Here is a 70,440-nt window from a genome sequence, read left to right as displayed (position 1 = left end):
AGTATTTATAGCCTTACTTGTTGTTCTATTCATTAGATCTGTATTTAATATTTTCTTTTTTAGTTATATATTTATAGGTCACGTCATTATTTTCTCTCTTTCTTTTTTCAAAGCAATTTTTGTGTTTCTATTTCTTATTTATGTCTTACAACGTTTACTATTCTATTTCTGTTTATAAAGATCTGCTGTATTAATTTTACATAATTCAACATGTTTATTTTTATTTTTTTACATTCAGCTATGCACATGTCGCTGTATTTATTTATCTCCAAACGTTGATTCTGTTCATCTGGATGCAGCGTTTTCAGGAGAGACGTTTCGTCATTCATCCAGGTAACTTCTTCGGTCTCAGCTGACTGCAGGTTTCCCCAACTTTATAAATAATCTTATATTTTGTATGTTAAATTTATACATTTGCTTATTTGTGTCTGAGTGTTCATAAGGTAAGAGACACTAGCCTGACCTCAAAGCCATTGATTGTTGTTTACAAAAGGCTAGGTGAAGAATTAGCATGTGTAGTTGATAAGAATTATTTGCTTATGTCTGATTCACCCAGAAAAAACGAATTCTGCTTTTAACTGCGATCAGGACTACCCAGCTAATTCACATACAGACAGAACAACAAAGAAATTACATAAAAGGAAAAAAAAAAAAAGAAATAACAGAAAAGTAAAAATCACGAAATAGCCACAATAATAGTTTCTGTAAGGAAAATACATTTTAATTCAATGCTCTCCTCATTTCCATTTTTTGGTTAATTTATTTATTTCTGTATAAAAGTATTTATTTATACATTTATTCAGTTATAATAAAAACATTTTTCGTCCCACACAGAAAACACAGCAGCTATCACACTGCCAGATGCTGGTTAAACTACTAGGAATACAAAATATAAAACACAATGTTTTAAATACATTTGTTTATTACTTAATTCCTTCAATGTGATTCAGTTTTTTACTCTGTAAAATATGATAAAGAAACTCTCTTTAATTAACAGGACATTCACTGTTACTGTACTTGTCACTTCTCAACAACATACATAACTCAAGCTTATTAGCCATCAGTATTAGAATAATGAATATAGGTCAAATTAACCTTAAACTTTTAACCTTGTGCTAAGCCTGAGACTAGAGTTTAAGTTAAACCTGTTTCCACACACAGTTTGACTGAACCTGAGTTTTCAAACAGCTCCTACCTCATCCAGTGACACTCCACAGACGTTCAGCTGAATCTTATGAAGAGACTATAAACAGGATATGCTGTTTGTTCAGGAAACTAGCTGGAAATAGCAGAGGCTCCACCTGTTACAGGTGAAAAACTAACAAGCCAATGTTTGCTCACAGTTTGACTCACAGTCTCCACCATCCTACTGTAGCAAATGTGAACATGCCCTTCTTTCATTTCTGCTTCCTTAACAAGAGCAAATATGGGTTTACCTCTGCTGACCACTTGCTCTTAATGCTAAGATGATTCAGAGGCTCTCAACCAGATCCGAGCTGGTTTGAAGGATTTACCCTCTTCAGGAAGCTCTCAGCAGGTCTTTTAGAATTCCTGTCAGCATTAATACAAATTAAATAATTACATTCATCAATATTCAATTTAAGAATTAGGCAAAGGAAAGAAATTGTTACTAATGAAGAAAAACTCTACGCAAGAAATTCCAGAATCATCTTGTTTTCTTCCACGTATAAATTTGAGGGTTGCTGATGGCTGGAATTTATCCCAGCCATCATAGAGCGAAAGGCACAGAGCACCTTGCATGGACAGGTCACCAATCTGTTGCAGGGCTAACTTTAAACCACTCTGGTGATTCAGTGATGTGTTGCTGAAGATAAAGGTTTGACCAGGAAGGTCGTGAACAGTTCATGTGGCAATAAAAGATCAAAAGCGGCAGTCGGGAATGAAACCCAGCGGAATAACAAGAACAATGTGCCAAAGACCAGTGGGAATATGTTAGCTATTAATACACTGGGACTGGACACAGGTGAGGATGGGTCAGGTGCAATAAAACAGGTTTTTAAACAGGTAACTGGCACCATGTTAGCGTCTTCCCAGTTGATCAGGTCTAATAGATGTTTTCACAGCAGGAACTCTGGTGTGGTAGAGGCCTTTGTCAAAGTAGGCAAGGCACAGCTTTATTTAGCAGTAATGACAAATGTATTCCATCTTGACTAAAGTCTGCGTCATACAAATGTGAATTTCAAAAACATTAATCATTAATCAAATTACAAGCTATGAAATTTATATAGTTTAGAAAATAAAGTAGTAGAAGTAGCACAGTTGTTAAAAAAAAATCCCATCTACTTTATATTTCTAACCGAGTACACAGTATTTGATTTTGAAGTGTTGTCTTCAATGTAAACGTGGCTCAATGGTCATGTTTGCAAGACAGGTTATGGGACATTAAATAGAAGTTAACCTATGGTAACCTTTGCTCTGCGTGTTTGCACTGTTTGACAAGTGGGAGGAAGGAAAAAAGTTTAAGTGGGTGACAAAATGGGAACAAAAGCTGCACCCTGAGTATCCTGCACTCTGTGTTTCTTTCTGAATTTCCTCGGAGGTGGACTTTTTCATAAAGCTTTCGCAGCGTTAACATTTTTTAATCGTGAACAGCTTTGTAGCAGTATGCGGCTGAGTCACGCAACTCCCTCTCGCCCACAGAAATCACTGGACAAATACAAACTCTCCCACGTTCTCTCTCTGCTGCTGAACACTTTAATTGGGATCAAACTGCAAACAGGAGACGTGTACTCTCTCTGAGATGTTTCTAGTTGAGACAAACCTTGAAGTGTGGCAGGACTCACTGGCTAGTAAAACTTAAAATTCAAACACCACAGTTTTGCTGCTTCTCAGTAAAATGTATCATTTTTGGAAGCTGTCCTGTGAATTTATGACAAAATATATATGTGATAATTATGGACCCTGGCTCTCCTACACGAGTAGGCATGTTACTGTCATTGAGTTGTCAGTCACTCACCGAGGCCCTGGCGGATTCCAGCCCGTCCTTTCTTGCGACGACCGTGTACCTCCAGGCAGGGAAGACCGCCGACACGTGAGAAACACAGTTTCTTGTTGATGAAGAGGAAGAGGACGGCCAATGCCACGATGAAGACACCCACCGCCGACAGGAAGCCGATGGCCTCTGGGGTGACTGGCAGGAGCAGGGAGAGGGAGAGGGGACACACAATGACACACTGATCAGACCACACAAACAGACAGCCTGGATACATGCGCACACGTGCACACACACACACATACATGCACGCAACAGTACGCATGGTACATGTGATACACACAGACAGACAGGTGAAACTTTAGTAGTTGAAATATCTTCAGTGCCTTGCTCAAGAGCAGAGTCAGTGTAAAAACAGTTTCACAGTTTTTTCCTATGCTTAACCAGCAAATCAACTTTGCTCAAGAGCACTGTGACGCTAGAACTGTAAGGTTTGAGTTCAACATTTTTTCTTGTCATATTTTAAAGAAACCAGTTCTCGCATCATAGTCTGTGCTGGTCCATTCTATGCCAATTACAGGTCAAAGTTCATCGCTACAGTATGGTTGTGTCCAAAATCACTCACTAATTCCCTACTCCCTCTATAAGGACTTCTATGAGAAGGACCATGTAATAGTGAGCCCATTACCAGTAAGAAAAAACAGTAATATGATTTGAGTGATCTTTTTGGCATTTATTACACGTATGCTATTTTTGTGAAGTATTTTGGAATATTCCAAGTGCACTATATAATTTATATTCACTATAAGATGGGACAGCAAAACAATAAAAACAGTCTATGGTCCAGAGACTAGTGAGTGATTTCAAACACTGCCTGTGTTGAATGAATAGCAGGACAAAAGTGCTAGCATTAGCCTCACAGCTAGAATCTGGCTAAGAATATACAGTAAGTAAGCTAGTTAGCTGGCCATACTAACCACTGCAGCTTGCATGTGGTGGGGCAGGTGTGGATGACAAGAGCTACTGATTAACCTTCATTATGGTCTATGATGCTAATACACCTCTGAAAAGTATTTAAAACTTATAGCGTTAAAAAACGGAGTCAGTATAAAGAGGGAAAGAGTGGCAAGAATCACGATCCAGTCCTGATCACACACAACAACATATTGTTGTGCGTGATCAGGACTGCACAGCTACAGTGTAAGTCTGTATTTATTTGTTGTAGGAGGAAATTATAGAATGATTAACTGGAGAGACTTTGTTGGATCAATAAATATCCTAGATGCAACACAGCAAGCTCTCAGTAAATAAATACAACAAGCCCATCCATTTACCATCTGTGATGTGTGCATTAACACTTTATGTGCTGTATATTGCTAATCTATATACTGCCTGTACACTACTACACATACGTAGTGAGCCAGTTTCCCTTTCTTTATATTTTGTTTCCCAGCATCTGTATTTTTGAAAAACTTTTTTAAGCTGTCTTAAACAACAGTTCTCCAGAACTTCTTCTTTTATTTGCTGCAGTTCATTCACTTATTTCTTTCAAATCCTACCTGAACATTTTCAGTGAAAATATTTTGTTTGTTAAACCATTTAACACTGAGCTATGAATCATTTAAGTATATAAAAGGCGCCTAGCTCAAGGGATTAGTGCTGTAAATAACAGGGAACTTAACATAGGACAAGCTTTAAATAGCATCTTTAGGCACTCTGATACCACCGTCCTGTTGCAAAAACATGTCAGTTGTTCGCATTAATTTTTGCACCAACAAGATGAATCCCTGTGTGAATCCCTTGAGCAAGGTGAAGAGGAAAACAGGGAGAAACGGTTGAGAAATGGACTAAAAATCAGTGGCAACAGGTTTCATGGAGAGATTAATCTAAATTTGAAATTTCTGGTTCAAATCATTATCAATATGCATAGATGAGTTCAGGACAGAGGTAGTGAGTGTTATGGTTTGGGGCTACATTTCAGCCAGTGGTCTTTGAGATCTTATTCCAATTGATTGAATCATGAATGCAGAAAGTATCATCACATTTTAATCCACCATGCAATCCCTTCTGAAAAGCATATGATTGTCAATGGCTTCATTTTTCAGCATAACAATGTTCCCAAACATACTGCAATGCAGAAAAAGCATACGTGAGTATGGAAAGAAACCCAAAACATACACACACAATTCTAAACACTATCAGTCATGGACTGGCCTCCCCAGAGAGCTTGGACCTCGACATTACTGAAGCAGTGTGAGATCAGCCTGGGGGAAATATTCTTAAATAACTTAACCCTCTCAGGCTCAAATTAACTTTTTGTTGCTAATGCACAACCAAGTCCTGCAGTGGTACTTCTGAGTACAAAAAACTCATAAAATATGTATGTGGGGTAATCAGGTTGTTAGTTTTTAACTGTTGCAAATCGGCAACGCCTGCCTCGAGAGGGTTAAAGAAATTAGAAGACATCTTGGCTAAGAGAGTTCAGACTGTTGAAGAATAAAGGTGATCATTAAATATTTGTTTTCATGCTTGTTTGAATTTTTTCTGCTTTAGGTGCTCTATTTTCATGTTTGCACATGCCTCAATAAATTAGTGCACCTATTTTTCATTGTCATGTAAGAAAGTAGTGATGAAAGTTGGTCACAACTAAGAAACGGGTGACCAGACAGGCAAACTGAGGTAGACATGGGCAGAGATGAAGAGAAACGCGAGGGTGTACTACTCTGCTCTGCTTTCAATGAGGTGCCTTAGTCTCCTTTAGCACGATGAAAAGAAATGCAAAGGGATGAGGGACAAGGTGCCTTTTCCTGTTTCCACGGTAACGTTTCAGTGAGCAAAAATCAATGGAACCAAATGACATGAGTACACATTCTACTGGGAGCTGACGCCAAAGAAAGCACTCGGCAGTGTAGGTGGTGAGGATTCAATACACCTTTTTTTTAACTCTCCACCTTTTGTTTTTGCCTCTCTTTAACTTTCATTCATGAGAACCTAAACTCCCACGCTTTACAGACGTACCTGATGTACCTTCATCTACACCGTAGACTTCCACCCACATCGTGTGTTCCTACGCGACGACAAAATAATGAGCAACAACAGCAGATGGTTTCTGTTGAGAAGAGGTTTTGACTGCTTAAAAAGACTTTAATCCTTATTTACTTTCTTCCTATTTAGGATCTAGCTCCTAAGAAATTCTAATACTGTTATTGGGACTCATGAGCCTTTCCTTTCTTCTCGTTATAGAGAGAAGACATAAAACTAGAGCTCCATTGCTATATTTCAGAAATAAGAAACACTTATTCAAAACTTCACAGTTATTTTTAACTATTCAGTAAACAAGCATCACTGGAACAGAGCCTTTCTCGACAAAGCCATGCAGCTTAGTTCTTATTTATATAAAGACTGTAGTGTATCAGACACGTATTTTTTTCTCTATATTTTTTTGGTATTATGCTTTGATGCATTTTTAAGTCTAATGTAAGCCGGGTTGTAGCACAACCCCAACTTGTGTACCTTTTCTGCTAGTTAGTTATCTTGCTGGACAAACTAATATTTTTAATTCATTTTATCATTTACAGTGGGGCAAAAAAGTATTTAGTCAGCCACCGATTGTGCAAGTTCCCCCACTTAAAATGATGACAGAGATCAGTAATTTGCACCAGAGGTACACTTCAACTGTGAGAGACAGAATGTGAAAAAAAAATCCATGAATTCACATGGTAGGATTTGTAAAGAATTTATTCGTAAATCAGGGTGGAAAATAAGTATTTGGTCACCTCAAACAAGGAAAATCTCTGGCTCTCACAGACCTGTAACGTCTTCTGTAAGAAGCTTTTCTGTCCCCCACTCGTTACCTGTATGAATGGCACCTGTTTGAACTCATCATCTGTATAAAAGACACCTGTCCACAGCCTCAAACAGTCAGACTCCAAACTCCGCCATGGCCAAGACCAAAGAGCTTTCGAAGGACACCAGGAAAAGTATTGTAGACCTGCACCAGACTGGGAAGAGTGAATCTACAATAGGCAAGCAGCTTGGTGTGAAGAAATCAACTGTGGGAGCAATCATCGGAAAATGGAAGACATACAAGACCACTGATAATCTCCCTCGATCTGGGGCTCCACGCAAGATCTCATCCCGTGGGGTCAAAATGATCATGAGAACGGTGAGCAAAGATCCCAGAACCACACGGGGGGACCTGGTGAATGACCTGCAGAGAGCTGGGACCAAAGTAACAAAGGTCACCATCAGTAACACACTACAACGGCAGGGAATCAAATCCCGCAGTGCCAGACGTGTTCCGCTGCTGAAGCCAGTGCATGTCCAGGCCCGTCTGAAGTTTGCCAGAGAGCACATGGATGATACAGCAGAGGATTGGGAGAATGTCATGTGGTCAGATGAAACCAAAGTAGAACTTTTTGGTATAAACTCAACTCGTCGTGTTTGGAGGAAGAAGAATACTGAGTTGCATCCCAAGAACACCATACCTACTGTGAAGCATGGGGGTGGAAACATCATGCTATGGGGCTGTTTTTCTGCCAAGGGGACGTGTTAAGGACAGAATGAATGGGGCCATGTATCGTGAGATTTTGAGCCAAAACCTCCTTCCATCAGTGAGAACTTTGAAGATGAAACGAGGCTGGGTCTTCCAACATGATAATGATCCAAAACACACCGCCCGGGCAACAAAGGAGTGGCTCCGTAAGAAGCATTTGAAAGTCCTGGAGTGGCCTAGCCAGTCTCCAGACCTCAACCCCATAGAAAATCTGTGGCGGGAGTTGAAAGTCCGTGTTGCTCGGCGACAGCCCCAAAACATCACTGCTCTCGAGAAGATCTGCATGGAGGAATGGGCCAAAATACCAGCTACTGTGTGTGCAAACCTGGTAAAGACCTATAGTAAACGTTTGACCTCTGTTATTGCCAACAAAGGTTATGTTACAAAGTATTGAGTTGTATTTTTGTTATTGACCAAATACTTATTTTCCACCCTAAATTACGAATAAATTCTTTACAAATCCTACCATGTGGATTCATGGATTTATTTTTCACATTCTGTCTCTCACAGTTGAAGTGTACCTCTGGTGCAAATTACTGACCTCTGTCATCATTTTAAGTGGGGGAACTTGCACAATCGGTGGCTGACTAAATACTTTTTTGCCCCACTGTAACATTTATTCACGAAAAGCCTTCAGAACTATTTAGTGAAAAAGTTTATGAAAATTAAACTCCAGGAACATTCTCCAATTTTCCCTAAGAAGCAATAAGAAATGCAAAGTAAGCAACTGAGTTAGAGAAGGTGACGTCACTATGGCAACTGTAGCTCTCTAGTTTTTATGTGCAAACAATGTTGTTGACAATAGCAGTGGCTGGTGTGAACCCAGAACTGCAGTCAGTAATAGGGAACATGAGACTAATCGTAACCCGTGTAACACGTTACTGTACTCACATTTTTCAGTAACATGGCAATGTAGTGTGCTAAATTCAGTAATTACATTATAGGTACAGGTAAAGTTAAACAAACATGTTTTGTTTTCTTCCTGCACATTTGCACTACAAGCAGCTAATTTAAATACATATTCAAGAAGACAACTGTGGAATGGTCTACGACTTATGAGGAATGGGTTGATGTATTTATTACTTGTATTTGTACTGCATGAAAGGACAAGAGCATGATGGGGAAATGCAGTTGATGCCTTGACTGAATAATACTGCTAAACACAACTTTGGCTCACTGAAAGCATCTGCAAAGGCAGCATGCTAACACCTAAAAAACCCAGAGTGACGTTAAAGCTGAGTGCATGCTGACTCCAGTTCAGCAGCCAGAGTCTGAACACCAACAAATAACACACAGTAAAGCACTTTATAAACGAGCACAGTGTGGAGGAGAGCCTGTTTGATCACCAGACCAACAAGCTGGAGTCCAACACTCCAGCTTTTCCTCACCAGACCAGGTGTGCCAGCAATCAGCTGGCAAAGCAGATGTTCGAATGATGCGATCAGCACAATTTTATGCAATAAAATATTCGCTTTTACCAATACAAGCAGTTTACAATATCACAGGTTACTAGATGCATATCACAAGAAAAACATAACTGCTTCTTATTGAAGACAAGTGAAAATGCATCGCATAAATCGTGTTTTTCCTGCAGACATGCTGATGGGACGTTTGTGGTGTGGTGTAGTTGTGTATGTAGTAAACTGTTTGAAATGGCTTGGGCAAAGAAAGAGAATTCATTGCATAAAATAGCGCTGATCACATCACCTGATTGCACTGCTCAGTACAGCCAGCCAAAACCAGAGTTTCTGACTCCAACTTGCCGGTCCGGGTGAAAAACCTGTAACCTGACTCAAACAGGCCTCCACACAGTCCTCATTTATGAAGTGCTTTACAAACCCAAACATTACGGCTCACAGGTGGATTTTCCTGTTTGAGTGCAGCTAGCCAACCAACTTTACTGAAAAACATCGTTGGTTTCCTAACATGAAATTCATAAACATTTTTAAATTTATTTCCTAAATCCTGCTCCTTAGACAGTGTTACATCTACGTCAGTTTTTGAGAGCAGGGCTCCATGATGTAACTGGAGCACAAACTGGGTGTCATCAGGACACTACAACATAGAGCGAACACCATCCCCACAGACACAGCGGCCAGGGAGGCAGAAGAACAGCGCATCAAGAAGACCCTTTACATCCCAGCTGGACATTTGTCAAAGCTGGGACGGCACTTAAAGAACGCTCCAGCCGATCCAGGAGAAAAGGACAACTGCTGCCTAGTAATGCCTCAGTGATCCCGTATGTGTCAGGAGTATCAGAACAGTTGAGACACATTTTTTGTAAACACCGTGTCTCTGTGGCTTTTAAATGCCAAAACATGATGCGCCAAAAACTGGCCCACGCCCAAGGATCGGGTCCCCCGACACAAACAGAGTAACATAGTGTACGCTGTTAAGTGCAGGAGGATTGCTATGATTTATACATTAGGGAAACCAAACTAGGGCTGCTCGATTATGGCAAAAATGATAATCACGATTATTTTCACTGAAATTGAGATCACGATTATTTGACGATATTTATTTAACCCTTTAAGACCTACTATAGAACCAAGTCCACCAGAGCTTATATTATTTTTTTACATGCTGTAGTGCCATTTGTGGGAGCATTTCAAGTTGCTATACATCAATACAACTGTTATAGCCCATATTTTAATAATATGTATGCATTAAGTGCATAGTAATTACATAAATTGCAAAAATGGACACTCTTTCAACGATGAGGATGTTCACATCCTGGACAGGGAGGAACGCTGGTTTGAGGGGAGAGTCAAGGAGGCCATTTACATGAAAAGGGAATCGAGTAAGGGCCCTAAAGGTACATCTGTCACCATCTTAAAATGCTATAATTGCAGCCATTCCCCAACTCTCTGTGAATGGTACTTGTGACCATTGATCAGTGGTTGTTGATCAATGGTCATGACAATTTGCATATTAATGATCAAGGAACTGACCTCACAGCCCATTGTTCACTCAGTGGTGCTAGTTTCAGTCATTGTGCACTCACTTGGATGAGTCACGAAACGTTTCTCGCTATATCCAGATGAACAGAATCAACCTTTTGGGAAGTAGTGCAACAACTACAGTTACTTTGTTGCAAAATGAGTAATTAAGTAAAGTAATGCAATTATTATTAAATAATACTACAAATATGAATAATAATTAATTGTTTTGAGTGACAACCTTAACACTGATCATAACTATACAAATATATCACCAGCAGGTTGGAGCACCATTTCTCAGCTCAACTTAACATCATTAAAAGCACAATGTTCTGCCAGTAAATCCACAGCTGGATGTTGGTTCACGTAAACAACACTAGAGAAAGCCAAACCTTCTTTCACTTGGTTCCACTTGAACTGCACACTGCAGACATGACAATGTGGAGACGACATCTGCGTACCACCAGTGATGTTGTTTTGGTGTCCGTGCAGAGGATAACGCCTACTAAGAAAATGCCCACCACAGCCACAGCCTGTTCACCAGCTGCTATCTCACAAGTAAGACTCAAGAATAACGAGCAAAATTACTGAACTTATCCTCCACGCTTGGAAACCATAAAAGGGAATTACGTATTAATTCTTGATTTGTGTTCAGAAGCAAATTTCTTAGTTTGTACAATGCAGGGCTTCACCACATGATTCTGTCTCTCAAGGTTGAGAGACTGAAGGATAAATATAGGGTTATTTCAGTGAAGTTGCCAACTGTAACCACTGTAACAAAGAAAAACAAAACTGTGCATTTTTTTCTTTTTCAAAGAAGAAATGCTGCTGTCACCAGTTCCTCAAAGTCTCTGCAGACAGGCCACCAGCTTTCTACATGTTCAGCTTCTGTTCACTCCCACAGAGAGAGAAGTGTGCAAGTGTGCATGACAGATGCAGCACGGGAACACTCCTGCTCTGGCTATAACGCTGTCCAAATTTCACTTTGAAAGACATCACGCCACCTACTCACTTCTCCACTCACAGGCTTGTGACGACATCGACAAGCTAACAGACAGCTCCTCCTCATTTATTTATAATATACGATACATGTTATGGTAACTGAATTCTAATTCCTTTCAATGGAATTATACAAATATTGATTACCCCCGAAAAGTAACAAATTTCTAATAAATTAATTCCCAAGAGATGCAGAAGTGAAAACAGTGTGACGGTAAATGTTTGGATGGTGTGTTCGGGTGTGGCTGTAAATTGGAGTTTCCCTCTCAGCTGCTCTGACAGTCAGACACTGAGCTCAGTGTTGGAAACTCAGAGCCTCCCACTGTCTACATGCAGATGGACAGGAAGAAACCCTTGGTCAAAGTCTGCCCTCACACCTGCCACACACACACACACACACACACACACACACACACACACACACACACACACACACACACACAAGCGCACATGTATGCCACTCAACAAGGCAGAATTTCAAACATAAAAATACTTGCATGGGAAAATAATCTCTGTGAAAGATGATTTTCTTCATTGAACCAAGAGCTGAAAACAGTTTGTTGAACATGCAAACCTATAAAAGGCAAGACCACATTTTTTTTATTTATTTATTTTCTCACAAGCTGATCTTAGCGAGATATCAGATCCGAGTAATGAGATGGAGAAATCGAAAAATTCCCAATCGCTAATCTGCGGAAGACCTCTGTTGTGAAAGACTGTTTGTGCATCAGTGCATGCTAAATCTTTATCCGCTGATTAATATGCAGCTGCTGATTTTTCCAGCCTCGCCTTTGAAGTGAGTAGCTCCAGAGGAGAGAAGAGAGCACTTTGATCTGAGCGTTCGAAAAGAAAGTAAAAAAAAAAGAAGTCACACAGCAGCAGCGGCAGCGAATGCCACGTTGCTATCACTCATTAACAGGGATATGAGTGGTCTTGAAGAGGAAAAACATGCTGCTTTGTAGTTTTTCCTTTCTTCTTCTTTTAGCCATGAATAAAGCATAAGGAGTACATGCTGTCTCTCTCAGTTCATTCTAAGGTCACTCATTAATGTGGGTAATTAGTTTCAAGACTTGTGGCCTCTTTGTGTGTCTCCTTATCCTCTGTCTACAGATTAATACTTTAACACACAGCTGAATGCTCTCTTCTCACTGTAATGAAGGCAGACGCCTGAGGAATACAGGATGATTATTTCTCTGTCTGGAATTGAGCAACACCATGCACAATCTAATGTTTTATTTCATTCAGTATCCCAGTAGGGCTACATTTATCATCATTTTTTTCCTGCTTGTTCTTTTATTATTCTATACACACCACAAAACACCTCTAAAATTAATGCTTTGTCCAGTCAATTTATTAAGCACAACTAGATACTGGATGGCTCAGTTCTTTGAATAAAGGTTGCTCAGTGGCACATACGCTAACTCACGTAACGTCTGGCTCACGGAAAGTGCTCAGTCGGCCTGAGAGCCGTGCAAAAAGTCCCGGTCCCTAGCAGACTGCCATTAGGAAACACCACACACACATACACAACAATTTATAAAAGAAAACAAAGTTGGAACTGAAATTTCATCACAAATTTTAAACTGTCTTGTGCACTACCTGTTCCTCAACAAAGTAATCACATTACATGTATATGAACATAGAGGGCGAGACACTGAACTGTGGTTCAACACCCTGACAAAAAGCAATCAGCCACCAGCACCAACCACGAGGAGCCTAAGAAACACAGAAACATCGGCACAGCATGTTTTCATTGTCAAACACACTGACCACAAGGTAAAGAGCACGTACGCACACACACACCTGAAAATCATAGTTTCCTTGGAAACAGTCCATTGGCTCTATTATGGTATAATGAATGTGTTTTTTCCCACCCACGTGTAAGAAGGTCTCATGTTACCATGGTGCCATCTGTCTGTCCTGATTGGCTGGGAGGACAAGAACATCTCGGGGTTGAGAGATGATGAAGAAAGAAAAACAAGTCAAAAGTGGTTTCATTTGGAGCGGAGCTCCAAGAAAGACAGTCAAACAGCCAGGGCTCTGGGTTCACTAGTCTATGAATATGCAGCACTGAGCCAGGTGCAAATGCTCTATTCATGCAACCCTGAGGTCCCAAACGTGGTTCCTGTGAACTCGAATGAGGAGACGGCACAAACACACTCACCATAAGGTATTGAGCAAATCTGAGCATTTTTAACTGCAAGAAGAAGGAGAATCATAAATTCCCCTCATTAATACTTTGTAGAGACAAAACTGATGAGCTAGAGCTTCACTGAAATATTCTGCCGTAGCTGTTTTGAGCTGAAGCAAACCTAAATGATGGTGATAACACCACCGAGCTTTACCCCTTTATGACATCTTCTTTTGATAAGAGAAATATTTTCAAGTAAAGCCAGTTTTTTTTTAGTTTGTCTGATTTAAAGATTCAAAGAATTATTCAATGAATTATTAACCATGTGCAGCTTTTCACCAGCTATCTGAAACATACTAAAAAAAATCAAAAACCAAAACAAAGCCATATTTACAGGGAAGCTGCCATGTGTGCTGAGCCAGTCTATCCCTGTGAGGTGAATGACTGTTCCAGCAAAGCTTCTAAAAGGAGCTGGTCTCGGTTAGATGTGTCAGTGAGGAAACGCTCAGGTAACATTTTCCAATCAGCGTGGCTCACTAGCTTGTCTTATTTTAAAGAACAGGAGCTGTATGAAGCCTGTTAAAGCCTTAACTTTAATCAAAGATATCCCTCAACAGCACGTATTTTTGTCTAACTGAGGAATAACTTGATTATATTGCGATGTACTGTGAAATTTTCTTTGAATATGACTTCCTGTGAAGTATTCTAAGCCTTAAATGTCTTAGCAACAAAACTATTAATGCTTCATGCATTGCTGGGAAACCAGGATTTACAATACTAGTGCTGAGCTCCCATCTGCTGGTAAAATGCTGCATTACCACGGCAACACCAGAGGACTGCTGCTACACCGGAGGCTCGGGAATCTTTATAGAGCCTATGACGTAACCTACACAAGTGGCCAACATTGTGGCCGGCTTTATGTGGTGCATTATGTGTTAATTAAAGTGTGGTTGTGTCCCAGTGTTTTATATGTGCTGACAGTTCTGATAAAAACATATGAAATTTGGGGACTTTTCCCTCCTGAGTGCCCACTCTTTGTTGTGGTAAGTTTATTTCTGTTGCCAGAGGGAAAAGACATCTTTCACCACGTTTGTACATTCCCTCACGTCCACTCCAGGGGTTTCAGGAATCTCACTCAAGGAATTTGCTGACATTTGTGAATCTTTACATTAGGGGTGTCAGTCATAAGATCGGATGGAGCTGATAATATCAAGGCAGATGTTTGACTTTTAACTGTATTTTCATAAGTTGTACGGCTTTTTATGTTGATAAAGAACTAACTGAATGCCATTCATATACACCAAAGTAATTCAGTAACAGATAAACAACTACATGACTGAAGTTGCTATTTTTTCACTACTGACTATATCATCGGTACTCGCTCGCTTGAGTCAAACTGAATGATTAGCTACATTTCTCAGTGTAAAACCTTTACCACACAGTTAAAAAAATTCAAGCACAAATGCTGACTATTTTAATATTTATGATTTTAGGAGTTAGAAGTAAATGCATGTTCCACATACAGATCATAAGTGGTATATTAAACGCATGTAAATAGAAGTGAAAATATTGATTGAATCTCTGAATATTTTCCGTTTTCCAACTACACCTTCAACTTTACAACATAAAAAACAGCAGTGCTCACATTATCTATTCAATTGTGCACCAACACTAATTTACAAAGAGCCTTTGCCACCTCGCTCTTACTCCCATACTGGTAACTACATGTACACGGAAGCAATGAGATTTTAAATGACTCTGCTATTACTACAGATAAATATTTCTCTTTTCTTATTTGAAAAACAGCACCTACACTTATTGTATTATATCATGTAAAACAAAAATCTATATGAAATTTTCTAAGTTTCTTGTTGCAAAGTCTATCGAACTACTAAACAAATCCGCTAACAAACCACTAAGAAAAGCAACACTATTTAAAGGTTACACAAGACAAGCATCAAAGAAATAAATAGAAGATAAATAAAAAGAGGCAGAAAGTGGCCACTGTCCCAGCAGAGGGCCCAGAGCAACAGCAGTGGTTCAGCACCTAATTAAGGCACCTGCCCAGTGTTTTTCATGCTACCTTGTGCTTCCTGACCTGCTCTGCCCAACAATCAGATGACCCCCTAGGAGCAAGCACTTTGGTGACAGTGGGAAGGACAAACTCCCTTCTAACAGGAAGAAACCACCGACAGAACCAGGCTCAGGGAGGGGCGGGGCCATCTGCTGTGACCGGTTGTGGTGAGTCTCACATGCTGGGAGAAGGTAAGGTCTGAGAGGAGATGGGGTGAGGATAAGCCAAAGAAGCTTGTCTCTCCCCGTCCACCTCACACCAGCTAAAAAACAACCTGGATTCATTTGGTCTGTTTCACTGTGCTGACTTCAGCTTTTTGTATTTTGTTTCTTCTGTCCCGATTTAACATAATTCGTAGTTGATTTGTACGTTTCAGCTTGAGAATCTCTGGACTCCTTCATTTGTGTTCCTATTTAAGATCCTTTCTAACTTAGTTAGAAAATATAGGGGATATAATTTGACCACGCAGTTTAGAGGCATAACAGGTAATGTCTCAGGGTAAAACAAGCTCTGGAGTCTTTGTAACGTTCACCAACCGTAATACCGAGTATAAATCCCTAATGAACAGAATACATCACAGGAAAATGTTGAGAAATTAAAGCTCTCCAACTTTTAACCTACTTTCTTTTGCTGGCGGCGGAGTTTCAGTGATTCCTCCTTCCCTGGCCATGCTGTTTCTCCTCTTCCTCACTTCCTTCTACTCTAATTTTAATCTTCTCTACAATTTGACCAGTGAAGAACTTGACTGCTTCACTCTCTCCTTCATCCCTCAGTCCTCCTGCTCCTGTAAATGCAACCGGATCCCTCAGTCTGAGCTGCTTTGTGCCCAGTGTGAGCCATCAATCAGCACAGCCTTCCTGTCTCCCAGTGGGCGAGGCAGATGTGTCTTCCTGAATACCACCAAGGCACAACAACGAGGAGGAAGGCAGAGAAAGCGAATACACAACTGGACTACAGAGCTCACAACCGCTTATTTGTAATATTTGCTTTTATATTTAGAATCAGGAAGGTGAGTGAGGATGAGAAGCTTAGTTCTTAACACAACTTTTAAGTTCAATAGCAGCATTTAACATGCCCCCCCCCCAACATAGGCATTGTGACTAAACTTGCAATAACAACTTTTGGCCACCTGGGGCAGCACAAACAACAGTTGATGTGGAATATTTAGTGTTTGGATTTTGTTTATTAATCATTAGGACTTCCATTAGTTTCTGCCTTGGCAACATCTTCCCAGGGTTTGCTGTTATGCTTTGTAAGTAAACAGTATAATCAAAACAATGTCATTAAATTAGGCAACATAATTCATATATTATTAAATTATTAATGATGCTGTTGATGACTTGGCACATTTAAAATGGATTAACTGATAATGCAAGAGAGGTCCATGATGCAGTGTAGATGTCATCTTATCTTATTAAAAAAATGTTTTTTGAAGTGGCCACAGGAGTACGCTACGGTATCAGACACAAGTTTTATAGGACATATAAAAACAAAGCTTTTTCCTTTTCGCTACATGGTAACTAACACTAAACAGCATGACGCACAGGTTAACCAGGCTTTCAGCTCAATGTTAAACTGGACAGGTGCTGCTAGCCCTCAGATGCAGCAGGACGCATGTCAGCAATTAAAAATAGTTCAGGATTCATCCATTATTCATTGTTAATGTGGGCATCAGTCGTAGGTTTTAGCCATTCGAGCTGCAGCAAGCAAACAAACGCCAATAAATCATCCACACACACAGTACCTGCTCAGCAGCAGAGACAGCTAAAGACTGACTACTGAGCACAGAGGAACACTGAGCTCATCATAAGTCAGATATGTCCATCAGAGGGTGGTAAAGCCCCCAAACAAAATTAAACCAGAGAGAACAGTGGACCCAAATTTTCTCTGTTTGCCGGACAGCCAAAAAAGAACTCTTGTGCCCCCCTGTGGACACTTTTGACTGTGGCCGATACCTGCTGTAGCTTCAGTTTACTTTCTACTCTACTCTTGCGAGAAATTTTTAGTGACTTCAATAAGCCTGTAAGGCAAAGCAACAGCGACTGGCTATGTGGGCCTGCTTTCTAATAGGGCACTATAACTCCACCATTAGGCCTTTATTCTTAAAAAAGAGGGGAAATGGGTTTCAAGGCAGTTTAAATGTCCTAATACTACTAATCACACACACACAGCAACACACAGCAGAAGCAGCAGCAGCAACATTAGATCGTATTGAGAGCCCTCCTCCACAGCGGGGAGGAGAGAGCCATGAATAAGACATTGAAGCAGTCTGTAACTAGGCCACAATAACCAGAAACAGCCTCTCGTGCATGGCTAACTGCTTCCTACTGTTTCGCGGAGCATGCTGAGCATTGCTTTGATGCTGTTCTGAATCTTGTCTTAGCATCACTGACAGGTTAAGATGTAAACATCCAGTATAAGCCATCTCAAAAAGTCTCTGGCTGCTGTTCCACACATCTATTGATTTTTTATGATTCCCAATAATTCTTGACTTACAGATGAGTTTCTCGTTTTCAGTAACATGTTTTTCATTCTCAGAGTCACAGCTGACACAGTAAACTGTATGTGAAAGTTTTTTTGGCAGCTCATGTAGGACAACTTCCAATTTAAGCAGAAATAAGCCTATTCCTTGGTCGGTGTCTCACCTGGGGTGGGTTTTAAGACAACGGCTACTCACCAGCATCACCAGGCTAAAAAAAAAAAAGACACTAAATCTTAACATGACAACCTGCCTGTGGTCTTTCACACAGCCTCCACTTGCATGTATTTAAGCAACTATCTGGTCTCCTTCTGTCAAAGTAAGTGTCCTCTAAATCGTGACAGAAGGATCTTTTTAGTAGTCAAGCCTCCTGACAAATATGAAATATACCAGAGCTAACAATACCTATTGCAAATGTGGCCTGAGCATGAGGAAGCACACTTATGCTTTGCAATGTCCTCCTGCATGCATCAGTGCCCATGATTTTATTGTTTTGTCTAAGTAAATCGACTGCACACTAAAATATATTAAATAAAATGTTATCAGTAAACTAAATTCTACAACAAAAATAACAACACTTTGCCTGTCACCTAACATGGCCATTTGGCGTTACTGCTGCAGGATATTCACGTTATACCCAAACGAACAGAATCAGCTTTTTGGAGCTGCATCTGAAGTCTCATGATACAGACTTAACTGACCTGCACATAAGCCTTTATGCTTTTTTTGCATTTTGTTGCATTTCACCAACATCTATTTCCTCAAAATCAATTTTTATTATTAACAATAGTGACAGCAAAATATTTCTACATACAAAGGGCTACAGTTTTAAAGTCGTTGAAGAGCAAGCCTCGCATAGATATCATATGTACAGCTGTTGAGTTACTCTCTATTTGAATGAATGAATGAATGAATATGCCATGTTGGAGTTCTGTAGTTCTAATACTCTGCTTGAAAGACACAGGGTAACTCGACAGTTCAACTTGAACTTGCAAACTATTTTTATGCAACAGTTTACATTAAAATGAAATATAGTAAAATATGACACGTGTTTCTGGCTTTAATTTATGAAACAAAACGACGTCTCCGTGTCTGTTTCTGAACCACTTCTACCTGACAAACCATCATTGTCCCCACCACCTGCGCCGCCTGACTGACAGAGCAGCCTAAAGGGAGGCTCTGCTTTTGGGAAACCCACTGGCAGAAGAAAGGGAAACCCCGTGTAACATCCAGCACATCCCGCTACATTCTATCAACGTCCTTACCGATATATATTGCAATGTCTCTCATATTATATGCTCTTCATGTGCAATTAGCTATTATTCCCAACTGTGCGAGCAAAATAGGCGTCCTTGAAGTGGCCATGATGAGGCAACTATTAACTCTCCGGAGTATCACAAATTTGCTGTAAGCCCCAGCAGAACGATTGACATTATTAATTAAATTCGCTTAAACGATGACTGGAAAAGGTTCTTTAAGAGCAACAGTCTCGCTCCATATGAAAAATATCTGTAGCAAATCAAAGGAATTGATAAATTGGCCTTCATGTACTGGCGCTCCCAGTCAGTCAAAATAAACCAGGAGGGGAGCCTGAAAACAGCAGACAGGGAGAAAAAAAAGCAAACTAAAAACATTAGATGCAGTCACACGGTGAGGAGGTGGGTATACTTACTGTCAGAGGCCATGGCTGTGGCTGTTTCCCTTCAGACTACGAGCAGAATCGGATGTATCATCGGAGGAGAGGGGGCAGCAAGCATCCCCGCCGCTCCTCATCCTCCAGACCCGCAGATCTGCAGTCACACAGCGGTGAGCGGTGAGGCGTTCACTGACTGTGGGACATTTGAATAATTTAAATAGTCAATCGGTTATTTGTTTTACAACTCAATATTTTGTGATCTTGTTATTTTATTTTATTTCATTTATTGGCCAAATAGGTGTAAGTTATAATGAGTTAACAAAATTTTTTCACATATACAGTCAGTACTATGTAAAACTCTTGTGCAAACACACCAAAATGCAGAGTTTGTACAGCTCTAATAAGGTTGAAAGTCAATATTTAATATTACAATTTTTAATCTTCAACACAGCCTGAACTTCCTTAGGCGAGCTTTCTTAGAATTTCCTTAAATAGTCTTCAGGAACAGTTCTCCAGGCTTCTTCAGAGACATTTTAAAAACGCGTGAAGGAAAAATTCTAGTTTATTCTCACATTTAGATTAAGTGGTTACAAGTTCACTGTAGAACTTTGCATAGCCTTGTATTTCTTAGGTGAAGGATGCATGTGTCAATATGACCTGCTTAGCTTAACTATGTTATCTGCTGTGCTGACTGTATGAAACTCCCAGGGAGGCAAGTGCCGGGTGCTTCCTGGAGCATAGTGTGGAAGCTCTCTGCCCAGCAACAGCGCAGGTGGACAAGAAACTATTGTTACTGAAACGATACAGAGTTGTGTGTGAAAAGGGAGCTGCGACGTCTCAAGGGCAGAGCTCTCCTGACTGTGTAACTGTGATGGTCGATGTCTGTTTTTCTCTCCTGCATGCAATAATTAAAAAGCTTGACCACAGCTGACCTCGTTGCAGACTTTCCACCACAGCTTTCTTGGATGTTTGCTGCCTAATGCTGAGGTCTGGGCTCTCATTTTGTCAAAATGTATAGTTCAAGCATATAAAAGTCATATTTAAAAAAAATCTGTCATACATTATTTATAAATTAGTCCATTACTTAATTTATTAATCACTAAAAATGTCAAAAAAAAATGAAAACAAAGTGCTAAATAGTAAATTTACAGTTCTAAAGCTGCTAAACATAGCTTAGGCTAAAATTGCATTTACAAACCTCCCTCCAGCTGACATCTTGGCATTTGCCCGAAAATTATAAGCACTGCGAGGAAAAAACAAATCAAGCAAAAAGAAGATAATGAAAAACAAATTTGAGGTTATACTAAATAGCAAGACAGGCTACTGAAAACCAGATGTCCACATTTTCAAACACATGGAATGTTACACAAGAAAGAGACAGACAACTGTAAAACAATGAGTTTTTATAGTAAACTATCAAATTTGATCAAATATTGAAATATATAAACACATGAATGAAAATGCTTCAGCAGACGGTGTTTCCTTCAGAGAGAAAGCTACATGGCGATAAGCTTTACTATGAACAATGTTTCTATTAAGTTACTGTAACTGTAATGTAACCACCAATGAATTGATTAAAAAATAATTTAAAAGCATGATAAAAAAAAAAAGGTAAAGATGTCAACATGATTTATTACAATAGCAAAGCACATATCAGACTTCAGTGGATGCTCTGAACAGCAGCTCCAGTGTTGTGCAGTTTCTTCAGGACCACTTGAACTTTTTGTACTGTTTCGGTTTATCTTCAAGAAAAAGAACATAAAGAGCACAAGCCAGCCAATGAAAACACAGCAGAGGCCAGTGAGCAAACACACGAAATATAAACGAGCCTGATCACGCTTACCATCACCAGCAGACTCGAGCTGTGCAAGCCGACTGATCTTAGTGGTCGTCATTGCTTCCGTCCACAAGTCACCTGAGAAGTACAAAGGGTTCATTCATAAAGAGTTTCCATGTAATAAAATTCTATTCTAATTCTATTTTAATAATCAGCAGATGGAAAATATAAAGCATAGTGTACATGTGCAGTGATTTATAGATTAAATCCAGGCTGTTTCTGTGTGTTTTTAGCACTTCAGTGTCACTGTTTAATTTTACCGGTGCCTCGGAGGACTTGTATCCGCAATAAAGAACGGAAGGGTGATAGCAATAATAGTTTTTTATTTATTTATTAAAATATGGCATCTTAAAGCATGCTGATAATTTCCTACAACTTACTGAAGGTAAGTCTAATGCAAACCAGTTTGTCAATGTCAAGGTCAGGGCCTGGGATCGCACATAAAGCAGGGACAGGTGTGAAATGTTTATCTTTAGTGGTTACAGGAAGATTACCTGAAATATGGAGATTTTCACTGGTTCTGGCTTTGAGTGACGGCTTGGTTATTCTGGAGCGACCTAACGTGGGGGCGGATCTGGCCTCGTAATTGGTGGAATCCACTTCCACCTGGCGGTGACGCCTTGACTTGGAGGCCTGAGGGGAAAAAAACATATATAAAATAATAAATTGTCACAATAAATATAAAAATCAGTGAAGACTGTATCCACTGACACAAACCTCTGCTGCTTGTCCGTACGCCTTCGATTTGATGGAAGCAAGGAGCCCTGCCCTTTTGGAGCACTGAGGACACACACAAAGACAGCGGGTCAACAGAGGCGTCTCTGGAGAAAGTTACAGCATCTTTGGAAAACTCCAACAGCTTTCTGACTTCCTGTGATTCATCACCTAAACCTGCAAGAGACATGATGTAAGACACTGAAATGGCTATCTCACCTCCTGCTGGGATGATGTTCCCTCACTGCTGTCCTCTTCTTCGTCCACACTGTCCTGTCAGGACAAAACACGACACAGCGTCACATCAGAGGTGGGAAAAAACACACAAAAAGTGAAGCTATAACATGGTAAAATAAACTGTAACAACAGGAGATATGTTCTGTTTTCAGACCTTCCTTTTCTGCCAATTGTAGAAGTCGACCACAGCGCTGCGAAGCTGAGGGACGAGGTTTTTACGGATCAGGCTGACGGACGGATCTTGCTGCGCTGATGTCAGAGAGAGGGTGGATGCCTTCAGATTCTCATAGTGCTGGTGAATGTTGTCCATTTCCTGCAAGACAACAAAGATACCTGTTTGCTATGTTGTGTTGTTGATGTCCACCCCGCTTTTCACAAACCGCAGTATTTTTATTTTGAAATCTGAAAGGATGCTCCATGTCATTCCTGTGTTCACTTTCCTGCCCTCCTATGCAGCTAAAATCACTTTGTGTTGAGTATTTTTAACGTCACAGAGAGAATAGGATGCTTCTGCAGAGAAATGCAGCCTGAAATGTGATGCAGCTTGACTGCTATGTAACTACATTTGGTGGGGTTTGGGTAGTAGGGGGAAGGAAGGGTCGACTTACTTCCAGCAGCTCGATGTTAACCAGCTCCTGTGGACGGGACACTCGCTCCATGAACTCCTCATGCATTGGCGACCTTTCCACCTTCCTCTTCTTATTGTAGGTGAGCTGGGGGAAGGAAAGAAGAAATATCTACTCTAACTAGTGATGTAATGTTTCTAGCCTTGGATGGACCACAATTCCTGTCAGCTGTGATATTGTGCTGTGGGCACAATATCATGGAAGCTGAAAATAAAATAAAATAGATCCACATTAAAATATATTTAAAATATTTAGACAGGAAACTAACCAGAGAGGGTGTGGCGGTGAAGTGGAACGCTTTACAGAACATGAGCTGCTGGAGGATGTAGATCACGTCGAAGTGCTGAGCAACTGTAGCGTCTTTCTCAAACGTCTTCACGTCCGCCCAGTCTTTCAGTGCCAGACGGATCTGCAGCCAGAGACACAGCAAGAGCTTTATTTCAAGTTTGCTGATCACTTTAAGGAGAAAGTACATGTGCTGTCGGTCCTGACCTGCTCAGAGGGTGACGCATTCTGGCACTGATACAAGCTGTACAGGAGGTAAAGTCCTCCTACTCGGATCTGGAAGCTGAAGGGTGGCAGGAAGAAGACAGAGGCCACGTCCAGTATCAGACGACTGAATTTTCGCTTCTCGTGGTTCACAGTGCCACTGCAGCGAGAGAAACATACAACACTGAGAAAGGATTTCTCCAGTAAGGGGTCTAAGAGCTCAGTGGTGCTGCTGCTGCTGGTGGTGGTGTGATGCATGATCTCCAGTTTAATTTTTTAAATGTAATTTATTCGGTTGTTTCCTGTGTGTTTATCCATGTTTTCACCATTGAGATTATTTGTTCATGGCCCTTTCACCTTAATTATTCTGTACTTTGCTTTCCTGGAAATTAAGTGTGTCTATAAATTGGACACTTGTGTGTGAAATGTTTGCCTTTTAATAATAAAGATAATAAGGGTGACATGAACTTAAAGAAAATATTTCTCATTCTGACACACAAAAAACCTCAAAAGAATTTGGGTAAGACTCAAACCCTGTATTGGAAAACAAAGGGATGTTTTGAGCAGAAAACCTACTAGAAAATCTGTGAGAACTTCATCTCTCTCCATATTCTGGCGAAAATCTCGAAGCGGACGGACTGTGTTCGCTGGAAGCGCTTCAGGAGCTGCTCGCAGTCTGCTTTCACCTGTTTCCCGCAGAAATCCATCGTCCTGATGCCTCTACACACGAGTCAACGTGAAAACACAACGTCACAGAGCTTACGTCGTGGACATCATCAACTTTTATTTTTATTTACGTTTATTTTCAAGCTTCTGCAGCGAGAAAATGTCTCTTGGTTAGCGAGACCGAAATTTAAACACAAGATTAAACAACCGTCGAGCACTTAGTACGTCACCAGTCCTCGACGGCTGACGACACCTTCACTGACCGTCTTGAAAAATGGAGGTCACATTTTTTTTTAAGAACTTTATTTATGAACCTCGCTACAGACAAAAAGGCACCAACAATGGTTATTCAAGAAACTAATATACACAAAGTATAGCATTAAAAAGGAAAGAAAAAAGAATAACAAAAAGTGAAACGTGAAAAATAGACACAAAATGTGAAGAAATGACAAATCCTGCACTGTATCTGGAAAAGGTGGGGTCATCTTAAAATTTAATTTAATTTATTGAATAGAGAAACTATTACTGAATAGAGCAAACCGTGTTATTTGCAAGTTTTTGACTCTTAATCGGGAGTTTTTTTCATTTGTTACATGGTTTAGCTTTAAAATATCCACATTTATGAATAAAATATCTCCCTAATAACAACACAGTACTGATAACAGACTCCAAATTTAGATTTGCAATACATATCCATAAATTTAATTAGAGTGACTGCTAAATGTGGTAACCGAATCCCTCTGGACTGTAGCCAGCTACACATGTCATTCCAGCTTTCCCCGACTCACAATAGAAAAACAAGTGATCCAGACTTCTCATTTTCACAGATTATACACGTGTTCCCATCTAGATTACATTTTCATTTTAGGAATTCATTTATTCGGTACATCTCCTTTATGACTTTGGACTTTACTTCTTTTACTTTAGGATGAATGGGAAGTAAATATATCTATTCTTCGTATAAATTTAATTTCCTCACTGTTTTGTTTAACGATAGCTGGTGGAACTGACGCAGGTGAACCTGAACGTACCACACGGATATCCAGCGTCTGCCGGAAGTAAACAATCCTCAGCTGACGTGGAGCATACGCCGTCAGTCCAAGTCACAGAACAGGATTTAAACTCACCAGTAACTGCTGCTCTGTCTGCTTTTTTTTCTTTTAAATAAGTTAAATGAAGTTTTCTGACTAATCTCCCAGAAGCTCTGACGACGTTTTCACAAAGCTTCTCAGCGAGGTAAGATGGCGGCATCGGAGGAGGCCAGCAGACCGTTCGCCGGGCTGTCAGACGTTTCCATCGCGGAGGACATCCCGGTGGAAGGGGACATCTCGGTGCCCGTCGGCCCGTCTAGAAGAGATGATGAATTCTCCACTCTGGACGAACCGGTTAAGGACACCATCATGAGGGACCTGCGGGCGGTGGGGAACAAGTTCATCCACGTCCTCTACCCGAAGCGGAGCTCGGCTCTGCTGCGGGACTGGGACCTGTGGGGCCCGCTGCTGCTTTGCGTCACGCTGGCTCTGCTGCTGCAGGGCGGTGCGGCCGACCGCGAGGACCAGGGAGGACCGCAGTTCGCTGAGGTTAGAGGGTTCATCATCTCTGGATCCAACAGTTCAAACTTTACTGCGTATCCCTCCATGAAGTAATGAGCCGTTTCAACCACATTTATAAAGTTATTAGTGAGTTCTGCTCATTACTAATATCGAACAGTAACATACACTGTGTCGCATGAAAATTCTTAAAAGTATTATTAGCTAAATGTAAATCGTAGATTATTCATGACAGGATTACAGATCGAGAGCTTCTGAGAGGAGGTGAATCACAGTGTCCGTGTGTCAGGGACTAAAATGAAGGGAGAACACATATAAAAGGGGAAAAGTGCGGTGTTTTTCCTATCATGTGTAAGATTGTGCCAAAAGTGCAATAGCTTAGAGCAGGGGAGTCAAACATAAGGCTCAGGGTCCAAAATTGGCCCAGCAAAGACTCCAGTCCAGCCCACTGGACGTCTTTGGAAAATGTGAATTGAATTAGCAAAATAATTCTACTTTATAATTACAGGAAAGTCTGGGCATTGAGCTCCAGGATTTCTTTCTGTAATTTTAAACGTTTATTTCTTACAATTTAGGCCCAAAGAATTGTTGCGTTCATTTACCACAGCACCATTTCTTTACTATGTAGAACAGCTGAGACGCACTTCTCAAATATATTGAGATACCTCAGGGATTAAATGTGCAGTTTTTCTGTATTTTAAGTAAATGCCTCTGCTGACTCCCTGCTAACAAAAACATATTGTTCTTCCCAGGTCTTCGTCATCGTGTGGTTTGGCTCCATCATCATCACCCTCAACTCCAAGCTGCTGGGTGGCACCATCTCTTTCTTCCAGAGCCTGTGCGTGTTGGGATATTGCATCATGCCTCTTACAGTGGCCATGGTAGTGTGTAGGATTGTCCTGGTCATCAGCTCCGGGAGGGTCGTATTCGCAGTGCGGCTGGCGGTGGTCACGGCGTCCTTCGGCTGGTCGACTTTCGCGTCCACAGCCTTCCTCGCCGACAGCCAGCCTCCCAACCGCAAGGCACTGGTGGTGTACCCGGTGTTCCTCTTCTACTTTGTGATTGCGTGGATGATCTTGACATACTCGCCGCAACAGTAGGCGAAGGTTTTCTTGGAACGTCCACAACCGTAGACAGATACAGAATCTGCCTTTGAACAAAGATGAATAACTACTGAACTGACTGTGAGCAATTCTGAAACAGCATTTAGACATGAAGGACACCAAATTTAGGACTCTTTCTGGAGTAGTGGGGAATGTTGGGCTGCAGAGTGGAAAAGCTGATGAATATGTTCTTATTTTTCCAGTTTGTCTCGCTGATGTGTTTATGTTGTGTAAAAAGAAAAAACGTGTATGTGGAAATACTTCATGGATGTTTGGACTACCAGGGCTACAATGGTTATTTTTCTTTCTCTCTTGATCTCTCTGGGTGTGATCGAAATCTCCTGTCTTAAGAACATGGACAGCACACATTTTCACACTGAATTAATTTTTAACAACATTTAGCTGATCTGATTATGCAGCTTGACTAATTTCTTCTTTTATTTTATTTTTGTATTTTGTTGGGTTTTGTCTCAGCGGACAGTGGAGAGTTGACATGGAGGATTATAGGTAGACTGGTTTGAGCTTTTTGTGTGTTTTTTCCATCAATGTTTCCTCTTTGAAACCGTACAAAGCAAACCATAAAAATGCCAGATCCGGCTTTATTACTGACAGTTACAGTGAGTTAAGGATACAGTTGAGTAAAAGTGACAGACAGGGGTTTATCAGCTATAAATAAAGAAACTATATGATAGAATCTCTGCCCACCTCTTAGATTTTTTAGTAGTAAGCAGGTATTTCCTGTGAAACAGGCATGATGATAAGTGTGGAAGACCATGTATGCCAATAGAAAAGAAGTTGTTGTAAAATAATAAAATAATTAATTTACTTGACTCAAATAATTCAAGTAAAAAATTTAAAGAAATTGTAAAAGAGAAAAATATAACCATTCGAAATGTAGAGAATCATTATTTCATCAATTTTTTCTTAAAATATGTTTTTAATCAGATTTTATCTCTTTAATAAAAATATCAAATTCAAAATCATCAGGCAAACAAACTTAAAAAGAAACAACAACCCTGAATTTTTAACATTTTCTGTGTGATATTTCATACAACATGTGAAATAGACTTTTAAATCATAATTTAGTTTTTTTAATTTTGTACTCTGGATTTAAAATTTAAGATAGAGATTAGGTCAGGTCACAGGTGCAGAAGTCTAAGGAGAGATGACAAGCTCACTTTCTTCCCAACCATCTGCCAGCTCCTACGATGGAATACTTCGGCGCTCCCTAATTAGCTGAGAGATTTGCTCTCTTCAGCGTGTCGTGTGTCCTGGGGTATCCTCCTGGTCGGACGTACCATAAACAGCTCACCTAGTCAGGTCCATAAATGACCTCAAGTGGCTCATTTTGATGTGGAGGAGCGGTGGCTCTACTCTGAACCGCAGGCCTCACTCACCCAACCTTGAAATGAGATGAAGAATAAAAAAATAACCTGTTAAAAAAGAATAATAGGCTAAACATTTTCCAAGTTACATTTTTAATCTAAATGATGTGATAAAGAGACAAATGTAAAAAAGTTAGATGAAAAGTTGTACATTTATGTTATTTTGGAGGGAGTTAACTTTTCCATTTGACTTTTAATTCTTCAGTTGGACTTTGTTTGATCTTAGAATTTGGATTTTGTTTTTTTAAAGGTAAAAAAAAAAAATTTGAGTAAAGAAATTAACTTAAAGGTTGAGCTAATAGCAACAATAAGAAAGTTGGTATTTGGGTTGGTTTGGTCAGCTGGGATCAAGTAAGTCACATCTGTGGGAGAACTAGCAGTGAAAGAGAAGAGAGAATTGTATTAGATTTACACACCTGACCAACTGCTTCTTCATTCATAAGCGTTTTGTTGCAGCATATTGATGATGGGTCATAAATGGAAAATTTAAGACCACAATGTACTGCAGCTGTAGTTTTTTGGGGTTGAACGGGCAAGGTAGGAAATTAGTAACTGAAACTAAGTTAATAAGAAACAAAACAATGATTGTGTCTTTAAATTTATATAAACACAATCTCACCCTTTTCATTTATGTGACCAGTCAGTAGACGAAGGACTGTCCTTTAGGAATGTGGGTTCATTTTTTCCTCGTTAATTATGTTTAAGTTTTAATCAATAAAATAAATATAAAAAACAACTGTTTAACTGACCTGATGTCAGTTAATGTTTCACAATGAACATTTTTTGAAAAGTACCATTACCTTATGCTTCCATGTGTTTTACTCGCGGACAAAAAAAGACTTCCTACGTCAGGTGTCTACACACATTTTCCATCACAACGAAAGGAAAAATAACTGGTTTTACAAACATGCAGGCAACTTATGACAGTAAGAGAGCACACACACCGCATATGTTGGTCTATTTTGGTATTAGTGACATAGACTGATTAAAAGAGACACAAAATTAAAAAACCCCAACACATTTTGCATCTCTCCGTGATCGTTTTATTTCCATCTAGCTGCATAAAGATATGAAACACTGGTAAGAAAACTATTTCAAGGCTGCTCTGCACTGACCACTCCTCATCTCCATTCCCCCAAATTCTCAGAGAAAGAAAAAAAAGACATGATAATTTCATTTCGATAAAATAAGCACCAAGACGACAACAAACTGGGGAATTGAAAGGAGATTTAAGTTGCCGAAAGACGCTGTGTTGAAAAGCTGACAGCAGGTTTCTTGAGTAATGACCCTGCATCAGTGTGGAAAAGCCTACAGGACTACAGGAAACCATCCCCCTCCAGCCAAGAACTTGTTCTAATGCACTTTTAAAAGGGACACATTCCTGCCCTTGTCCACACACTACCCCACCTCAGGTAAGAATACGCCTCTGTTAAACTTGATTTAGACTTCTACAGGAAACGTATGTCCTCACTTACGACATAACCAAAAACTCCTCTAACCCTACACCGCAACCTTTAATGCCATTTGGATCATTTCAGGCTGCATTGACCCGACATGTAGCTACATTTCTGTGGAGGTGCACTTCGTGGCTACGTGGAAGGTTACATCATAGGTTTAAAAGAAGTTTCCGGTTATGGTGCAAGGTATGGCGTAGATTTCCCACTGAAGCATAGACCAAGCATTACCCTTCCTCCTGAAACTCAGCCTGCATACGTAACAAGTGAAGTAGTAGTGAAGTGACACAAAATCAGGAAAGCATCATGCCCAGAGAGAGTTTTGCCATTTCATTTTAAAGTCTGTTGTAACAAAAGGTGTTACAGACCCAGTACAACACACACACACACACACACACACACACACAGCCTGTGTTTGCAGGGAAGTGATGGTTTATTTTTCAGTGTGATTACACCACAAAAACTCCTACTCTTGCTCATGACAACGTTCCAGCTGTCGCGTCCCCACTGAAATAGGGAGAGCATGATTAGCAAATAGCTCCCAGATGCCCTGCCAGCCTCCCTGTCACCCCCCCCCCCCCCCCCCCCCCTCCTCTGCAGCGGAGCCACAGACCTCACCCCTCCACATCTGTGTTGACCCGCTGGCTTCTATCTAGACTTTTCAACCCTGTCAAACGCCATCATGCTTTCAAAGGTCCACCTAAATTCCAATCCCCAAAAAACACATCCATCATAGCATTAAATAACTACAGGCTTGTATCACTGACATTTGTAGTCATGCAGGCGTATGAACATCTGGCGCTGATCCATCTGAGGAGCATCACAGGACACGACCTGGATCGACCGGTATTTGGTTACCAGGCAAACAGATGGGGGACTTATGATTCTTTGTTAAATGAAGCAGGTAGATACACTGTAACCACCCTGCTGTTGATTTCTTCTGTGCATTTCAAGATACTTTTTCACCAGTTTTTTAATTTATCAGTGAGCAAATAACAATCATCACCTCAGTATAATAATACTCATAGCCTTAATATAAGGACTAGTAATCAGAAAGTAGAGGGAGTTTAATGAAACCATCACTACTGACCTGAGAGAAAGTGCACCTGTAAAAATTTGAGGGACGAATGTTGCTTGCAAAGAAAAAAAAGTGAGCCCAACAGAGAGTGGGAGTCCAGGAGGGAGCTTTGAATTGATGAAATGAATGTTTGTGACGCCAATACATGAATTCTGAACTTATGAATATGGTGGAAACAAACTAGGGAGAAAGTTGTGATGTGAATGTGCTTTAATTATTAAGGACATGTTACATGTAAAATAGGGACAACATTTATTAATTTGTAAACAAAAATAACATCTTTTCCACAGTACTGTTCCTCATCTGCAGTACTGTGGGGTCCAAATGATGTTTGCTACCAAAGCAAACAGGCTCCAAGTGACTAAATACAACAAAATAATTAGAATGTATCCATATACATTCATTCACAGGCTGAAATGCTTCTGATATATGGGGTTGTAATGATGATGAGGAGGAGGAAGGACGCTGTTTCTTATAACAGCAGTATATTCAGAATTTTGCCTCTTCCCTGCATCTCCTGCTTTACCTTGTAAAACCTCTGAATGACTGAAATTTGATGATGACCCTCTCTTCTCCTCTAACAGCTTACCTGTGGTATCATTAAATATGGACGGCACTCTTAGACATCCTGCAATAATTTCATAGTGTTCTGATGAGAGTGGGGCAATGTCAGTGTGTAAGTCTGCCAAAGCTACTTTTACGCATTCCCTGAGGTCATGAACACGTCGGCGCATTATGCTATGTGCTGTTCTAGCATGTATCCACCTCTTGAATTAGCTTCAATGCTAGCTGGCCCATTTGCTCCAGCACTTGTGTCAGCCTCCTCTATAAAAGTAGCCAACAAAAAATGATTATTTCCAGTATCATTGCAGCAGCAACCTAAACAACATGGTGTTGTGTAGAATATTATAATAAAAAAGTAAAGTGATGTTTCCAGTGGAAAGTGCTCTTGAAATAACCCACTGTCTTCCTACAGTTTGCCCAGATGTCAGGCAACAGAGTTATATAGTCAGGAGCCCTTTTTAATGTGTCAATTTAAACTTTGCGCCACACAATTTGTGCCACGCACATCAGTCACAAGGCATTAAAAGTGTGTGTAATACCCCATTCTGACACAAGTGCTGCTTCTACTTTTGCTAAATTTTCAGCAGCATTTGCTGCAGGGAAAACAGAATGCAAAGAGCTGCTTGCGTGTATAAAATGGCACGTCACAGCTAGATACGTATCAGTGTTGATAGGGGTCCACATATCTGATGAACTAACTGCAGATGCCTTGGACACAATGACCATGGCTTTCTCTTTGGATGTGTGTCCTGAAAACCATAGTTTTCAGAGAAAATGGGGAAAATCCACGTCATTCTTCTCCCCTGATGAGGAAAGAAAAAGGCAATATTCAGTTACAGATGTCCCTAATTAAGTCACATTTTAAACATAAATTAATGGTGTCTAATACAAACGAACTGTGCAATTTTATGTTTGTATACAGTCTTATCACTGCGTCCTAAACGGCTTACCTGGATTTTTGAATCCAAGTTCTTTTGAACACAACAGACACTTCGCCTTTTAATATACCAGAAATTGGAAGAAATAAATAACAACACGGGATCCGCTGTGTACTTTATACTTTATTACTTAGTTTAATTACTAATAAATGACCTTATTACACAATACCTTATCAGGCGAGATCAGTTCAAAATCTCCCCAGAGAGGGGGAAATCTCCGCTTTCTTGCTGGTTTCATCACACAAAAGATTTGCCAAGAAAAGAGAAGAATTTGAATCGCACGCCAAACCTGTGAACCACTTCCTGAATCAGTCACGTGGTCATCACCACAAACCTCAAACGTGCTGGAGGAAAAAGGAAACATCATTAGCTAAAGACGAGCAGTCAGGTGAAGGCCGGCGTTCATTAGCCAAACCACACGCATGGATAACTTCACCCTGACTGAACCCATCAGCCTGTCCTGCGTGAGGCTAAACATCGACGTGCCTTCGATAGCTCAGTTGGTAGAGCGGAGGACTGTAGAGGCAGTAGCTGAAATCCTTAGGTCGCTGGTTCAAATCCGGCTCGAAGGACATACTTTTACACTAAATTGTCAAGAAGGCTATCAGTCATTGTAGTCTAAGGAGCTTTCAAAGAAAAGCGTCTGGACATCTTTAAGCTTCCTTCAAGACGTTTCACCTCTCATCTGAGAAGCTTCTTCAGTTCTAAGAGCAACTGGTGGAGATTTTAAGCCCTATGGGAGTGTTTTGAATTTTATGATGTCAGACAAAGTTGGAAGTCTGTTTGAAGTTCAAACATTAGCTGTACTTCATTGACTGTACTGACCTGAAGCATGTTCGCTTCTAATAATTGTTTACAAATAGAGAGTCATCGGGCCTCCCAGGTCACTAACTAATAACTGTTACTGCACTTATTGTGAATATTATGCATTATGCTGGACTCGGAGTGTTAAAAACAGCTTGAAATTCTCATGAGTTGTTTGCAAAAGAAAAATTACCATCATAATGCGGCTACCCCTTCGGCAATAGCTGTGGGCTCAAGGCCGGAGCTCAAGGCTGGAGCCGAACAAAAACTCCCTGATAACGACTGTGTTGAGTCTGTTCCTTCCCATTCCCTACAAGGCCACCTGGGTTGGCTGGAAGACTGTTTACTTAGCCTGGCAGGGCGAAGGACACTGTCTCAGCTGAACTATGGACACGCACACACATACATATACTGATAAGCACTCACCGACGCATCACCCTCCCTATCCAACGCCACCTCCAATGCTTACCTCCCCCATGATGTAGACATCGGGTCAGCTGGAGGCGCAGTCGAAAGATTGCAGCGGTCCCAGATCAGATGTACACACTGGAACTCTTTCCCATGTTGCTTGTCTGTGTTTATTGTGTTATGGTGTGTTGATACCTGTGCATTCCTGTATTATCCTTTTGTGTTCCACATTTCAATGTTTTTTTTCCTCGCTACCTGGCCTGACCTGTCTCCCCAATGTGATGTTTGTATTGTATGTACGGTTGGCAAGGTCTGTCATCTCGGTTGTGGGCAAAAGACCTGCAACTGACAAATAAAGGCTATCTCTCATCTCTCTCTCTCTTCTTCAGATTCTGTGCAGATTGCACTATTAAAGATCTGCAAACAGCAACATGTTTCTGCCTCTCTCCACACTTTTAAGGAGAGCAACACTAAAATAAATAGAAGCATACACTTCGACAATCCTGTATTAACGCCTGCATTAACACAGAATTTTAAAAAAGATAAATTACTGAGAGGACTGTAAATATTCTCACAGTATTCTCGGCTGACACTCACAAACTGTAAGCCAGCTGTTCCAGTGGGTTTTTTTTGTTTGGTTTTTTTACTGAGTTTATTTCAAATGTTCAGGTTTCAAATCAGTCTGAATGATTCTTAATGATGTATTGTTCACAAATCTAGCCTACATGTGCACTACTCTATACAGCTTAACAACAAGTACTAATCTGTCAGACATTAAGGCAGCTGATGAAAATACTGGTGATAATGCCTCTTTCTGTTTTGCTCTGGTTTCCTGCAGGTGACTACAATGCAGCACAACTGAACCTGAATGGAAACCTGCAGCATTATCTCATCTTTGTAGTTCTCATAATACACTGAATAAATTCTAAATATTATAATGAATAATCCATGAAAGGGAAGAAACTTCTGGATCCAAGAATCCAGACCTAGCTGGGTCTGGCTGCTTGGCCTCACGCGTTTTTCCCCAAGGTGAATATAGCTGTTGATACAAAAGCAAACAAACAAAAAAAACTAAAACAAACGCCATATAACTATATATACGGCATAACAATTTCAAAGGACATATCAGACATTGGACAAAAAATAAAGGACTACATAGACATCATAAATGAAATTCCTTGATAAAAACTTTCCAGATTGTGATGTTGAGCGACTTTAATTCGGTTATTGAATTTCCGACCACATTCATTTTTTTGGGCCTGTTTCCATAAAATAAAGATTTTTTTCCCCCTAAATACAACATTCAACATACAAATACAACATTATGAGGACTAAAGCTCTGCTTGCAGATCAGTTTCCAGTATACCTGTTGAAACGAAATGATAATAATAATTTATAGAAGTCTTTTTTTTTTTAGCAAGACTATAGCACTTGAAACTCGGGTTTCCGGTACGGATCCGTACCGGAAACCCGATCGGTACCCCGCATGCGCAAATCTTACGTTACTTCCTCTCTTTGCCAACATTGCGACATTCAATATATTTGAATGATACGGTTAGCGCCCGGAGGAGAGAAAGATGGCGGAATAAGCGGTTGTACAATCTGCGGGTCTGATTAAGAAACGTGATTTTGATGTCCTGTAAAATACTTTACTGACAAACTGTTACTCCAAAGGAAGTAGAACGCAAGCGAAACCCCCTGGAAGTTACTTTGACAGACCTTCAGGCAGACACAAAGATAAACTTAGAGCGATAAAAATGGCTAACCCCAAGCTAACAGGTAGCCTCTCCGACCATGATTACAACCTTGCTGCTATGTGGGAAGCATGTGAGGATGAAGATATAGAAGAGATGGAACTTCAGAAAGAGATCGGAAGACCCATAGGTGACCACACTCCGTTACCAAGTCCCAATCCCAAAAAAATGAAAAGCAAAATAACTGAGAAGCAGGTGAGCATCGAGAATGTATATGAAGTTTTACTTGGCTTCACAAAGAGATGCGAGGAAAGGTTTGATTCGCTTGAAAAGAAGTTGGAAGCCTTCGAACAACGCATTGAAGTAAATACACAGGCGACCCAAAAAAACAGAGAGGAAATTGACAAGCTGACGACGAAGGTGGAGTCGCTGATGAAGGAAAACAAAGAATTAAAGGAGAGCTGTCGGGAGAGTGCACGTTACCGCAGAAGATGGGACCTCAGAATTTTGGGTCTGACAGAGAAGGACAACGAGAATACACGTGAAACAGTGATCGGCATTCTAACAAGAGTGGTTCCTGTATCAGTGGAAAAACTGCAGCTCATGGTTGATACAGTACACCGACTGGGGAAGAAAGACAATGCAGTGAGCAACAAGGTGCCAAGACCAATCATCAGAGGTGGAAAGAGTACTCAAAATTTGTACTCAAGTACAAGTACTGTTACACTGGTTAAATTGTACTCAATTACAAGTAAAAGTACTGGTGTTAAAAAAATACTTGAGTAAAAGTACAAAGTACTGTTCTCAAAAACTACTCAGAGTATTAATTACTTTTTAACAGACTGATGTTTTATTCTGTTGTCAATAGCAGGCATTCAACTCGATTCACCAGTATAAATATTTATGTTCAAAGCACATTTTTCAGATGAACAAGGTATAGAAAGGTAACTTGTTTTGTAAATAAATGTAGATATAAAAGGAGGAATTTTGTTTGTTAAAACAATGACAAAAATGTTTCTGAACATGCGTAGAACCATTTAAACTTTTCCCCATACACTGAACAACAGGCAGGTAAGTGTCTTAAAGTCTTAGCATTTCTTTCACACTTTACTTTCTGAACCTTTTGTTCAGTTTCAGCAAGAGCTGGTTTTCTAAATTAACAGAGGCAATCCGACTTCGTTTGGCAGTGAAGAGTAGACCAGCACAGCTAAAAAGTCGTTCACACGCAGCAGAAGCAGGCAGAGCTGTGTTTAGTTTAAGAGAGAGGTTTTTGATGGCTGAGAAGGAGTGCAGCAGCTCCATGGTGTCTGTGGCACAAGCAAGATAACCATCAAGCTCAACTGCACTTTGTAGCCTTCTGGAGACTGGTCTGGAGAAGAATTCATCTTCATCAGATGACTCTCTTTGCTGATCCTCACTCTCATGCTCTGTCGTTTCAAGATGTTGTCTGATGTATGTCAAGGCTGTAATTGCAAGTAGATAACACAATTTTGTTATTTAAATTTCAGTGATTATTCCTGAACACAAATTTAAAATCGGCAAATTCTCAAAAAGGATTGTTTAGTATTCAGGACAGACCATCAATAACTTACAATGTATTAGGTGAAATACTCACTTAAGCATGTGTTCAAATGTAAAAATACACAAAAATGGGATCACATGAATCCTTACCAGCCTCTGTTACATCTGCTCTGTCAGTCCAGGAAGTCTTGAACTTGGGTAAGAGGACTGCAGCTGCAGCCAACTCTGGATCCTCCATCATCGCTCCAAAACGCTTTTGAAGGCCATTTTGCAGGGCTCTGATGAGTGGCACGCATGTCTTGCTTGATGTCTCCAGCCTGCTAAGTTTGGACAGTAGTTGTTGGATTACTGGCAGGAGCCATCCCATAAAGGAAGTGGACTCAGACTGAAGGATGTTTGAAGCTTTCACCAGTGGCTTCATGGTGGTACAGTACTCCCTTAGGAATGCAACTTCTGCAGGACTCAACCTGTAAGACACAACAACAAAACCCACCATGACTATAATAGGGATCTTCTGATTTAATATTAAGAGTCTGCTCACGTTTTTAACCATCCATTAAGGAAAATTCACAAAATTTGAAACCATATTGGTAGGTGTCCAATTTTACTCACATTTTCACCTTGAACTCCTCACAAATGCTCCTGATGGCATCTTCCCCCTTCTCATCAATGATGCGTATTATCCTTTCAATGGCAAGGTAGGTTGAATTCCATCGTGTTGCATTGGGACGAATGATCTGTAGCTCACACTTGTCCTCTACCACTTCATTAGCCAAATGAGATCGGCCAGTTTTGTTCCAAATGGCCTGGCATTTTGCAAAGGTTGCACGGGAGAGCCTCTTGTAGGTTTCATTCATGCTCTCTGCTAGGGCAGCATCAGTTGTTGCCACAAGGTTTAGCAGGTGACATGCACATCGCTGATGAGGCGGAAGTTGATACTCCAAACCAGAGTCTTCATCAAGAATTGCACTTGCCTCATGGTAGTCCCTATGGTCAGTCAGGTCAATAATTTCTGGGTCTGCTTCATCTTCAGCTTCATCTGCATCATTTTGTGCCCCAAACATGTGGAAGGCCTTGACAAAGTTGGATCCACTATCAGTTGTGGTTCTTACAACTTTGCCTCTAATCTTGTATTGGCAATGGATATCATCAAGCGCACCAGCAAGCATGTCAAATGTGTGAGACCCTCTCAATCTTTTGCATGCTAGTGCTGCAGATCTTCTTTCCAGGGACGCTTCCTCTATCCAATGGCATGTGACTCCAAGGTAACTTTTCTGATGAGCTGACCAACAATCAGTAGTGGTAGCAACAAATTTGACTTTATCCAATGCTGCAACCAAAGTCATCTTCATGTGATCAGCAGCTTCACAGATTCTGGCACGGACAGTGGGTCTGGAGATGACTTTGGCTTGAGGTTGTAATGTGGTAACCAATTCTTTGAAAGATGGCTGTTCTACCACTGCAAATGGCTGTAGACCCTCACATATGAAATTGATGACAAGCTTGTCAACAGTTGCTTGTGGAACATGTTTGTTTGCAGCTCTCAACATCAGGTCTGGTAACTTGGCTTGTGTATTTGCTGAGAGCTTGTTTGGTGTGGCTGTGGTCTTTCGCTGTCGAGATGTTGATGCCACAGTGATATTGTACTGCTCAATCTTCGATGGATGTTTCCTCTGTAGAGATAAATATTATCATACGTCAGGTTCATACATTACTTCATAACATCACTGTGATTAACACTAAAAGAAAACACATTTTTAAAACATTATTCAACTAGACTTGAGCTAATCTTTGATTGTTGAGCATAGTATAAAAGAGTGGTGAATTGGTCAAATTTTGCAGATATATTGCTGTATTTATTCACAAGTGTAAACCAATTTTGAACGATCATTGCAAAAAACATGAATTTCTGTATACATTCTAAGTTCTGTAATATGTATACTATCTGTAAAAAGAGTATCGACCAATGTATCAGTATCTAAATTTTTAACTCCTTTTTATCAGTATCACCCTAAAGTTTTCAGTATTAGTCAGGTCCTAAAAATACTAAGAGAGCAAAATATGTGTATCTAGCAAATCTAATTTAAGAAAAGGGATCACATACACAAAAATGCTGCCCATACAGCTAACAAATAAAACCAATCCACATTATGTTCTTTAAAAAAGATATCATATTGGGAAACATATAACCCTACTGATTAAGAGCCATGTCACTATGATAGACCTATATCAGGCCAATGATACTGATCAACTGATCCATCAATCGGGCTCTGGTACATGTCAGCTGAGAGCTGGAAGATTAATTTGAGATGCAGCTCAGCACTGTGTTCAAGTTTGTTTGTTTTTTTGTTTGTTTGTTTTTTTAAATAGGCCAGCTGATTGTAGGCCTGTGAGTTTTAAATGACTACAAGTTTAATTTATTGTAATGACGGTGGTTATCCAAATAATAAGCTAAAACATTCCTACGAATTGTAGCTCAGTTATGCATGCACACACGCACATTAGCTAGCTCCGTCTTATTTTAATATCAGGCTAACCAATGGCGGTGACAATATCTTAGCCAAACTAGTAACCTTAACACACATGAAAAATAAGAAAGCAATATCATACACGTATAGTTGTAAAACCTCTTACCTCAATGTGTTTTTTTAGATTAGATGCTGAAGTCTTGTAAGCTGAAATGACTGTAGAGGTCAAACAAAGTTTGCACTGCATCTGGACGCTGTCTCCTTTTCTTCCTCTGTACACGAAAAATTCCTCCAGGTATGGCCACGGGCACGCGTCCTCCGTCTTTTCTACGTCGTTTTCATGGTTGACAGTGTTGTCCTCTGTCTCCATTTTGGCTTCTTTGTCTCCAAATCTTTCGTCTATAAAGTAGTTTATACTCCACCATTTAGCACCTCCAGACACCTGTGCCTGCTGCTGCAGCGGAGTTTATTCTTTGCTTACGTCTTAAATTGGCGCGGTTGCGATTGCACGGCCTTATTGGCTGCAAAAATGCAGACGAAAGGTTTGAATATTAATTCAAATTGTGGGCGTACTCAGTAGTGACTTTTGATTTTATAAGTAGCGAAGTAGATTACATGGTGTAAGTTGTACTCAAGTATGAGTAAAATTACACACTTGAAAAATTACTCGTAAAAGTACAAGTACCCAAAAAATGTACTTAATTACAGTAACGTGAGTATTTGTAATTCGTTACTTCCACCCCTGCCAATCATCATACAGTTCAGCATGAGGACGGCAAGGGATGAAGTATGGAGGAAATCCAAAGAGGCCAGGGTCTGCAAAGAACTGAACATAAAATTTAAAGAAGACTTCTCCAAAGAAGACCGTGAAGCTCGGATCAAGCTGTGGCCCAAGGTGCAGGAAGCTCGAAACAACGGCAAAAGAGCATTCCTAAAGGAGGGTTATGCAATAATAGACGGTAAAAGGATCGATCTGTGAGATGCACTTGAAGAAGTCACTACAAGTTAACCATAAAATGTGGGTATGTATGTGTGTATATATATGTTTATATATACATATCTGTTAAAAATACACAAATAAAAAATAGGAGAGGGTCAAAAAGCAAAGTCGTAGTTAAATGTGAGCTATACAGAGCTAAAATTGCCGCATATATAAAGGGGTAGTACTGTGATAGGGTCGGGGTACTGTTATGATTACATAGGTAGGACACTAGGCTTATTCCTGCTTCAAGCACTTTTTTTTCTTCTAGTAAGTGCCAAGGAAGCCGTTACTGTTCTTGTTTTGTATTTTGTTCTTGCGTTTTTTGTTTTTGTTTTTTCTTTATCTTATAGATGGCTGTTCTATTAAGTTCCTTAAATGTTCGAGGCTTAAAAAACAATGTCAAACGTAAGGCCATGTTCTTATTCTGCAAGGAAATTAAGGCAAACATTTTGTTTTTACAAGAAACACATTCTGGTAAGGAAGAGGAAACATTTTGGAAACATCAATGGGGAGATAGTATTCTTTATTCACATGGTACTACTCACTCAGCAGGAGTTATGATCTTATTCAACAAATTTGCAGGGAGAGTTATTGATCATAAAAGCGATGGAATGGGGCATTGGATCATGGTGTTGGTAGAAGTCTGTGAACAGAAAATTATTCTTATTAACGTGTATGGATACAATAACAGGTCGCTAAATAGAAATATGATGTCTAACTTAAGTAAATTAATTGCAAAGTGGAGTACTACATATGGTTCTACCCAGGTGATAACTGGAGGCGATTTTAACCTGGCTCCTAACTCATGGCTTGACAGACAACCACAAAGAGGAAATCAACCAGAACACGATAGCATTACTTGTGACTTTTGTACGACAACCAATATGATCGATTATTGGAGGATGACAAACCCAAATACGAAGAAATATACTTGGTTTAGTCCATCAAATAAAAACGTATGTTCAAGATTAGATTATTGGCTTGTCTCCCAAACAGTATCATCATATGTTACGAAATGTGAGACCCAGTCAACCCCACTTACTGATCATTGTCTGATAAGTCTCTTATTATCTCTACGTAAACAACAAAGATCTGACAACATATGGAAATTTAACAATAGTTTATTACAAAACGAAGACTTCTGTAAACAAGTTAAAGAACTTAAATCAGAAATTAACAATATGAGCATGACTAATGTCAGTAAATGGGAATGGTTTAAATATAATGTGAAACAATTAGCTATAGAAACGGGAAAGAAAGTGTCTGCCCTACGCGTACGTGAACAGAAAAATCTAATTGAACAAATTCATTTATTATGTGGTAAACCCTGTATGACTGCGGAAGAGTCAGAACGCTTACAATCTTTACAAAATAAGCTAGATGAGGTGTACTTGATTAAAGCTAAAGGAGCATATGTAAGGTCTAGAGCCAAGTGGATTGAATATGGAGAAAAAAATTCATCTTATTTCTATAGTCTAGAGAAGCGTAGACAAACAAAGAAAAAAATAACTAAATTGAGTAAGGATGGTACTATAATTGAGGAACCAAACAAAATAAGTGAGGAAATTAACATGTTCTATAGTAATCTGTATAAATCAAGAACTGAAAAAGAAAATGCAGATATCTTTTTTGATATGATTAAAGATCAGGTTAAAAAATTGGAAGAGGATGATAAAACATGGTTAGAAGAAGATTTGAAAATATCCGAATTAGATACAGCTCTAAAACAAATGAAAAATGGAAAATCGCCTGGAATTGATGGTTTAACGATTGAATTTTATAAAACCTTTTGGCAAGACATTAAAGATTTGTTATTTAATGGCTTTTTGGATTGTTTAAAAAATGAAGAACTATCCCCAACAATGAAAACAGGATTAATAACCTTATTACCCAAACCAAACAAAGATTTACAAATGCTAGACAATTGGAGACCCATAACACTTTTATGTAACGACTACAAATTATTAGCCTTAGTATATGCAAATAGGCTTAAAAGCATCTTAACCAAATTGATTGATGAGTGCCAATCAGCGTTTATTAAAGGAAGGCAGATTCATAATAACATAAGATTAATATTAGATATGATTGACTATCGATCCTTTATTAATTCAGAAAGTTTAATACTATTTATTGACTTTTTTAAAGCATTTGATTCAATAGACCATAATTTTTTATTTAGATCTTTAGAACTTTTTGGATTTGGAAACAAATTTTGCAAAGTGATCAAACTGTTCTACAAGCAAATTTATAGTTATGTTTCGCTCAATCCAGGCATAACATCTAGGATAGACATATTCTGTGGAATTCGACAGGGTTGCCCAATTTCTCCAAAATTATTTATTCTTTGCACTCAATTAATGGCTTACCTCATTGTGAACCATTCAGACATCGAAGGAATAAACATTTTTGATATTGAACTGAAAATAAGTCAGTTTGCAGATGACACAGTAATATTTTTAAAGGATAAATCAATACTCGAGAAAGCATTGAATGTCATTTCAATTTTTTCTAAAGCTTCAGGCTTGTGTCTGAACCTAAAGAAGTGTGAACTTTTGCCACTTTATGATTGTTTGGAAAATAGCATGAGGACGATTCCAGTGAAAAATGAAGTTAAGTATCTAGGCATCTATTTAGACAAAGACATCAACACTAGAGAATCAAAAAACCTAAAAGACAAAATTGATGGCATGTCCAAAACACTAAATCATTGGTTGACGAGAGATATTACAATTTTTGGACGCAATCTATTATCCAAATCAGAGGGCGTCTCAAAGATGGTTTATCCAGCATACTCACTATACATTACCCCGAAAAGCATTAAAAAGATTAACTCTATAATCTATCAATTCATTTGGCGCAATAAAACACATTACATTAAAAAATCACAACTTGTCAAAGATTACGCTAAAGGTGGTATAAAGTCAATTGATTTTCAATCAATGGTTGGAGTATTTAAAATAAACTGGATAAAAGCCTTCCTCTTGAAACCTGACTCCATATGGTTCCATATCCCAAAAAATATTTTCAAAAAGGTGGGAGGGTTGGATTTTCTCCTGAAATGTGATTTTGATATATTGAAGTTGCTTGTGAAACTGTCAGAATATCATAAGCAGGTCTTGTCTTATTGGAAGATGGTGTTTGCCCATAACTTTTCACCACATTGCTCCACCTTGTGGAATAACAGAACAATTACAATTAATAAGAAGTCATTGTTTATTAAAGAGTGGTTTGAAAAAAACATAATCTTCATAACAGACTTACTTGATGAAAGGGGTCAGTTTCTCTCAGTGGGTGTTTTTAATGCTAAGTTTAACATTCAGTGTTCCCTTAGAGAATATGACAAGGTTTGTAAGGCAATCCCCTTACCTCTGTTGAGTTTGATTCAAGGTTATTTGTATTACTCTAAGGCACAAATTAGTCTACCTTCTTTACATCTAAACCAGATTCTTTTGACGGATAAAAACTGTAATAATAAAACCATGAACAAGATATTTAAAAACAAATTATTTCACGACTTTAACAGTAACACAAAACTAAAAGGGAGTAATGTTAAAATAACGAACAAATATACGCACTTTTTAAAATGGCCTATCCCCCCCAAAGTCAAAGAAATGCAATTTAAAATAATTAATGGATATTACCCAGCAGCTGAAATGCTTAAAAAAAGGTTTGGGTTTGAGGTAGAGCCATGTGGATTTTGTTCACAAAATGCGGAAAGTATTGATCATTTGTTTTTTTCCTGCTCAGTAACAACTGATTTTTGGCAAGATCTAGTAGACTGGTTGAGTATAAGAATAGATGGGATGACCCCACTGACTCTAACACAAGTTTTATATAATAATGGTGATCCATCTAAGGAACTGTCCATGCTACACAAGGTGGTGATAATTATGGGCAAATACCACATACACAAATGCAAATGGCAAAGTAAAAGACCTTCCCTAACTGTATTGAAAATTGAATTAAAATCTTTTTTGTCATCTTTAGAATTACTGAGGGATTCATGTAAAGAGGCTGCTTTGATATGCGACAATGGGACTCAATCTCTATCCTTTTAATGATTGTGTTTTTGGTGTACTAAGTAAGCCACATGTATGTTAAAGTGTTCGCAGAAAGGAAACTGTTATATGTCATAAAAATGGCCTTCATATATTTATGTATATGTATATATGTGTTTTTTTTTCGTTTGATTTCTTATTCAACCTTTTCAAGATGTTGTTGCACAAATGTTGTCTCCCAACGAGAGATTGTAATATGTGCATAAATTTAATTAAAGTATTAAAAAAAAAAAAAAAAAAAGATACGGTTAGCGCCCAGTTAGCTCCTAGCATTTCTCAACAGCTCTGCCTCCTCTTCGACTGCCCGGGACATTTAAACAATGGATAATCCGTATACAAAGAAATTCATGCTTTTCTCCTCAACAGAGCGTCCCCCGATTGAGCAACAGCGCCGTAAAATAAGAAGAATGGCGCCTAATTACAGAGTTAATAATGCAGACTTTGTAATATCTCACGTGTAGATTCATCAGCCAGATGAAGTGTTTACTGACAATTGACAGTGATAGCGCACATCATCATCACTATTCCAACAATCCTCTCCTCACAGACAAGCGTAAACACACTCGACTATCGCTAAATCAAATTTAACACACGTTTGTAATGACGCTAATTCAGTTTATAATAGGGTTTATTCGCTCGGTCAGCAGGTGGCGGTATCCTCGTACACTGGGGAGTACACTGCCATTAAACGAACAGAAGAAGAAGAAAACATCTGCACATGCGCAGTAAGGATCGGGGAGTCCTGATCCGTAACTATCTTTTTATTTTTCGTTTTTGTCTACATTGTACTGAAATGCTTCATTATTGCAAACATTTTAAGATATACTTGTTATTCTTAACATCTTAACAGATACTCTGACCCAGAACTATCGTAAAACGCTACGACCGGAAGTAGAAACCTTTCGCGCATGCGGGGTACCGATCGGGTTTCCGGTACGGATCGGGTAGTAACATTAACTATGGAACAGATACAGCTTTTGCCACCAGAAGTTTGGGTCTATGTTCTCAGCTACCTGAACACGGAGGAAAAACACACTGTCCGCTTCTGCTGCAAGCACCTAAAGAATCTCGTCGACCACCCGTCTCTGTGGAGAGACTACACGGTAGTGCTGTCCGACCTCCGACGTTATACGTACGGCTTCTGGGACACTTTAAACTACCGCAGTCTCACCCGAGTAACGGTGCGGCATTTGGGGCGCAAAGAGTGGCGACGCCTCGTGAAGTTCCTCCCGTCACTCTCCACCATTGTGTTTGTGGACGGAGGACGGCAGTATAAGGAGAAATACTTGGACGCCCTTTCCAGGTTCCCCGACCTGAGGGGTGTCGGGGTGCGAAACGCTATCTGGGACGAGCCGGTTCTGGGGCACAATCTGGCAGTCCAGCTGGGGAGGCGGCTGACTCAGTTAAGCGTGTGCAACGTCCGTCTGCCCAACACGGTGCAGTTCATCAACAGCGTGTCGCACCTGGTCAACCTGCGGTACTTGCTCTTCCACCAGCAGGGAGAGGGCTACGGGCTGGACACGGTCAGGCCGGTGCCCTGCAGTGTTTTCCACAACCTGCTTCTGAACCTGACCAAGCTCAAACACCTATCCTGGGGGATGAAAGGGGAGCCGCCGGAGCCCCTGCCAGATGATTATTTCAACCCAGCGGACCCGGACCAACCAGGTGAGTCTCGTCACTCATCCAACGGGAAACTGCTGTGGTATAGGCTATCAAAGCATCAAAACCAGGCTTTAGAGCTGGTAAGCCAAGAACTGTGCCATTGTCCTCAAGATTTTCTATGCTGTCCTTCACATCCATCAAGAGACCTAACGCACGTTGGCTCAGGAGGTCACTATTAACAAACCTTAAATATTCTAATATTGCACATAGATATGCTTTAGCTTGTAAATTACATAAAAATGCCCTATTTGCAAACTTGCAACACCAGTAACACCAATGCAGTGTGTTTAGGATAATGTTTATGACTATTATTTGTAAGTGTACATTATGTTACAGCATTACAAATCCCAGTACAGACGACGCTGAAGTTGCCACATAGCCCTGAGTTGTTCCTGGGAATTTGTCTAGGTTGAAACAACTTTTTGTAGACGTGTGCTTTGCACCTGCACTTTTACACATAGACAAACCTTGAATGCAATCCGCGATCTAGCCTAATCACACGAACTACTGCTGGTCAGTTCACTTTACCTCAAATGACAATTTCAAATATTTGTTTAGTGACAGGGACAGCTTGTTTTAAACATGGCAGTGGAAAGGAAAATGACTCAAAATCCAAATTTTAGACTTAATTTAGTGTGTTGGAGAAATTTGTTTTGATACTGCAGTTTTGATACATATGGCCAATCTGCTGTACTAGTATTACTGTATCTCGGTGCTGCATTTGACACAGTGGGCCTCATTGTCCACTGCATCAGCTTAAGCAGTGTGCGTTGTCTCCAAACGAGGGCCAGAGGGACGAGCGCAGCAACAATGGTAAGAACCAGGAGAAGAACAAAGCCAAACAGATTAGTTTGTGTAAATGCTTTTATTACAAAGTATCCAGCATAATGAGATGGCTGTGCCACTATATCAACAAACTAACATATCCTGAAAGGGCTGATTAAACAAAAGAAAAATACTTCTGCTGCCAAGCTGCAGATTAGGTCATGTACAAATAGTGACTAAAGACAAGTTTCCCTTACTGCATACTGCAGTGTTCTGTTTCTTACTTAATTGCTGCAACTTTTACCCAACGTTTTATACTATTACAACTGCAGATGGTTTTATTTGCTGTGCAGCACTGTGGTCAAAGTCCGTTGTGTCCACCTCCAGTCCTTGAGAGCCACTGTCCTGTAGCTTTTAGATGCATCCTTGTTCTGACACACCTGAATCAAATGAATGGCTTGTTACCAGGACTTTGCCAAACTTGATGGCATGCTGAAGAGGTAATCCAATCATTTAATTCACCTGTGTTGGAGTAGGGATGCATCTAAAAGCTGCAGGACAGTAGCTCTCGAGGACTGGAGTTGGACGCCCCTGTGCTAGGATATAGAAATAAACATACTTTTTGGTCCTGCAGTGTTCTGCTACGGTGGCCCTGTGCTGACCACTCTGGAACTGGTGGATTACCCAGAAACCACCCTGTCAGAGAATGCGCTGAGAAGTCTCACCTCTCTTGAGTCGCTGGCCGTCAGGTACAGGTACATCAGAGAGGGCGTTGAGTGTCGCCTGCAGGCCTGGCTGAGTCCTCTGCAACACTTAAAATCTCTCACTATCATCGGTGAGTAACTCTGCTGTTCTGCAGTTTGTGTGGGTTTCTTTTAGTTGGTCTGGGACAACTGCATAATTGTTAGGCAACTAATATTTTTTGCGCAGGTTTAAAAAGCATCTTTCTGCATCGTTATATGCAGTTTATTTGGCAATGTCAGTGCATCTTAATTCCTGGTTTTCAAAGCAGAACTGAGCCTCAGGCGGGGGAAATAATAATAATAATAATAATAATGGATTGCATTTATATAGCACTTTTCGAGACCCTCAAAGCGCTTTACAATTCCACTATTCATTCATTCACTCACATTCACACACTGGTGGAGGCAGCTACAGTTGTAGCCACAGCTGCCCTGGGGCCGACTGATAGAAGCGAGGCTGCCATATCGGCCCTTCTGGCCATCACCAGTAGGCGGTAGTTGAAGTGTCTTGCCCAAGGACACTACGACCGAGACTGTCCGAGCCGGGGCTCGACCTAACTACAAGATGAACTCCCAACTCTCGAGCCACGATCGCCCGAAATCCAAGTTTCTCCTTAACTCTTGGTGCTGCTTTCTGTCCTTGTAGGTGGGAATTCTCTCACTACCTATACCACCACCATCCCACCCAGTGTGACCAGGCTGACGCTGCGAGTAGCCATAACGCTGAAAGACATGGACTCTATTGCGCCTAAAGTTCCAGGACTGGAGCACCTTGATATTGAACAGAACCGCTCCAGTGGCAGTCTCTGCAGACGGATCCCTATGCTGTTTCCTCAACTCAAGACACTCAGGATACGGTGAGCCTTAGTTCATCCTAGTTTTTCTGCCTGGCAGTCTAAGCAGGAGAATGTTGATCAGACTGTATTATTTATCATAAAGTAAAGCATAATGTCTTCTCATTTGAGAACATTAGGTTTTTCCTTAAGAATGGCTAAAAACAAGTATTCAGTTATAAAACATTTTAGATTCATTTTCAACTAACAGATTATCCCATCAGGTTACCCAAAATTATTTGGATAAATTTGGTCATTTCAAGATTTTGCAGGGAACTAATCTGTGGGGACAGTTTTCTGCAGTGAATGAACAGTTTGTTCTTTTTGTTTTTTTAAAATGTCTAATCCCTGTAATAAAATTATGTTTCAAGAAATGTAATGATCTAAGTAAGGGAAGATTTGGATAAAATCCCAGTGAAGAGGTCTCCACAAACTACTGTTAATTAAAAATGAAAATAAGCATTAATCAGTCATTTAAGAAATGCTGATTGTTTAAATGTGCACTTCTCTTCTATATAACCTGCCTCAAAATATACAGGGCACTAAAGCATCCATACATGATGAAATCTTAGTCCGTTCAGTGGTGATCGGATGTGGCAGTTTGATTTGTGCAAGTTGTTTCTTGTGTCAATCGGGAAGTCCCCCCCTACAACTGCTCAGTTAGCATCAGCTATTTTAAATTAACTATAAGTTTGTTTGTTTTTTCCTGGAAAAAATTGTTTCCTGTTTTGTTTTTTGTTTTTTAAAGCTGCAGGCCTTTTTTTTTTTTTTTTTTGTATCTGTATAACAGGGTATGAGGTCCACATGACCCAAAGACCTACAATAGACCTATTAATAAGTAAATGAGGGTGGCAGTGGCTCAGGATGTGGATTGTCTACCAATCCGAAAGTCAGTGGTCAGATTTCCATTGGGCAAGAATCTGAACCATGAGTTGCTTTGATGCCTTAATCAGGATGTGTGCGTGTGTAAGAGATGTTGGATTAAGGCGCCTGGGCATAGAAAAGCACTTGTATGGATGTGTGTGTTCGATTGGGTGAATGAGAGCTTTGAGTTCTCAGCTGGAGAAGAAAGGTGCTATTTAAGTACCAGTCCATTTACTGTTTAAAGACGTTTCAACAAGCAAACAAGAAAATGACCTTACTACAACCCTATAAGATATTGTGAACCTGCTCTTGAGGTACGTTAACGAGTCCTGTCCTGTTTCCTGCAGATTTTTCCGCCGGGAACCAGAGAAAGACCTGCTGAGCCTCCACAAGCTGCGACACCTGGTGCGCCTGGAGCTGATCGTGGAGCGTTCGTTCATCCTCCGAGATTACCTCAACGGGCACCCTTGGCCGAGCCCATCTGTGCAGGAGCTGATCAGTGAGCTGCAGGAGCTGTCTGAGAACAGGATCACGGTCATAACAACGATGCGGCAAAGGAACCCACTGCGTGAATGTGACTGTGTGTGGGAAGGAGACTGAACGGGTGCGAGGCAGAAATGTGGGAATTAAGTTATTTTTCTTCCCAAAAGCACTGCACCAGAATGAGCAGTGTCAAGAAGACCTGAGGTAAGACCCGTTGTCTGAAGGCATATGAAGGCAGCCATGGATCAGGAGTACTGAAGGTCTTCTCAGTCATAAAGCTAATAAATAGGCCGAAATGTGACACTTTTTTTTTTTTTTTGGCAACAAACAGAAGAGCAGAGTAGCAGTTGCATCATGTTATGTCTGGCTGGTTTGTAAAATGGTGCAATCCACAAACAAAATACGTTAGTTATGTGCATTGTTAAACGATGCCTTACATGCTCAGGCATGGTCTTTAAAGACATAAGAAGCTCTTAAATAATCAGATCTGTCAGTTTATTCCAGTTCCCAAAGTGACTGATTCAAGTAGCCCGTTTTGTTCTGTAAGATCTGACAGTACTGTTTACATAATGTAACACATGAAGAACAGTAGCAGCAAGTCATGTTTTGAGAAGGCAGTTTACGTTGAAAACTCCTTAAAAAATTCTTTCTTAAACAGAGTTGTGCTGGGATCAGCCTGTGTGTCTGACACATCTGTCAGAGGCAAACGTTTAGCTGTTGGGTCATCTGAGTTTTGCTTTCTGGATGAAAAATTAAAGATAGTTTGAAGAGCTGAAAAGACTCTAAAATAGGTTCATTATTTTAATAATGGAGATCTTTGCGTCCTTGACAGAAAAAACTAAACTGGGTAAGAGGACACAAACCTCAGGATCAAAGTTGCCTAGTGGTCAAAATATTTTTGTTTTGAAACCATTACATGAAATGTCAGGACCAGAAACGGCTTCTGTGTTACTGCAAAAACGCAGTATTGTTACGTTTTGAGTCCAGGTGACTTAATTTTTTGATTTCAAATTGATCATTGCAATATTTGAGCTTTCAGGTTGTGTAAGCTAATTATTTCTTATTCATTTATTGCTTTTCAACAAGCCCTACAGTTATTTCTGAAGCGCAACATTTTTCTAAATGTCTGCAGATTTTTATTTTTATTTTTTTTAGCTTTACAATTTGAATGTAGCAAGAAATGCAGAAGGGTTCGTTTTAAAAACTCCTTTGTTCAACAGGGTTAATGTTACATTTCTTTGCTGAGTGTTTTACTTTTATGGATGAATAAAAATTCATTAGAACATTTTTTTCCTGTGATTTATACAATATGGAAGAGTCCTAAAAAATTGATATAGAACTTCCAACTGTTTTGAGTATTTTAGTCAAGATTCTGCAGAACTGTGATATTTGATGTGTTGTCTCTCCTTCATGCAGTAATTAAAATAGCTTGACCACAGCTGACCTTGTTGCAGATTTTATTAACATGAAAATTCCACAACACTAGTTTAACCTTTACATGAGGGATGGAAGAAAGCCCAGATGAAGTACTGAATGTCCCACACTGATGTTAAGATGTACCTCAGAACTCCAGGAGCACAGATTGCGGCTCCACAGAGTTCAGGGCGATTTCTTGTTTCCGTCCATAGAGTCCATGTTCTACCTTTACACCTGCATTTGTGCACTTCGCTGAACCTGTCATGAGTTCTCTGCAGGCGGAGACCAGACTTGAGAAGAGCTGAGCACCCCACCACAGCTCGCATCCACCCTTGTACTGCATCCTTCTGTTGGGTGCTGGCTTCCCAAGCAGGGAGTCTTGGGGGACAAATAAAATACTTCCAGGAAGATCCAGGAGGGACACACAATGCCCGGAATGTTTCCGGAAAAGCCTGGTAGTCATCAGAGTGTTGGCTGTTGAGGACACGGTGGAAAACAGACAAAGCCTTAGGCCACAAGATGGAAATCTGTTTGACTGTTACGTTTAGTTATACATAAATTTATCATCCTGTTAACATAAGATTACCCCTTAAATTCATATTATGTCCACCTTGCTTGGATCCCCCTTTGCCTTCAGACCTGGATTAATTCTTAGCATGAATTCAGGAAGGTGCTGGAAACATTCCTCAGAGATTTTGGTTCATATTTACATGCAAGCATCACACAGCTGCAGCTGATCCATAACATGAATCTCCAGTTCCACCTCATCCAATGAACTCAATGCTATGTTCAAGATACCAATTTAAGATGATCCGAGCCTTGTGACATAACACAATCGCACATGATCACGCTTTACTCATCAGGTGGTGAGTAAAGCGTGATCACTAAAGGATGGACATGGTCAGCAATAATACTCAGGTTGGCTGTGGTGTTTAAACAACACTCAGTTGGTACCAAGCAGCTCAGAGTGTGCCAAGATAAATATCCTACACTCACGCATGCACCACCCACACCAACCTGCAGGATCCACACTTTCATGTTGTTTACTGTCAGAATGTCACAGCAGAAAAACTCATCAGACCAGGCAATGCTTTTACAGTCTTCTGTTGTCTAAATTTGATCAGCCTGTGTGAACTATAGCCCGAGTTTCCTTTTCTTAGCTGATAAGATCATTGCCTTTAAGAGCAGTGAGCGTACATACTGTGTTTGAGTTGTTTGGATAACTTTTACATGTTTTGTGGGTTGTTTTTTTTTTTCAAAGTGCTGTTTGACACTTTTTTTTTTTCCCACTTTGGCTCAAAGACCAATTTCTGGATCTCTATAAGAAATTTAAGGTGAGCAACTTTCAGTAGTTAATTTAAATTCATTTGTCTAAGCTGCTATTACCGTTTTCTGGTTATTAGCTACTGTGAGTCAGCTAACATGTGCAGCAGTAACTCACCCATCTCATTTGTCACATCTTCAGTGGCTCCGTGAAAGAAACACACATAGACAACCAATCCCTGCTGAATCTAAGGAGAGGGAGGCACAGTGTGGAAACAATAATAATTAATTGGGTACTTTACAGGATCGCACATAAAAACAAAGTCTCACACATTAATGTTTTAACCTCAAGTAAGCATTTACATTTCATTAATTATGAGAATAAAGTGCCACATTATGCTTCAGCCTGTTACACTGTATATCCTTTCTGAACATGGAAAAGGTTTGAGTAGTCATAAACCTCAATATCCACACGAGATTGGATTATACTCACCGAACAGTGTGTGACTAGACTGATTTAAATACAGTAGTTTTATGAGAACTGATTAAATTAATCCAGTAACTGTTAATAAACCACCATCACACAAAATATAACGTATTGTATTAATCAAATGTTTGATAAAAGTACACCAAAATCCAAAGCAGGGGGCAGCAGGACATGATTATTACATTTCCACGACAAGACAAAGACTTAATTAAATAAAATACATTGAAAAACAAAAGCACCCACCTCTGCCCACTGAGCATCTGCTCCATCCACAGCAGGTTTGAGCTTAATCTTTGCGTGACTACACTGCTGAATGACAGTTCGGGCCTGAAGCCTGATGGGCCTATAAAAAACAGCTGAGCTGCTCGGACACACAAAAACAGACGACAAACCCATTAAACCTCTGTCAAACACCACCTGCCAGCAAAATCAGAATATGAAATAATGAAAATAGGTATAAAAAGACTGATATTTTGTGCTGCACCTGTCAGCATTAGGCGAGGGTTTTGCAGTTTTTTCCACAGCAGAGCTACCGATGGTGAAGACAGGCCAGGGTTTGGTGCTCAGGGCCATCACAGGCTCCAGACCACTGCTAGAGCTCCATTTAGCTGAAGAATCTGCCTCTGGGCCTCTTTTCTTCTTCACTGTGCGCTGGACACTGCAATGACTTCGGATTTGTGTTGATGTATGTGCCTCTGGAGGACTTTTTTGACTTGGAGCCTGAATGTGCTGCAGTGGAGCATGCTGCTCTAAAACAAGCTGTGCTTGGATGCAGTGTTGTGTCCCATTGTTGCCCTGAGGGCTACTTGTTTTTTCCTGTTCTTGAGGCTGTGCAAGCTTCTCTGGCTGGGGATTTATCGGATTCTCTATCCTTTTTTGCTTCTTAGAGCTTTCAGGATCCTTATGTATTTCAAAATGCGAAGAAGTCATTCTCTTCATAGACAAGAGCTTTGTGACAGAGGGGATTTTGGGAGACCTGGGCTGTAAGTTGATGGGATTTTTCAGGTGAAGGAGGATGGGAATTTTGGGCTGAGGATTATCGTGAATTTCAGTCTGGGAGGACAAACTGGAAGAAGGTTCATCCTACAAGTGAGATGGGAGACAAAGTCAGTTCAACTTCATAACTTACATACAACATAATTATGGAGGTGGCAGAGCATGAGCTAGTTCTTTACTAGAGGCTGAACTGTTACTGTTTTGTTCTTCTAGAAACAACTCGTGCTACCTGCAGCCATTTATCTGAGCTCTGGTATCTAAGTAACTTCTGTTTCATAAAATGTGCATGCATAGAATCATCTGTCTAATCTTAATTGAAAAATACTGCCAGCTGCCAGTGCTAGCCCTCAGCCTCCTAGCAGATACACCAATGGTATCAATTTCAAAATCCTACGCTGGCTCGTTCTTAAGTTATCACATTCACAAGATTTTCAGAAAAGCTGACCGGCGACAGATTTGATCTTGTCTGAGATTTTTAGAACAGCTTCTTTTTCCTCTAGAATTTCTTCAACGAACTGCTGCAGAATTATCAAATCAAGCTTTTTGAGTGCCGTACTTATCTCTTATGAGGTTTCTGATTTATATCCAGTGATTGCTGGATGGAAAGGCCAATTAGCTTGAAGCAGCCCAACAACTGAACAGCTCCAACACAAGAAAAACTTGGATCCCAAGACAAGCTGACAGATTATTTTTCTTCTTTTTTTTTTAAATAAAAATGTTTGTATCAGGCATAGGAGACTGATGATGTCACGAAATTGCTTCCTATATGAGCATTTTGACTGCCACTGTGTTGTTGTGTTTATTTGGAGCCAAAAGCTACCAATATCCAAATGGATGTTGAAATAAACACACAAAAAAATCAACCACCATAAATAGTGGCTTGCAAAAGTATTTGGTCCCCTTGAACTTTTCCACATTTTGTCACATTACAGCCACAAACATGAATCAGTTTTATTGGAATTCCACGTGAAAGACCAACACAAAGTGGTGTACACGTGAGAAGTGGAACGAAAATCATACATGATTCCAAACATTTTTTACAAATAAATAACTGCAAAGTGGGGTGTGCGTAATTATTCAGCCCCCTGAGTCAATACTTTGTAGAACCACATTTTGCTGCAATTACAGCTGCCAGTCTTTTAGGGCATGTCTCTACCAGCTTTGCACATCTACAGACTGAAACTCTTGCCCATTCTTCTTTGCAAAGCAGCTCCTGCTCAGTCCGATTAGATGGACAGCGTTTGTTAACAGCAGTTTTCAGATCTTGCCACAGATTCTCGATTGGATTTAGACACCAGACAGGTCAGGGATAAAGTTACTGAGAAATTTAAAGCAGGCTTAGGCTACAAAAAGATTTCCCAAGCCTTGAACATCCCACGGAGCACTGTTCAAGCGATCATTCAGAAATGGAAGGAGTATGGCACAACTGTAAACCTACCAAGACAAGGCCGTCCACCTAAACTCACAGGCCGAACAAGGAGAACGCTGATCAGAAATGCAGCCAAGAGGCCTATGGTGACTCTGGACAAGCTGCAGAGATCTACAGCTCAGGTGGGGGAATCTACAGCTGCTGTCTTAGTCGTGCACTGCACAAAGTTGGCCTTTATGGAAGAGTGGCAAGAAGAAAGCCATTGTTAACAGAAAACCATAAGAAGTCCCATTTGCAGTTTGCCATAAGCCATGTGGGGGACACAGCAAACATGTGGAAGAAGCTGCTCTGGTCAGATGAGACCAAAATGGAACTTTTTGGCCAAAATGCAAAACGCCATGTGTGGCGGAAAACTAACACTGCACATCACTCTGAACATCCCCACTGTCAAATATGGTGGTGGCAGCATCATGCTCTGGGGGGGCTTCTCTTCAGCAGGGACAGGGAAGCTGGTCAGAGTTGATGGGAAGATGGATGGAGCCAAATACAGGGCAATCTTGGAAGAAAACCTCTTGGAGTCTGCAAAAGACTTGAGACTGGGGCGGAGGTTCACCTTCCAGCAGGACAACGACCCTAAACATAAAGCCAGGGCAACAATGGAGTGGTTTAAAACAAAACATATCCATGTGTTAGAATGGCCCAGTCAAAGTCCAGATCTAAATCCAATCGAGAATCTGTGGCAAGATCTGAAAACTGCTGTTCACAAATGCTGTCCATCTAATCTGACTGAGCTGGAGCTGTTTCAGTCTCTAGATGTGCAAAGCTGGTAGAGACAAACCCTAAAAGACTGGCAGCTGTAATTGCAGCAAAAGGTGGTTCTACAAAGTATTGACTCAGGGGGCTGAATAATTACGCACACAACACTTTGCAGTTATTTATTTGTAAAAAAAATGTTTGGAATCATGTATGATTTTCATTCCACTTCTCACATGTACACCACTTTGTGTTGGTCTTTCGCGTGGAATTCCAATGAGATTGATTCATGTTTGTGGCTGTAATGTGACAAAATGTGGAAAAGTTCAAGGGGGCCGAATACTTTTGCAAGCCACTGTATGTTTGAATGCAGAAATTATCCTAAAATGTTTGAGTAGGAAGCTGCAAAAGTGCTTTTTAATTCTGACTCACGTTTGGAGCCTGTCTAAGTGGTCAATTCAATTCAATTCAATTCAATTTCTTTATTGTCCCACAAGGGGAAATTAGTTTAGCAGCAGGAGGATAAGAACAAACAGAACAATACTATAAAACAATAATAACAATAATAATGATAGAAAATTCAAGGACAATTATTTGCCATTAAGGAGACAAGACGCAGTAGGGATAAAAGAGACCTGGAGTCTTTTAGTCCTCCTCGGAGGTACTCTAAAACGGCGGCTGGAAGGCAACAACTCAAACTCACTGTGAAGTGGATGGTTCACACAATTAATAATAGAATGAGCCTTTCTAAGCACATTTCTATTGTAAATGGCCAAAAGTCCATCTTGCCAGCGCCCTGAAATTTTGCTAGCAGTTTTTACCAGAAGTCCCAACCGATTCTTATTCTTCACCGTCAGGTTACCAAACCAGGCAGCGATACAAAAAGACATCACAGATTCGATAAAACTTCTATAAAACAAGGACAACATCTCAGATGAGACATTAAAAGATCTCATTTTCCTTAAAAAGAACAGTCTTTGTTGAACTTTTTTAGTAGTGGCATCAGCATGAGATTCAAAACACAGTTTATGGTCAAGTACCACACCTAGATATTTATAACTCTCAACGATCCCAATATCGGCAGTTTTAATGATAGTGGGTGATGAGCTATAAGAGGACTTCCTAAAATCAATAATCATGTCTTTAGTTTTTGACACGTTAAGTGAAAGGAAGGACTCATCACACCAATTCACAAAATCATCTACAACCTGTCCATGGCCTGACTCGTCCCCCACTAGAAGACTGACGATCACTGTGTCGTCAGCAAACTTCAGGATGTGTCTGTTTGTGAAATTGCTGCGACACTCATTTGTGTACAGAATGAACAGAAGGGGAGAGAGGCAACAACCCTGGGGTGATCCAGTAGAGGAGGAGAGCACATCAGAAAAGACATGATTTACCCTCACACATTGTGACCTATTAGTCAGAAAGTCTGTCACCCAGCCGACCAGACTAGTGTCAAGCTTGAAATGATTGTAAAGCCTGTCAGCAAGTAAGAGGGGTTGAATTGTATTAAATGCACATGAAAAGTCAGCAAATAATAATCTTGCATGGGTGTGGGGGGCCTCAAGATGCTTATACAAGAGATGCAGGAGTGTGACAGCAGCATCCTCCACACCTCTCCCTGCTCTATAGGCAAACTGGAAGGGGTCAAGATGGTGTTCAACATGCATTAAAATCTCCTTCTTAATTATCTTCTCAAATGTCTTCATCACTAAAGAAGTCAGAGCCACAGGCCTAAAATCATTCAGTCAAGGAGCTAAAGCTTTGGCAAACCCACCACTGTGTCCTTGGAATTCACTGTCAGCTGCTCCTCTGCATCACCATCACTATCAGTATCCTCATCATTCGCACTGCCAACATGCAGACAGAGAGAGAAGAGCAGGGAGATATTAGACATAAAAATGGGGAAACCATATCAACAGTTCACTAGTACTTTGAGATACTAAGATAGAAATTACCTGTCTAAGTCGTGAGATGTCAGTTCCTGTAGTTGAGCTGATGTCTGAACCGCTAAACCTCTCGCCTCTGCTTGGTGATTCGGTTTCTTCGTCTTCTTCATGCTGCACTGAGAGCAGTTGTTGATCCACTGCACAACATCAGGCCTCATGGTTCTCCAGAAGTATCTGTAAGAAAGTTCAGATCTGAGACCGTGTTGATGATTCTGACTGAAACGTGTCACTAACGAGAAACAGCGCGAGGGGAAACCTCTCATTCAGCAGTCTGAGACACTTGTTGACGTCGAGGTGGTTGAGCTCGTTGTGATAGTCCACCAGCGCGGTTTCAACCTGCTGCCTGTTCCTCAAAACCAAACGCATTTGGTCTCCCTTCACCGTATGAAGAACACCGTCTGGGAAAGCAGGGGTAGGGTAAATGTTACAGCACAGTGTGAAACAGACTAATTGACACCTTTGTCTTTCCAGTTATGTTTGAGCAGAGGCACAAGTGCCATTGTGTATATTGTATCATTATATTTGGATTTTTGCTGGAGCTGGAGCCTATCCCAGCTGTCATGGGGCGAGAGGCGGGGTACACCCTGGACAGGTCGCCAGTCTGTCGCAGGGCTCTAATTTAAAATATGACTCATACAAAGATGAAGAACAGAAATCTGAAGCTGGACATTAGCATAATGGGTTCTATTTTTATTAAGGAGATTTTTCCCACCACCCTTTTTAAAGTTTGTGTTCCCAGCAGTGCATAGTATAAAATATTGACGTTCTTTTCCTAAATAATATTGGAATTAAAACTCCTTTGTTATGCATACCTGCATGCCTGTGTTTTATCATGGAAAATGCACTACACAGGCATTATTAGTATTTTGTTTTTAGGAGTTTTGAACACACAGATTTGTACGAACCTTTAATGGCAAACTTCTTGCAGAACCTCCTAAAGGTGTTCTTTTCTACATAGTTCAGTCCAGGTGGGTAAGTGCGTTTGGTAAGGTAGAGCTCCACAGCATCGTACTTGGCAAAAATGGCCTGCTAACACAGAGACGTAGATCATGTAAATACATATGGTTCATGAATCTCTGCAGCAAATAAAATTTTGTCAACCTGACAAATCTACAACATACCTCCTCCCCCACCGCAGGCTGGCTCGCCCCTCTGGATGGGACCTTTGGAGGAAACAGATCAGTTATTAGAATTGTGACACTGTTGCATTAATAATACTAAGTAATTGTGATGCTCACTGCGGAGTCCGTGTGGACCGAGAGTGCAGGCACAGCATCTGGATTTAGGGTGATGACCTCCCCACTATGGCTGAAACAGTCGTCAGTGAAATGTATCGAACAAATGGAAGACCGGAGCCGAGGATGCCAGTTTGGACGGCCGGTAGCCTTCAACCACTTTGCCAACAGAGTTGCATTGTGAAGAGGAAACCTAGGGTAATATATTAATGATGAAGAAGTACGCACACTTTACCAAAGCACATTGAAGTCACAGCTACATGATTAATATGGGTTTAAGGGCAGGCCTTTAGCCTTATTTGGGGTATTGCATTAAGTAGCCAAGAAGTAACATGTCAGAGTACACCGATCAGGCATAACAATATGACCACCTGTCTAACAAAGTGTTGGTACCCCTTTTGCTGCCAAGACAGCTCTGGCTCATCAAGGCATGGACTCCACTAGACCCCTGTAGGTGTGCTGTGGTATCTGGCATCAAGATATTAGCAGCAGATCCTTTAAGTGCTGTAAGTTTTAAGGTGAGCCCTCCACGGATCCGACTTGTTTGTCCAGCACATCCCACAGATGCTTGGTTGGATTGATTGAATCTGGAGACCAAGTCAACACCTCAAAGCTATTGTGCTCTTCAAACCTTCCCTGAACAATATTTGGGCATCCTTGTGCTGCAAAAGCAACATCAATTCTTAAGTGTACCAATTATATTCAGTCAAATGCACCATTACTGATTTCTAATGTATAATGGTCCAAAACCTATAGCACAAAAACTAATATTTATTGGGGGTTTTTGTCCTTTCAAGAACAAAGTAAGATATAGAAGTGGTTAAAGTGGTTCTATTATGTTCTCCATGCTTCAAATTTCAAAAACACAAACTAAATTATCTTATTCTGGCTCAGGGCAGGTTCATCTTATAGCTAAAACAAAAGCAGCAGCTTATCAATAACAACTTCTCTAAAACCCAGTTTAATTTTCTGATCGACCATCTTCCAAATGCACTTGGTATAAACATAAGCAAAACTCTGTATACTTTGTGCATGTACTTTATCTGCACCAGATAAACCTATTTAAAAAAAACAGCTCAACATATAAGTATGAAATAAAAACATTGCTAACCCAGCAGTTAGCTTAAAAGCCTGATCTTTTAACTTAGAGGGATAACATCTGCCTTTGTGACATCACATTCATGATAAAATAACAGAAATGAGCAAAAATAAAGCATAATCTGCACACTAAACTCTCACCAGAACAGGAGCGAACACCGTATGTTTTATCGCAGAAGTCCTAAAGGTTTTAGGACTATTATTTTTTCATTAATTAATTCTGTGTTTCTCTGTTTACTTTCGTAGTATAAGCAGCAAACAATCAAGAAAAAAACGATTCATACTTGTGGAAGGTGAGGCCCAGGCGTCTCTCTACTGGTCCACAGCAGTTTGTGCACCCAAGAACACTGCAGCGCATCCACTTCCTCTTGGTTCTGTTAAGGCAGGTTTGGCAGTTGGCGATCCAACTAGCCAGGTCTCGAGTCATGCTGCCCCAGTGGAAGTGCTTTGAAATTTCTTGCTGGCAGACCCCCTGACCATAGTGGCCCTTGCTGTCATGAAACTCTCGCAGGATTGAGTTTACCTGGGATCAAAAGGAAGCACAGTTGGTTAGCAAAGCATGGTTGGATATTTAATAGTATTTGTAAGACCATTATGCAAATTACAGATCACATAAGACTTATGTGATCATGCAATGTCAGTCTGAGTAATAGTTGAGGCATGGGCTGAGGAAAGATGTGCAAATAGAGATGTTAACAGTATTTAAAAAATCCTGGATTTTGGAGCTCTTAGGAGGCTTCCTCCAACAACACGAAGACACCTTAATGCTCATTGCAAAAAGGACACTGGTGTAGTGCTCCAGGTGCAAAGGTGACAGAACCAAGTGGCCCATACAGAATCAGAATCAGAATACTTAATTAATCCCCAAGGAAATTATGTGGGTTACGGTTGCTCCAAGGCAGTAACAGTAACAGACTAAGCCATTTAAACAATACAATATGTTACAGATTTTACTAATTTAAAAAGATAGCGCTAATATATACAAATCACTCAATTATAAATATCAAGAATTAACAGAGATCATTATAAATAAATATCAATAACTCACAAGAATATTACAGAGTAGAAAAGAGCATGCGCAAAAAGGGTGTAACTATTGCAGTGTTTACAGTGTAGCTATTAGATGGATGAGTTGTACAGGGAGATGGCCACAGGCAGGAATGATTTCCTGTGTCGTTCAGTGGTGCTCTTTGGTAATCTCAGTCTCTCACTGAATGTGTTCCAGCCAGCACGTCATGGAGTGGGTGGGAGGTATTGTCCAGCATTGTCTTTATCCTGGACAACATCTGCCTCTCAGACACCAGAGAAGCATCCACCTGCATCATTCTCAGCTTGTCACCCAGGAGGTTTGGCCTCATGGGGTTGAATGCACTGGAAAAGTTAAAAAAACATGACACTCGCAGTGCTCGCTGGCTAGTACGGATGGGTGCAGACACGATTGAGCAGGTAGATGATGGCGTTCTCAACGCAAACTGAAGAGGATCCTGATGTGGTCTGACTACGAGTCGGAGCTGGTCCATACAGGACCACAACCTGCAGAAAACGGGGACCTGCCAGCTCACACAATCTCAGAGGGTCATGAGAAGAGCAGCAGATGAAGTGATGAGGGTCAGATGAAATTAATGGCTGACTGTTTTGTTTGATTCCATTTATAACTGCTGAACGAATTTTCATTGTTGTTAGCTTCTGCAAGAACTAAATAAAGAATATAACCTGTACTTAAAGTGAAAATCTCTTTCACTTTAAGATGCCATTATCCACTCCTCAGTGATGTAAAGATACAGATTAGTTGATGGTTTTAACCAGTTGTGTTTAGTCTCTGAAATTAACACTTCCAGATGTGTTATAATAAGGCGTAAACTGTCATAAAACAAAGTGTTTCCTCCGCTGACCACTGACCACCAGCACAAAAGGTCTTCATTTGAAATCTGTAAGCTAGCAATTACCTCCTCTCTGCTGCGTGGCACGCTGAGAGGTCGAGAAGCCCGTGTGTACATCAGCACTCCATCTTAAAAAGAAAAGACATATTTCTAAAGTTTTACTATGAACATTTCAGCACCTTTATAAATGATTTAATGTGTTCCTTTAGAGCACTGAAGCAGTCAAATAAAAATGAGTATTGCTTGTTGTGTTTAAAACCCTTTCCACTCACCTATTAGGCCAAAGCGCTTGGCCATCCTTTTTAAGGCACTTCTATTTTTCTTGCTTTGCGTTGGTAAAATCCTGTGGCTCAGATATCTAAAGTATGCAAAAGAAAACATGCTAATTTAAACGAACATGCGTCACATGGGTGTGAAGTTTTCGTGTCATCAAACGCATACCTGGCGACATGGTTGTACGTGGTGAAAGTTGGCTCAATGACAGTCTTCCTCCTTGTGTGCTCCTTCACTGTCTGGACTGCGGTGGAGTCTGGAGCTGACGAGCAGTACTGGTGTTCCTGCAGCTCCATAGGGGTTTCCGACTGATCAGTGGCTGGATGAGGGGGCTTTTCGGTTTCGGTATTAGCAGCAGCTGCAGAGATGAGGTCTTCCAGCGTGTTGGAAAGCAGGACTTCCTCATCTGAAGGAATGGGCACCTGAAAGGCACATAGGTTTACCTGATCAGCTCTGAGAACTAACTCAAGTCCACACTCTTAGTACGCTTCTGCAGGACTGGATGGGAAAAAAGCACTATTGCCTAATTCTGTTAAAGTTTCTGAAAGCACTGCAAATTTTGTAATGAAATGAGTAAATATGCAGGTCCAAACACTAAGAAGAATGAAGTGAGTAAAAAAAAAAACCAAAAGTAAATCCGCAGACTTGCTAATTACAATTGACAGGTTTTTAATGTGCTCTCAGTCTTTTGTGTCACCTCCTCATCGGGCATGATGCTGGGTACAGCATCTGATGATAGTGTCGGCTGACCGTCCTCATTCAGGGTATAGCAGGATGGGTCAAAGTGTCGGGAGCAGATGTAGGAGTTTGAGCGCAGCGAGCCTTCATCCCTCTGCGCAACTGTCAGCCATTTCTGCCGCTGCCCGGGGTCCTTTGGAAACCTGCAGATGCACAAAGGCCAGTTTTGCTTTGGAGAACTTACAGAGAAAGCTGAACAAAAGCCAAGTCTGCCTGTGGTGTACCACAAGGCTCCATTTAAGGTCCACTATAGTTCTAAGTAAATGCACTCTGGAAAATACAAGAATATTGTGTTCCAACAATACTTTGTCTTCAGTGAATCAAAGTGAAATCCTGGGTGGCTCATAGCTCAAAATGGTTCAACTCCAAAGCCCCCATAAGCTTTTTTAGCCCTCTGCTATCTCCGCTTGTAATTTAAAAAGTGCCAAACAAATCAGTTATTTTCTTAGGATGCTTAATACCATGTCTCTTCAAATTAAAATCCTTCCCGCGGTTAAAACATTACATATGAAATTCATTTGTTTATTTTTAAAGAACTGCCTGAAATCTGACCTCTTCTGGCTGACTTTATCTCTAGATCTCTCTCACATCTTCATATCTTTAAAATGTGTATTGACTGGAAAAAGTTCTTATTTGTCAATTTATACACACATAACACAAATTACGGCAAGTTATGGCAACCTGTCATTCACATATTATTACAACATGAATGGTAAGTTCTGTTTTAGTTATTCAATCATTCTTTGTGCAAAATACAATTTTTTTGTTTTAGATCTGAGACAATTGAGCCCAGTGTGTAACGCCACCTGACCTGTGGAAGGTGATCTCAGGGTGTATGTAACTGGAAGAATCACAACCATAAACCAGGCAAAACTGGACGCGCAGATTAGCTAGCTCTTTAGTAGGTTGATTCTGGCAAACGTCACAAGCCTTTATCCAGTTCTTCACTGCCGCAGTCACTCCAACCCAGTAATACATCAGCTGGATGGACATCAAGAGTTAAAACACTTTTCTATGAATAGCCTTAATTTTAACCATTTTGGTGACTTAAAGAACACACCTCATTTAAACTCACCATTATTTCCCTTACTGCCCGTTCCCGGCGCGCATGGTTGTTGTTATTGTGGTATTGTATCAGGATCTCACGTATTTCTTCGTCACTCCTAACGACACGGAGGAGGCGGCCTCGATAAGACCGCCACAAACAGCCATCTGGAGGTTTGAGCATTCAGCAACATTCCTAATAAGTGACTGAAAGGCTATATTCAGTGCAGTGCTTTCTCTCATGCATTATCCAGGTGATCTACAAAATGTTCATGGGTGTATGAACATTGGGTAATTCATAGATTCTGAAGATGTGACGTTACTGGAACAACTTTTGTGGCAATGGTTCAATGGTTTTCAATCCATACATTTTAATATTTAATTAGCTATTCAAAATTTCAACTTAAAATGATCTAAAAACATATCAGAAATTTTACTTCCACCTAAATGTAGCACAATGAATTATATATAAATTTTAGTCACAACAGTAGTAGTAGTAGTTCTCACAACAAAGCACCATCTTGTGGTCAATATAGGTATTACACCAAACTGAGCACAGGGTCACAGCGCTGGCTAAACTTCAATTAATGTCTCTTCAACACCATACAAACATTTTGTTTGATGCTGCCAAACATTGAGAACTGTTTTTTTTTTGTGTGTAACATCTACTGTACCTTTGTAAGTAAACTTTTTGCTATCTTTAGAGACCAGCTTTTTCCAGCTTTTTGATGTATTTACTTGAAACTTTCCTGTCAGTAAATAATGCTCCAAACAATCCAGAAAGGCATAAGAGGGCATCTGCAGGTGGAAAAGTGGGAAACAAGGACAGAGAGGTTAAGAAAGGTGATTTAAAACTTTAACAATCACAAAAGATTATTGCAATTACAAGCTTTGCCTTCTGTGATGACAAATTTTAAATCACTTTTTGGTCTGTATTTTGGACAGAAGAAGTCAATTAAAGACATCACTATAGGAAAATATGAGTACATGATAACGTTTTGTTGTAATAAATGATATCCAAGAAAATGCAGGTACAATACATACTGAACAATAGTAAGTTAAAATGTTTCATTAAATACTGTAAATTTTAAAGGCAAGTTCACAATGGTCTGTCAATTATGAACTAAATATGAATTTTCTCTCTTTCTTGGTGCTTATGATTAAATAACTGGTATTCTGTCAATAATGTGTTGACTCACTTTGGCTTTTGGCGGTGGTTTATTTAAAACAAGCAATTAACATTTAGTTACTGTTAATCAATTAGTTCACTGACAAGTACAAAAATAAAAAAATAAAAAGTAAATGCCGAGAGGTTTGTAATAAAAAACGTAGTCTCATATTTAGGCCTGCTCTTGTGGCGCGCACATGCGCAAATGTAAACCGACATTATTTTAATTCTGGAAACGTGTCGTGAAATAAGCAGACGTTTCCCTACCTTAGATCATCTTTCGTCTATTCGACACAAATCCTCGTTACACCGGTTCCAACTTTTAACATAAATTCTACTGCAAGTACTTATTTTTCCCACAGATTTCTTCAAATAATTAAATCTTTTTCTTTCAAATTATCTGAATTTATACACACGTGCTCTAAAGAAACATATTTTAAGAGCAAATTAATAGCTAACTGTGGCGTTTTGTTCCGCGCAAACTTGTCCCGCAGTAATAATCTTTCACGTTCCGGTATGGATAATTTCAAAATAAGGGTTATTACGTTTGTCAATTATTTTTTCATTTTCTTTTATTTTTTTTTAAGTAATTAGCCCTTAAAAAACGAAAAGTGCATTTTTTTTCATGTTCGCGAAACAATTACAAGTATTATGTTGGTCGCAGGGACTGAGTCATGCCAAGTATTCTATAGTAATAAATTACATTATAATGATATATTTCATTCAAAAACGATTTATATGATATTTTTGAACAAACAACAATAAGTTGAATCAAATGAGTAAGCTATACCAAAAAACCCCAACGTTTTACGGATGGGTAGTGATGGGAAGAAAATACATATATAAAAGAAAATAAAGTACACTTATAAAACTATTTCTTGAATGGTAGTCGTTTGTTTGCGTTTTCAGTGCTTTTATTTTCACAGGAAATAATTTTAACGGAAGTTTAATTGCTGTCACATGGTCATCACTTGACAGAAGAATGATTTCACACAGGTTGCAGAAGCTGCCGTAACCCAAGCTTACTGAGTGTAGCTCACTTCCGTTCTCTGACAGAAACAAGAGCGCCCCTCGCAACTCCGGAGGACGCATTGTTCTCTCTGCAAGACCAGAGTCATGTGATCGTGACGAATAAGTCTAAGTAAGTAAATGATACTTCCAGCCATCAAGGAGCAAGGGCAGAGGAATTGGTTTCCACCAGACGGGGACAAAGATCAATGCTCGTTTTTAGATGCAGTACTGCCAAACCCACAGCCATCCAATATTGATTCTCTGCATTATTCTGAAGTCGTTCCACAATTTGTAGATGCAGTTTTTATTTGTTTGTTTGTTTGGTTTCTCGTTTTTTTTATTTTTGCAGATTGGTGACCCTCTGTTCATCTTTATGCCTGACAAAATCTCCCAGCTTAAGATGCTCTTTTTACACCCGGTCTGTTACTGACCTGTGCCAGTTAACATACATAGATAGATGGCTTAAAAGGAGGCATACAGAGCCTTTATTCCCCCAGCTGTGTATTTTAATTAGGAAGTCATCAAATGACAGTATTATTTTAGTTTTGAAGACTTTATGTCCCAAATTATTATTGACTGTGATTTTTATTTATTTATTTTTCACTCTGATGCCTCAGATTTTTCTTGGTATGATTCACTGTTGCTTGGTGGCAAAGATATTCGATTCTTATGAGAAACATTGGGACAGGTGTCCAGTAGAAATGCACACATTATGAGATATCCTGAGAGGTACTTGTTCTGTCTACTTTGCTGTTTAACTTACTTTTCTTCATCTGCTGTCTGCCTTTCAGAGAGAATGGAGAAAACAAGAACAATGACCGATTTTAAAAGATAAGTAGACACATATTTATTCTATGACTGTATCAGAACTCTGATCGGTAACTCTTCTTATTTATTTAATTTTTTGTTATTATCTTTATTTAACTTTCAGTGAAGAGACGAAGGACGAAATAGCAAATGCTGTAAACTCATTAGAAAAAGATAAGTGTATGATTACTTTATATTATTATGGCAACTCCTCCTGAAACCAGCAGGTTTTGTAGTTGCTGAAATCATTTATTGACTTTCCTCTTGTCTTGTTTTTCTCTTTTTTGTTATTGTCTGTTATTGTCTTCTTTCCTTTTAACTTTCAGAGAAGAGAGCGAAACAGCATGTGCTGTAAACTCTCATTATAAAAAGATAAGTCTACATTTATTTTATATTATGATCACAACTGTTGGAAAATGGAAAAGCATAGCAAAAAGTGCTTCTATGAGTGAGCGTGAATGGGTGAACGAGGTAAATTGTATTGCTATTTCAGCAGTCCAGCTTACTTACATCTATAGTGAGATGGTACAACAAGTTTCACATCTTATGTTATATGGCAGTGATAAAGTGTAGTATAAAAACTGTTTAACAAGATCGTATTAATGATTTCATTATATAGCTACATGATTACTGTCTGTGAGTTATAGTTCCTAGAATTGTACACATTTGTCCTGCAGCTGGGTAATTATCATGTTTAAATTTTGCCAGAACCACATCAATCTGAATGCAACAGCTGTGCAAATACCTGCAAGTAAATATACACAAATATGTAATTTTATTTAAATGTGTATGATTATTTTATTGGTATATTATTGTTTATTACTTTTGTTTTTTTATATTTGCTATTATATTTGTTTATTTTATGTGAATTAATAGGGTAATATAACCAAGAAAATGAAGTGCTAGAGTAGCAATATAACATCAAGTTTACACACATTAAAGTTAGGAGGTATTTTAAAAGTAGGGTGGAAGTTAGAGAGATTTGGGATCTCAAGTGCATCCCTTTGTTTACAAAGTAACTGAGTAATGCATTCCAGTGATCATCAGACAGTAACACAGCATGCTGAGATGGAGGAAAGAACAATAATGAAAGTAATGCTCTTATTAGTATCCAATAATTATTACAATTTATTCATTATAAGAATCAAAAGGGTTTATGGAAATATTTATGATGGACCACAAAACCCATGGAATCACAGTCATTCGGTTGTTTGATGGGTGTTTCGTAGGCCATGAGATTGATTGTTTATCCACAGTGAATGAGAAACAATTTTTGAGTGACTTGATTGAGTTTGGCAAAGCAGTGATTGTTAAAAGAATTAACAAGGCACACAATGTTATCATCATCTGAAGAAGCTGAAGAAATATAAATAAAACTTGAATATAAGAGAATCATCACTAAAGCATGTGGCATAGATTGTTTTGAGAGCATTTTTAAGCCTCACTGAAAAACAACATGCATGGCGACTTGTTCAGTTAGGCAAAACAATTATTCCAAGGCATGACTAAAAGAGTGCCAGCAGCTCCTCCCAGTCTAACTAAACAATAAATAAAAACAATACAGCACTCTGTCTGTGTCTGGCTGAGGGATTTCCATCCTTCTCTCTTCATTTTTCAGTTTTTCATGTGTTTGTAGAGACTGGTAGTGTCCCACAGTATCAGAAAGCCTTCATACACAATCCAGTTTTGGCCGATTACACAAACAACTGACAAATTCTAAATCTCTTTTATTTTGTTTATATTGAAAGATGCACAACTCAGATACGAGTACATCAGTCTTTCTAGCTGCATTGGTAGACACAATAGTATGACATGTTGTCTCTGAGATGGTGAGCTCAGCTTCAGAACTCCATCAGATGTGTGTATGGTCCATTGGTGTCAAGCTTCAGCACTTGTCTGTTACCATAGGTCCCGTGTTTTACTGTCACTTCAGCGCTGCTCTCAGCTACAGCAGCATTCAGCTCCTTCTCACACAGAGCAACGAATGCGCTGTACAGTCGCAGCCCATCCTCCTTGCTGATGTTGTTGTGGTACTGCATGCCTCTGCCTTTGGCCTTTCCTCCCAGCGTGGCCTGAGGGACAATCAGCAAACTCCCGGGAAGGTCCAACACTGACACCATCTTCCCAGAATCCGACTCGCTCAGCCGCAGGTTCAACAGCGTGGACACTGGACAGAGCGAGGACACAACTTTTTTTTATCATCTGTGGAGGGATTCACAGGGAAGCAGGGGTTCACTATTTAGAACAAAGGAAAAAGTAAAAAATTCACTGACCCATCTTGGGTAGGATGTCATCTGTGGCTCCTTTGAAGAAGCAGATGTAGATCACCATCCCTCTTTCAATCTGAGAGTACAGATAAAAGCAGAAATGTTAAATACAGTAAAAATTATGTCCTTTCTCCAAGATGTTGCATCATGTGCAACACATATAAAGTCAAAATAAGAAAAGGTCTGACACACACATCGTGAATCAATATATACATTACTTTGTATTTCTGAACTAGTAATTGATATTGATTTTGTCAATATTTACTTAATGTCTTTGTTTTATATTGATAGCTTTTTAAGCATATTATCAGTATTGCTAGCACTGATTGGTTTATGTCTGCAAAGCAGTGATAGAGAATGCGTCTCTCACCTGGACAAACTGAGCTTCGGAGTGTTCATCTGCTGGTTTCACCTGCAGCCTGGCCTGCAAACACTGCTGCAGTACCGTCCGGGCCACCGGATTGCAGCCTTTCTCCGTCATTACTGCCAGGCTTTAACTCCTATCTCCTTTGTTTATACGTCTTAACAATCTCCACTTTTCAAAACAGTGCTTTAGCGTCCAGGAGAAACTGCTTAACATGTATAATATTAACTAACCGTCTCTCCCTAAAAGCGCTAAACCTCTCTAACACCTGAGAGAAATGAATGAGAAAAAAATGTGACCCATTTAACCCACTTCCGTGTCGACATTGGCTGTAACTGTTCAGAAATGTTCACGACTGCGCGCTACTTTCGCATACCGTCCTTACCTACTTGCCTTTTTCCTCTGTGTCGTCTTTAAACGGACTTTTCAGCACCTTTCACCACTCAGAGAATTAGTTCGGAGTTTCAGGATCAAAATAGGTGAGAAAAAATAAAGAATAAAATTTTTTTTTAATCCCCTGTTGTTGATACGTGTTTTTTTAATGTAAATTTTTAAGTGTTTCATAATATATATATATATTTAAAGACCTGTCCCTCCATAGGGTATCAGGTTACTGTATGAAAATAA

General features: G+C 39.9%; 7 protein-coding genes and 1 non-coding gene across 8 annotated transcripts in view; 3 read left to right on the top strand and 5 right to left on the bottom strand.

Moving 5' to 3' along the window:
- Nucleotides 1-3,230, bottom strand: part of syt16 (synaptotagmin XVI) — a 12,810-nt gene extending 9,580 nt beyond the window's left edge. Inside the window, exon 1 of the mRNA XM_085343528.1 lies at nucleotides 2,978-3,230. Within this exon, the coding sequence (XP_085199654.1) occupies nucleotides 2,978-3,230 (253 nt within the window). The remainder of the gene's footprint in view (nucleotides 1-2,977) is intronic.
- An 18,134-nt stretch (nucleotides 3,231-21,364) lies between these two features.
- Nucleotides 21,365-24,527, bottom strand: snapc1b (small nuclear RNA activating complex, polypeptide 1b). The gene is made up of 10 exons (XM_085343145.1): nucleotides 24,246-24,527; nucleotides 23,673-23,829; nucleotides 23,449-23,589; nucleotides 23,163-23,267; nucleotides 22,709-22,867; nucleotides 22,537-22,590; nucleotides 22,321-22,383; nucleotides 22,098-22,236; nucleotides 21,610-21,681; nucleotides 21,365-21,508 (listed from the first exon to the last, which is right to left on the bottom strand). Exons 1-10 carry the CDS (start codon nucleotides 24,374-24,376, stop codon nucleotides 21,471-21,473), a joined length of 1,059 nt encoding a protein of 352 aa, XP_085199271.1. The 5' UTR covers nucleotides 24,377-24,527; the 3' UTR covers nucleotides 21,365-21,470.
- Nucleotides 24,528-25,401: 874 nt separating this feature from the next.
- Nucleotides 25,402-27,855, top strand: yipf6 (Yip1 domain family, member 6). The gene is made up of 2 exons (XM_085342662.1): nucleotides 25,402-25,915; nucleotides 26,638-27,855. The coding sequence occupies exons 1-2, from the start codon at nucleotides 25,577-25,579 to the stop codon at nucleotides 26,983-26,985; spliced, it is 687 nt and encodes a 228-aa protein (XP_085198788.1). The 5' UTR covers nucleotides 25,402-25,576; the 3' UTR covers nucleotides 26,986-27,855.
- Nucleotides 27,856-32,892: 5,037 nt separating this feature from the next.
- trnay-gua (transfer RNA tyrosine (anticodon GUA)) lies at nucleotides 32,893-32,979 on the top strand. The gene is given in 2 exon segments: nucleotides 32,893-32,929; nucleotides 32,944-32,979. It is a non-coding gene; the product is annotated as a tRNA-Tyr (tRNA).
- Nucleotides 32,980-36,046: 3,067 nt separating this feature from the next.
- On the bottom strand, nucleotides 36,047-39,672 carry LOC146611598 (zinc finger BED domain-containing protein 4-like). Its single transcript, XM_085343526.1, has 4 exons — nucleotides 39,469-39,672; nucleotides 37,447-38,507; nucleotides 36,985-37,301; nucleotides 36,047-36,776 (listed from the first exon to the last, which is right to left on the bottom strand). The coding sequence occupies exons 1-4, from the start codon at nucleotides 39,670-39,672 to the stop codon at nucleotides 36,421-36,423; spliced, it is 1,938 nt and encodes a 645-aa protein (XP_085199652.1). The 3' UTR covers nucleotides 36,047-36,420.
- A 5,578-nt stretch (nucleotides 39,673-45,250) lies between these two features.
- Nucleotides 45,251-50,617, top strand: LOC146611597 (uncharacterized). The gene is made up of 4 exons (XM_085343101.1): nucleotides 45,251-46,007; nucleotides 47,404-47,604; nucleotides 48,159-48,369; nucleotides 49,557-50,617. The coding sequence occupies exons 1-4, from the start codon at nucleotides 45,251-45,253 to the stop codon at nucleotides 49,807-49,809; spliced, it is 1,422 nt and encodes a 473-aa protein (XP_085199227.1). The 3' UTR covers nucleotides 49,810-50,617.
- Nucleotides 50,618-51,253: 636 nt separating this feature from the next.
- Nucleotides 51,254-64,994, bottom strand: LOC146611596 (uncharacterized). Its single transcript, XM_085342987.1, has 18 exons — nucleotides 64,871-64,994; nucleotides 64,228-64,364; nucleotides 63,964-64,133; nucleotides 63,112-63,295; nucleotides 62,583-62,836; nucleotides 62,414-62,499; nucleotides 62,208-62,269; nucleotides 60,546-60,784; nucleotides 59,167-59,356; nucleotides 59,050-59,091; nucleotides 58,834-58,957; nucleotides 58,185-58,326; nucleotides 57,938-58,102; nucleotides 57,757-57,829; nucleotides 53,343-53,941; nucleotides 53,102-53,219; nucleotides 52,550-52,619; nucleotides 51,254-51,582 (listed from the first exon to the last, which is right to left on the bottom strand). Exons 1-18 carry the CDS (start codon nucleotides 64,992-64,994, stop codon nucleotides 51,254-51,256), a joined length of 3,108 nt encoding a protein of 1,035 aa, XP_085199113.1.
- A 4,029-nt stretch (nucleotides 64,995-69,023) lies between these two features.
- On the bottom strand, nucleotides 69,024-70,026 carry dtd2 (D-aminoacyl-tRNA deacylase 2). The gene is made up of 3 exons (XM_085343279.1): nucleotides 69,820-70,026; nucleotides 69,456-69,525; nucleotides 69,024-69,349 (listed from the first exon to the last, which is right to left on the bottom strand). Exons 1-3 carry the CDS (start codon nucleotides 69,928-69,930, stop codon nucleotides 69,024-69,026), a joined length of 507 nt encoding a protein of 168 aa, XP_085199405.1. The 5' UTR covers nucleotides 69,931-70,026.
- Nucleotides 70,027-70,440: the final 414 nt, after the last annotated feature.

This window comes from Diplotaxodon limnothrissa, linkage group LG19 (genome assembly GCF_057381915.1).
Source record: "Diplotaxodon limnothrissa isolate DT_005_m linkage group LG19, D_limnothrissa_male_GT1.1, whole genome shotgun sequence".
NCBI classification, from domain to species: Eukaryota; Metazoa; Chordata; class Actinopteri; order Cichliformes; family Cichlidae; genus Diplotaxodon; species Diplotaxodon limnothrissa.
This window is presented reverse-complemented; position numbering and strand designations above follow the sequence as displayed.

Coding starts and splice junctions, on each gene's coding strand:
- snapc1b (XM_085343145.1), bottom strand. CDS start 24,376: ATGGATTTCTGCGGGAAACAGGTGAAAGCAGACTGCGAGCAGCTCCTG. Junction 21,682..22,097: donor TGAAAATCTCCATATTTCAG/GTAATCTTCCTG, acceptor TGTACTTCTCAG/GTGACTTGTGGACGGAAGCA. Junction 21,509..21,609: donor GCTCGAGTCTGCTGGTGATG/GTAAGCGTGATC, acceptor TTTTTCTTGAAG/ATAAACCGAAACAGTACAAA.
- yipf6 (XM_085342662.1), top strand. CDS start 25,577: ATGGCGGCATCGGAGGAGGCCAGCAGACCGTTCGCCGGGCTGTCAGAC. Junction 25,916..26,637: donor GAGGACCGCAGTTCGCTGAG/GTTAGAGGGTTC, acceptor TGTTCTTCCCAG/GTCTTCGTCATCGTGTGGTT.
- LOC146611598 (XM_085343526.1), bottom strand. CDS start 39,672: ATGGAGACAGAGGACAACACTGTCAACCATGAAAACGACGTAGAAAAG. Junction 38,508..39,468: donor ATCTAAAAAAACACATTGAG/GTAAGAGGTTTT, acceptor TTATCTCTACAG/AGGAAACATCCATCGAAGAT. Junction 37,302..37,446: donor GAGGAGTTCAAGGTGAAAAT/GTGAGTAAAATT, acceptor TGTGTCTTACAG/GTTGAGTCCTGCAGAAGTTG.
- LOC146611597 (XM_085343101.1), top strand. CDS start 45,251: ATGCGGGGTACCGATCGGGTTTCCGGTACGGATCGGGTAGTAACATTA. Junction 46,008..47,403: donor AGCGGACCCGGACCAACCAG/GTGAGTCTCGTC, acceptor TTGGTCCTGCAG/TGTTCTGCTACGGTGGCCCT. Junction 47,605..48,158: donor AAAATCTCTCACTATCATCG/GTGAGTAACTCT, acceptor CTGTCCTTGTAG/GTGGGAATTCTCTCACTACC.
- LOC146611596 (XM_085342987.1), bottom strand. CDS start 64,994: ATGCCCTCTTATGCCTTTCTGGATTGTTTGGAGCATTATTTACTGACA. Junction 64,134..64,227: donor GGGCAGTAAGGGAAATAATG/GTGAGTTTAAAT, acceptor ATGTCCATCCAG/CTGATGTATTACTGGGTTGG. Junction 63,296..63,963: donor CCTGAGATCACCTTCCACAG/GTCAGGTGGCGT, acceptor GTGCATCTGCAG/GTTTCCAAAGGACCCCGGGC.
- dtd2 (XM_085343279.1), bottom strand. CDS start 69,930: ATGACGGAGAAAGGCTGCAATCCGGTGGCCCGGACGGTACTGCAGCAG. Junction 69,526..69,819: donor CCGAAGCTCAGTTTGTCCAG/GTGAGAGACGCA, acceptor CTGTACTCTCAG/ATTGAAAGAGGGATGGTGAT. Junction 69,350..69,455: donor TGACATCCTACCCAAGATGG/GTCAGTGAATTT, acceptor CGCTCTGTCCAG/TGTCCACGCTGTTGAACCTG.